The sequence below is a fragment of the Echiichthys vipera genome (assembly GCF_963691815.1).
Source record: "Echiichthys vipera genome assembly, chromosome: 8".
Lineage (NCBI taxonomy): Eukaryota > Metazoa > Chordata > Actinopteri > Perciformes > Trachinidae > Echiichthys > Echiichthys vipera.
The window spans coordinates 17139878-17211966 of NC_139833.1; the positions used below are offsets into that span (position 1 = coordinate 17139878).

Consider the following 72089-nt stretch of genomic DNA (forward strand, 5'->3'; position numbering starts at 1 on the left):
AATTCTTTAGGAAAACCTGCAGCCCTCGGTTAGACACTTGAAAATGGGCAGGTGGTTCATCTTCCAGCATGACAACGACCCAAAACACACCTCCATAAAAACAACAAAGTGGCTAAAGGACAGGAAGGTGAATGTCCTAGAGTGGCCCAGTCAGAGCCATGACCTGAATCCTACAGAACATCTGTGGATGGACTTGAAGAGTGCAGTCTATAACTGCTCACCACAGAATTTGACTCTGCAAGGAAAAAGGATTTAAAAAAGAAGCACACAACAAAGGATTGGTATCAGCTTTAGTTCTTGGAGATGCCTCAGGTTGACCCTCAGCTCCCCAGCAAAAGCAGACAAAATGTAATTGTTAAATGAGTGACTAATCTTTACCTCTACCTTAAAGATGTAAATGATATGTTTGTTTGAAGTCAACGTGGACAAAGAAGACACACAGATGTTTTTCATTTGCTCTCTTTTTTTAATGGAGAGGAGAAATATTGATTTACAAACTTTAGATTATTCTTTGTCCATAGTTTGAATCAATATGCTCTTTTATAACATCATTTTTTGTCTTTTTGTTCACTCAGTATCGAAAGCAAATGCTGACAGACTTTACAATGCTCTAAATGAACCACATGTTGGAGATGAAAAGGAGAAACGAAACCTACATATATATATATTTTTTGGCAGTTGGGATAAGGCGTTGCTCAACAAGTGTCAGAGCAACACAAAAGGACCCATCAAACAGGTTTAGGTTTAACAAAAGTTAAATGCCACATAAATCTTTCTACAGTTTCTTGTTAAACATTAAATGCAGAGGTGGTGGTGTAAAAGGTTTCAATGCGTTGACATCGCCCTTAGCCCTGTAAGAGAAGAGTTCAATGAAAAGCACTATGCAGATTAAGCATTAGCATTTAGCAAGAGTTTCTTTTTTTCTGAGTAATTGACAAACACTCTTTTTATTGACAGTTGAGAGAAAATTTTAAAAATCTCAGAAAACATGTGTGCACCATCAGTACACCAAAACGTACTTACTGAATTACAACAACACAAAGTCAATAATTGCTTGCATGTAAAAAAATAAAATAATTGACACATGTTGCATAAACATGTGCAGACAACTGTTTTACTTTTTTTCTAACCAGTGTTGTGCAGGCTGCTACTGTGTCTGCTGACAGTGGCAGGGATACAGGACTTCCTGACAAGCAGCACCAAGAGTCTGCAGCTCTTCACTGCCACCAAAGTCTACAGGTGTCCTGCTTTATAGCTGACTTTTCACCACTGATCTGGCTTCCAGTTTCACTTGTCTCCCCTGTAGGGTGCAGACAACGGTCGTCACTTTCAGAGCGGCATTTCTCTTTATGTCACCTGAATATTGGACATAAGGGCTTAAACTGCTATTGTACATAACAACAGTTCAACCTGGGTGTCAGCAGAGCAGACGGCTGTACTCGGAGAGGGCCGAGGACTTTTTCACCCCGTCCCAGATACGTGCCGCGTAGTGAAACCTGTAAAAACAAGACACATTTATACAAACCAGAAATTGTATTCACCTTGTTGAAATCTAACCCACAAGCAACATCCCCATTCCTGTGTCTTTACGTCCAGGTTCAAACACAAATTGCAGAAAGAATAAATTACCACAGTAGTCAAATAATGGTAGTGCTAGAAAATAATAAATAATAAGCAGTAGAGAAAAATAATAATATACAAAACTGCAAGCAGCAATGAACGGCTTACATTATGAACAATTGACTGTCACAAGACTCAGAGAAAGAGTAGTGCTCACTAGTGCGCCAGCTAAGCTGCAGTTTTTAGCCACATGATAACCATGACAACCGGCTAAATGTTAAACGCTCTGCTCTGGCTTTCTGTTTCTATCCTTTTTGGGGACATCTAATGATGTAGCTTGGACTGTTTATGCTGCTTTTTTTATTTTTATTTTTTTTACCTGGAGCGGTAAACTTTTATACACTGAGTGAACTATGTTTGTTGGACAATGGCCCCCAAATGAGTAAAGCACAACTGTCTCCCTCCACTCTGTTGGGGTATTGGACACTATGTTGGGACGAGGGTTGTTTGTTTATTTTGTCAATTAAACAGTCAGCCATGCTCTAAAAATGGGCCGCCATCAAAATTCCATTCTGCTTTGTACTACTTATGACACAGTAAGGATCTAATGAGTACCACTCCTTTGTTGATCACCTAGTGTTGTGTAACGAAGGAGTGGTCACCATTTGGAACTCAGAAGTCAGATATGTGTTTGACGTAGACAACTTATTTTTCTTTTATTCACACAACTCAGGCAAAAGCTGTGTTTTTCACCCTAACTTGAACTGCTATTGTTTTTAGGAAAGGGGTTCCATTTGAGACCATGTTTAATGTTCTTTCAGATAAAAGTAATTGCTACGTTTTCCTATTTGGTTAAGTTGTTCAGTACTCCAACTATCCTGGTCAGCTTATATGAACTCAATTGGGAAGATCAATATTTTTTTGCAGGCTCATTGCCACTCCTCCTGACCTCAACACCCACCAGCTATTTTTAGGGGGAATTTTTATTGGTATCCAGTATACCCAGCTAGATTGATCGATCTAAGTCCAAACCAAACACCCGCATGTCGAAATCTACGTCCGTTATCAACACTCATATAACTTATCTAAAGCTGGAGAAGATTATTACCTAATAGATAATTGATTGCTTCAATTTATCTGAAATTGCCAGTACAACAGCGTGGTACTACGCTGTGGTACTATGACATCTGGATTCCAAATATCAATCTGGACTGGGCTATGATCATAAATGACAATGCTGTTGACAATGCAGCGTAGTACCACAGCGTAGTACTACAGTGCAGTACCACAGAGACTTTAAATCCTTTTTGACATGCCATATTTTCAGAATTCAGAATTGACAGCAGATATGCCCTCTCCCCTACTCCAGTCCTATTTAAAGAAAAGCTCCTACTTCCGACCGGATTCAATAAACTCTCTGCTGTACAAGCAGAGAGGCCTCTGCTAAAATCCAAGCAGTCTTGTTGTGAACATGGTGAAGAAGAGCAGGCGAATTATTAGCATATCAGATGAAGCGAGAAGTAGACAAACAGGCTATAGGTTTAACATAAGCATAAATAAACAAACATCAGTTTCAGTGATCGGTTTCTTGTTTTATATTATGTATATAATTTCTTATATTTTGATGGGTGAGGGGAGGCACAATGAAGGCTACAACTATAACATAAAAAGTGAGTGCTATTCTTTTGCATGTATATACGTACATTTATATCAACCGAGCAAATTAATTATAATGAAATTGATCATTTTCTTTAATATTGGTAGGATGACACAAAAACATTTTTATATCAAGAAGAGGGAGGAAGAGTAAAAAAGTAAAAATCAGGTTATCTAATCCACACAGCACAATGCTGCTGCATTTATATCGTTTCTATTGTTTATAACTTCACAATAAGCAAACTTTAAGACACTTTGATTTTTGAAAATATGGTTTCCAGCTAATTTAAAAAGATGATGATCAGCCTAAAGTATAGACTAGTTTGTGACCATGGTGAAATAAATGTTTCAGGGCTGGTGAATACAATTGTTCTCATCATAAGTAGAGTATTATTCAATCTCATTGTTATAGAAGAGACTACAACAAAGTGTAGCTAAAAAAAACCTATCTAAGTGGTGACCGTTCTTAAGTACATTTGCCACCAATAGTATGTTACAATTTTGAATGCAGGACTTTTACTTGTAATGGGGTATCATAACATTGTTGCATTGGATTATAGGATCTCTGTACTTCTTTTACCGTAACAACAGGCTAATGTTATTAATGGTAAATATTTGGAATAATGGTTGGCATTTACAATTTCACATCCACCCAAGCCCATTTGCATTTGCAAAGGAGTTCAAAGAACTGTCCTCACTAGAGCAACCCGTCGCCAAGGGGTGAGGAGAGTGAACAGGAGGGATAAGATCGATGTTGTATATTTGGGTAGGGGGAGGGGGAAGGAATTTGGAGCTATGACTGGTCGAATTCTTTACAGCAGGCTTGTCGCTGCTGCTGATTGCCGTTTAGACTTGAGTATTACACCGCTTTAGAGTGACGAATCGTGCCTGCGTGCTCATGTTAAAATGCATACCTACGCAAACTATGTACAGGTTGGCGGGTCTGTTAGTTGATTACAGATGTTATTGCAAATAGACAGTGGGCAAAGAAAAATGTGATGTTTACCAGTTCTTCTCAGTGAGGATGGTGTGTGACAGCTGACACCGGGGCATGGCCAATATTTGGCTGCGGAGTTTTGAAACCATGGTGGAGAATGCAGGATGGCCTTTGTACCCCGGGAGCAAAGAGAAGAGCGGATATGTTCCCGTCCCTAAACACGGTACAAAGATTAATTTGCATCTTCATAATAATACACAGGACAATTTAATTTTGCCTTATGTGAAAATAAATTCTGAATCACCTGCTTTAGTCAGATTATCCTCCCCATCATTCTCCTGCATAGGTAGGAGGAACATGTTGACTTCAGTTGCCAGATAGTCCTGCCCCAAGCCAGGGAAGATATTGCAGTCTAGCATGGACAATGTACCTTAAGAAAAAGCACAAACGATGGGATGAGTACAGGTGTGGTACTGTAAGATTATTTTCATATTCAAATCTCGAAACCAAATACTACTCATGTCCATGTTAATGTTCCAAACATTTGCATTGGTTTGCCTTCATCCAAAACAAACGATGGGATGAGTACAGGTGTGGTACTGTAAGATTATTTTCATATTCAAATCTCGAAACCAAATACTACTCATGTCCATGTTAATGTTCCAAACATTTGCATTGGTTTGCCTTCATCCAAAACAAACGATGGGATGAGTACAGGTGTGGTACTGTAAGATTATTTTCATAGTCAAATCTCAAAACCAAATACTACTCATGTCCATGTTAATGTTCCAAACATTTGCATTGGTTTGCCATTTATCCAATCCGTTCTTAGCCATTAAACATGATATGCCCTAAAAACAACCACAGCATGAACAGAATAGATTAATGTGTGAAAATGATATTCTTGCAGTTTTGAACCTTTGTATTTGAGATGAGAGTGGGCCATTATCTTGTCCACCACCACGTGCATGTTCTTCAGATTCCTTGGGCAAAAATCATCCCGCCTGGCCTTATTTTGGAGGAACACTGGAGGAGGAAGGGATTCAAGGAAGTTGATTTTGATATCACAGAACCTGGAGGGTGTGTGAGATTGTGTTTCTGCGTTAAAAATGTCACCTATATGAGGATAGTACTCTGCTCCATCGTCATTGCCTGAAGAGCCGGTGCTGTCGTGGCTTGCAGATGGAGTGGAAGGTTTCAGCATCTCAGCGGTCTGAAGAAACCTGCACACAAACATAGCATTAAACTTCCTGTGTGTTATCCGGGGTTGTAGTACTTGAGTCTAGTCTTTTTTTAAGTCTTGTACTTGTCTTGTTCTTGTGCCTTATTGGACTCAGCTATTGAGAACTGCTCAAGTTGTTCTGGGTTGCTGATTCTGGATCAGTTGTAAAAAAAAAATTGCCTAAATTCTATGCATTGATAAGTTTGATGTTAGAAGATAGATCAATCTTTTTCTTTTTTAGAAACCACGGTTTTGTCAGCATTTGCATTCATGAGGCAATAGCTACAAAGGTTGAGTTATTCACCATCTTTCAATATTAAAGGTGTCAGAATTCTCCAAATCCACCGTCACAGTAATGCTGGGGGGCATGACCAAAAATCATGGTATCTTTTTTTAAGATTCTGGGTCCATTTTTCAATTGACATGTAGACACATTTTTATCATTTCATCGTCTATGTCTTGCTGTCACCTCACCCTGTGCGTATGTTAAATGGATCCCTATATGACCGACTGTAGATTTACTTAAAGACTCCTTAGGAAACACTAGCAGTGGATTGTCATAAAGTCATTTTGAAGTGTATGAATTGATTTATAGCTGTTCCCAAGGATAATTTTAATGACGTGTGGAATGGTGTGCTGGCACATGTTAGACGGGTAAATAGCAAGTCATTGTCAACAGGCCCGTATTTTTTTTGTCTACAAGACCAACTGAAAGATAAACATTATTGAGCTTATGAAAAAGCAGAAGACAAATATCCTCTCAAGATACAAAATGAAATGCTCAACATTCCTGTGGGAGGGAAGAAAATTTGAGAGCTATCCTCTTCTTTTTGTACTGTGAAACTGGGCAATGACTACAACGCAGTACAATAGGAGACAGGTAAAGTACCTACCTGTACAGGTTTAAGTCGGTGAACCAGTCTTGAACCACAATCACTACATGGCACACTGTAAACAGGAAGGCGGCGATCTGAAGAGACTGTTAACAGATTATAGAGAGTACTAATGTGGTTACACGTTGAATGTGTGTGTACAGAATGATCACTAAACTGTCAGTAAACTATGTATCTGTGGACAGCAGATACACATTAGTCCGTGGAGATGATGCAGCAGTGATCACACGTAAACAACTAGTGTTTTCACCCACTGCCATCTGCAGGCCAGACACTCACCTGCATCTCAACATATGTGTGAGGGAGGTTGTACTCTGGAGGCAACTTCCGATCGTTGTTGATGAGGTGATCGAGAATAGATGGGCTGAGCATTGGCTGAAGAAATAAAAAAAGAGGCATTCACACACAACTTATCAATCCAAAACCGAATACAGCGTTTTACATTCTCACCCGCAACTACTTTCTATTTACACAGTTCATAACTTCCTTTCACTCTGACAGCTAATTAAAAATACTACAGAAAAAGAAATAGAAACCATCACTGTATCCGCAATAGTTAACTCATACCTGTGTATCCAAGAAGATTACTCTCTCCTGTGTGATGAAGAAATCAATGCCTGTACTCTGGTTTCCTCCTCTTTCCTTGATTTCCTGAGTTTGGGCTCTGAATACATAGCCCCTGTGCAAACACACATGTATTACATCAATAAAGTCACTGCACAGGATAAAGTTGTACTCTATAAGAATTGAGATATGTTGTTTCTAGCGGCCTCTTTGGCAGTAAGATGTAACTGCAGGCGAGCATATTCTTTCAGAGCACTCTATCTTGTCACATTCATGGTCACCATATGTGTTGACTATTATTTTTATTTTGCTCTTTTGAAAACTTTATTGAAACACATTCACCTCTATACTTCCATAACGTCCCCTATATGTTACCCTCGTAAATACGCACACACGCACACACACACACACACACACACACACACACACACTTCTGTCTTTACTAGTTCCTGATTTCCGATTACAAGTGAACGCAGCATAATCCCAGGGACATCTGGGCCGGCAGACCAACAGCTGTCAGCAGTGTCACTAACATGGCGGCTCATTTACATCCAGGGAGGGAATGTCGCCACCGACACTCAGACTGGAATACTCAGCAAAAAGGCAAGTAGAAGTGCTTTCATTAGTGGGTCATGATAGGAACTTAAAATAGACAGGAACTTAAAATACATGAAAATCTTACGGAGTACAACTTTTAAGCTAAAAATAAAAACAAATGACAAATTTAGTTTTTAAGTATGTGGTTGTCTTGTGTGTGGACACTGTATACTGTCGACACTGTACTGATTTTAAACAAACTAATATATGATGAGCTGAAACACTCCACTAGACTCTGCAGAGGCAGAGGAGTTTACTTTATCGCCCCTGTGTGTTCAGAAAAGGTACCATCAGCAGCTTTAAAATACAAAAATGTGATGGAAAGAACACATGTCTACACATTCAATTTTACTATTGAAATGTGTGGCCTGTTTATGTTATTTTAATTTTAAATGGGTGAGCATGAGCTGCTTCTGCGACACTGACTCTATTCCAACTGAACAATATGAACAGTAAATCAACAGAGAGACAAACTTGGGCTGACAGAATACGCTTAGCTTATCTTAAGCATGCATTTGTGTTAAACTCAAAACATATTTTCCTCTAAAATAACAAGTGAGGTGTTTGTGTACCAAGTGCCACTGACACAAAGTCAGTGTATGATGTACTGTGATTATTATATATTCTGCTTTTTAGTGGACTATTCTTGCTCTGATCAAAAAAACGACTGTGCTTTCTTTTAGATTATATATTTTACTGGTGCTGTCACTGGTGTAACAATGCTAAAGTATTCTGTAGTACAGTTTGGTCTCGCAGTGTAAGTTTAGGTAACTTTTACTGAAAGATTTTTTACAAAACTTAAATTTCAGTCCTATGTTTTAGTCTTAAGTGATCTCTGAATACATTTTTTTAAAACCTTTTATATACTAGATGACATTTACTGTCATAATGGGGAAACCTCATCCTAGTAAATAAAATACATTAATATAGGATTTGCACATGACCCAAGCATTTTACAAGCTTGAGTTCATCGCTGGTGTTACGGCCAACCTTACCTTTGATCTTCCTCAGGAGTGTTGGCGGACAACAGTGACATGATCGTAGATTTCCCACTTCCCTGCAGGCCAATGACTCCCACCACCAACATATCCGTCTGATCCCTCAGATACTGCAACACATGTCAGCAACACACAACTTCCTTTGAGAACTACAGCGCAGCATATTAAAAACATTATTAATACAAAGGCTCGGCAATCAACACAATGAATTAAACATTAACTCACCTCCATGGCACTGTCACACCAATTCATCTGATCATCCACAAGCTTAATGCTATGCTTCATCTTCTCTGGGGGGAGGAGTTTAGACTGGCCAACCATGGCTGAATGTCATATGAAAACATACAAGATTTACTTTTCTCTGCATCTGGCCTAAATGAATGCATCCTAACACAGAGTTTCCAAACACCGTTGTCACTGACCTTTACAGTAGAAAAGTAAAAAAGTTATTTTTTGTGAAATCTACAAAAAACTCACGGTCCACAGCGCTGCTCGATGCAGAAGCACCCATTCCTCTGTTTTGGATCTGGTATACAGGCTGAGTGGGTCGCTGCCCCTCCCTCTCCATCTTGGACGGCCCAGGACCAGAAGGCTGAGCCGCCGCTTCTGGAGGGGTCCCTGGTTTCCCTCCATCGTCCCTGGCTTTCATTAGCATGATGGGTTTCTCCAGGGCTGGAGCTCCACTGACAGGTGCATTCTGTGACAACTTGGCCTTAAAAAGAATTCACCAACAGCACGAATCAGTACATTGCATGACCTCAGAGGTAGAAGAGTGTAATCCATACAAACTGTTCTTTCTTTGATGATCACTTACTGTGACTCGTATGTTTTGGGATTGTGAATGTAGTCCTAAATGTTGGAAACTCAAGTGTCTACCTAATGCATTAATGTAAAAGTAGTGGATACCAAACTTTCTTCTCAACTTCGATAACATGATGTTTGATTTCACATATTGCAGTCACATTAATGCATATTGCTTTGAGGTCTCTCTGACAATCGGGCAAACAAAACACTGCCTACTTGACAAATTAAAATGTCCGTATGTCATTATTTATGATTGCATGCATTATCATTTGCGTTCAATAAGGATGATTAGAGTAAGTGCTGGTTTCTGAGACAAGCAAACGCACCCTTTCCCCAGGGGGTTTTGCAAGAATGATGGGGGTCTTCTGAATGAGTGGGCCTGGCGGATCCTCGCTCCCATCCTAAACAAATGAATTTGAGTTACTATGTTTAAGTGCAAAAGTAAATCCAGCAGTCGAAACAGCGAATACTTCATTAAAGAGTGTGTGTGTATTATAACTACCCTTCGTTCCCTCGGTTGATATTCTCTATCCCGACTCGGACCGGACAGGTTTTGGCCCGGAGCTCCAGCATCTCTGTCTCCACGGCGACGCCTCCTCCTGCGTCCCTGGCCGTACATCCCGGGCTGACTGTGGCCGGACTCCGACATGTCGCCGCTCACCCTGACTCACCACAACAGCACAACTGGTGTCAACAGTAAGATAGCTAACGATGGGAACACAGTCCAAGCAGCTGTTACTTTCACCTAACGTGAGAAGTCTTCGAAAGTAGACATCAACTCTCAGCTAGCAATCCTGTAGCCGTAACTGTCGTTTACTATGAAAGATGTTTACTTACGACATCCGTCTAGTCAGTCTTAAGCACTTGTTTGGATGTTAACGTTAGCTTTTTGGCAGTGCGCTTGTTTCGTACCGCAGAGTTCGCCGTTACGGTACAGCGGAGACCGGTTTCCGATATCAACACGCTGAAAGAAACTCCGCCCGCCTGAAATGGTGTTTCAATCAAACAAACCTCGTGCGTCTGGCAAATGAAGCCGTCATGAAACATCGTAATGATATTGGTAGTTCCGCCACTTGCTTAGCCACGCTTATGGCAAGCGGTTTTAACATTTAATAGACTGAATATGTATTGCAGATAGCTGTAATTAAAAGTTTTCCCAGTCAAAAAGAATGTTCTGGATATGTGATGTAATTCTTACTTGGAAAAACTCCCATTTCAAATATCTACAGTCCAATTGTTACCAGTCATCATTTTAATTTCAGATAATCCCAAATAAAAAAACATTCCAGATATCCATAATGTGATTTTGACTATACAGAGTACATTCTGGTTAGTAAAAATACCATTACCGTTATGTACAGCTACAATTTTACTAGTAAGAATTACATTACAGATATGCTTCTCATTCTAGATATCTAAAATGTAATTGTGGATATGTAGAATTTAGACATTCATAACACATACACATGAAGAGCAAAAGTGATGTCATTTGTACTAGTAAGAATAATGTTTTGGATATCTGAAATGACAATTGTATACAGGAATAATGTCATTGTGGATGTCTTTAGTTATCACCCTGACTAGTAAGAATTCAATTTTGACTAGGAGAAATGGCATTTTGGATACCTACGTAGGTAGGTCTAGAGTGTGATTCTAGACCTACCTACGCTGGAGGAGCCAACAAAAAAAAAAACATAGGAGCCTGTCGGGTGGCCCTCCTAATGTAAGGCATTTATTTAAAATAAATACAAACAAAGTAGTACAAAAATATGTGACGGGCATAATTACTCAGATATTAACATATGAATGGTGGATAAATTATGACAGATAATAGAAAGTCAGAAAGTTTTCAATTACTTAAATTAAGGTAATAGCATATCAGTCAGTATACCAGTTTCGCCAAATATTGAAATATGAACTTAATTTGGCCATGGAAGTTGAGTGAAGTCTTCTGATGCATCATGGGAAGTGTAGTCGTCCCCTTTCCGGTTTTAACCCGAGCTGCGTTGTTGGAGGGTCCCAGCGGATGGCGCTAGAAATACAGTGATGTTGCTGTTGTTTCTTTAAATTGCATTTTTTAAAAATCTTTATTAATAACACAAATAAAGTTAAGTACAGTGACAAAATCAGTGGTATACAAATCAACTATGATTACTTTCCAGATCGAGGTCATAACCATTAAAACCGGATGTTACTGCGCATGTGCAATACCCGAAAGCTCAGACATGTTTCTGTGTTTGTGTCCCAGCCTCCTTTCATTAGCCTGGGTTTAACCGGATACGGGGGAGTTTTGTGAGCGGACGCCATGATGGTGGCTTCAAATGTGAAATTTGAAAGCCTTTTTCCTTTTGTAATGTAGCTTTATTGTGTAGTATCTGTATCATAGCCACTTGTACAGATGGACGTGCTTCAGACACAAGTTTTGTATGGAGGCTATAAAAGAGGCTTTTCTCCGAAAATCCGAATCATTACACACAAGTCCAGGCTTGTATTCATTTAAGTAACGTACAGTTACAGTGGACAGATTGGGACTTATCGTCGCCTTGTAGTTTGGATTAATAAAATGATTTCCTCTTTGCTTTGTGCTGCAGGCGCCAGTGTTTGGTCCAGCGTAGTTACTTGCGGAAAGAGGTAAGATTCCCTGTACAGATGAAAGTGTAACCGTTAGCTTCATGGTCCAAACGGCTTCTTACACTGAAACATGTTACATTAACGTTAGCTAAAAGTGGGGAAACGTGAAAAAAGGGGAAATGGATAGTTTCAATTGGTTATGCTGGAAAGCGAGTCCGGGTTTATGATGAAGACAAAGTTAACTACACTAGAGCTGCAACTAAAACTCATATATATATATATATATATATATATATATATCATACATATATCAGTGGTACAAGACAAAAACAATGACAGAGCCGTCTAACGTTACAGTCATGCTAGCGACTGTACTGGGGCACGGGGGTTTCAGCTAGCATGCTCACAATGCTAACATGCTATTGTTAAGTAGTTATACAGTGTTTACTTCTCTCTGTCTTGCTTGTATGCGTGTTAGCATGCTAACACTGTTAATTAGCACTAAACACAAAGTACAGCTGAGGCTGATAGGAATCTCACTAGCTTTGCCACTATTTAGTCATAAAGTATTGTAGAAATTGAAAAGTGTAAATGTTCACCCGATGATAATGTTCAGTTAAAAAAAACAGTTTAACCAACTCTGTGGGCTTTTCCCTCCGGGGACAATGAATTTCTTTTGATAATTTACTCGACCTAATTAGCAATTCTGATATGATATGACCAGATATGTTGTCAGATTATAGTATAATTTGTTTCAACTTTAAATCATACAGGTATAACTAATACCTGTAGTTTCGCTAAATCTTTATCTTGAGAGTAAATAGCTGTCTGCTGTGATGCTTGTATGAGGCCTGTAATGTGGGATTTATTACCAAAGATTTTTCTGCTTTAAATTGCAGACCATCCAGAAGTTTGCCATGACGCCTCCTCATGTCCGAAAACTCGAGCAGCGATGAAGCGTGGTGTCTATCGACAAAAATGCAGGTGGATGCATGTCCAAAGGCGAAATGCTGGGAATGTGGAAAAACTTTTGGCAAAGTAACAAGCTTGATGTCTCACTACAAAAGCCACAATGTTAAAGCCACCTGCCACATCTGCAAGGTTACTTTCCAACGCCTGACATCACTCTCCATGCACCTGGACAATGCACACTCGCCACCCCTCTGCAAAAAGTGCAATCAGAGTTTCAGCAATGGGTGGGAGTTGAACAAGCATGCAGAGACACATTGCATGGGCTCGGTGCCATTTCAAGAAACTTCCTCTTTAATTTCTAAGGTCATATATCCGAGTCAGAATAGTGGCAAATTTCTGGCCCAGCAAAGCACAAAGTCAGTGCTGCGTTGCCCATTGTCAAAGTTGAGGCCTCAACACAGAATCGCAATGAAGCCTGAGAGAGCTGAGACATATAAAGACTGTGTAGAGTATACAGTGGGTGAAGACGATGAAGATATTGGTTGTGACAAAACAGATGATTCATCAAGCACTGAATCTGATGATGAAGATAACCCATGCTCGAAACCTGCAGACCTGCATCCAGATGATCCAGAGTCAGATGGTGGCTCAAGTTCAACTGACTCTTCCAGTGACTCTTCTCATAGTCCGCACCATAAAACCCCCCCTGCAGCCTTTCGTCGTGTTGATGGTTCAATGTGTACTGGGTGTGGTAGAGGGCCGTTTCGGTCAATGAAGCTCCATTTGCTGCACTGTGGTTTAAAGGTAAAATACCAGTGTTCAGTGTGCAAGAAGCTCTTTCTGAATGAGACATTTCTGAATGAACATTACATGCCTTTGTATTCCTGTAAGGTCTGTGGCCAAGTTTTCCCTCAAGAGACCCTGTACCGTCAACACCGGTGTCCCAAGGGAACCAAATCCCCTCTGGTCCTCTTTTGTCCCGAGTCAATGCCGCAAGCGTGTAACATATGCAAATCCTTTTTCACCTGTGAGAAAACTATGTTAAACCATGTCACCAAAGTTCACATGTCAGTGGTCAGCACCAAGGTGTGCATTATAACCAACCCATCAGCTTTAAGTGATAAAAAGGTTTTACCAGGTGTCTGTGGCACAGCAGCCCTGTCAGCCATCAGCAGTCCAAATTTGGTCAACCCTGTTATGAATGGAAAGCTCAGTGTTGGCCACACCTATGCAGGGTCTCTGTCTACTGTGAAATCGGAAGGCCAACCTCCTGCGACCATAAACATGGCGTCCTCTGCTGCACCTTTCAGATCGGGTAAAGACGGAGCATCATTTGTCCCTCCAGGTGCCACTGACACAAGTCCAGCTACTACGGCCTCTGACCCTGTCCCTCCACCAACGCCCGCTATTTTGGCCATGTTTGAGAACGACAGCCAGGGCGTGGCTTTGATGAAGCGTATGAACACAGGCTGGCGCTCCAAGGCCACTCACTCCTGCAGGCAGTGTGGTGCCATCTTCAGGCAGCCCTCCCTCATCATAAGCCACCGCTACCTCCACCGAGGCCGCCGCTTACACCGCTGCCAGTGCGGCCGAGCTTTTAAGCACCGACTGCACCTGCTGCGGCATTGTGTTCAGCACGCGGAGACTGTAAGCTACATCTGTGTCAGCTGCGGGGAGACTTTCACAGGAGCAAAACTCTTAGCTGAGCACATGAAGGGCAAATCAAGGAAGAAATCCCATTCTGGGCGTACATGGAAACGTAAAGTTAAGAAAAAGTGCAGAGTGCCCTTTACATGTGACTGTGGACAGTTCTTCTTTAGGCCTTCAGCCTATATATGGCACCAACTTAAAAACAGGACAAAAGCTAAACAATTAAAGAAGCAACCCTTGGAATGACAAAGCAGACACATCTCTGGTTTCTCTGTGGCTTTTAGGTACGACAGCTTTGTGACACACACCTTAAAACAAAGTTAAAGCAATTCTTACCTTTCTGGTATTTTTACACTTTTCTTTTGTAATCTTAAAATGCTCCTTATATGCGTATGGCACATTAAAATGTAATAGAAATCCACCAGGTGTTAAAACTCATCAATATTCAATTCTCATATTTCTGATACAAGTCTGACCGTTCATTTTATGCGGTCCAAATAAAATTATTTGCCGAGCTTCCTACCTGTTATCCGTTGCTGCACTGCTGATGCTGCGTTCAAGTGCCTTTGGAGGTCTAGTGACTAGGGAGTCAAAGTGGAACCTCCTACTAACAAATTTGGGGTAGGAGATTCCACTTTGACAGGCATTCCAGTGCACTTTGCCTAGTTGGAGGTCCGAAACTTCAGACTTCCCATTGCACTGGAAAGCAGTATTTCCCTCAGTGCATGTGTCGGGGGAGGAGGGAGCATCAGAGGGTGGGACTTTGGAGGGGATCGCAGTGAGGCATGCAAGAAAGGTAAGAATTGCTTGAAATCAAAAGGGATCTTTCACATTTGATTGTTACGATGTTGTTTAATTTTTGTCAGAAAAATTCAAAGCAAAAATTACATACACATTCATTCTTAATGGCTTTTATTTATAAGCAAGTCCTGGACGATTAACATATTTCCCAAATGTGCAAATGATACATAGTAAACAAGTTCCTCAAAAGTTCTTTTGACGACACACCAGAGGACAAAATTTACCCACAAGGAATATTCTTCTCAGTTTTTGATTAAGTTAAACAACACAAAACTCCAGTTTATCCTCCAGAGAGAGTCAATCCAGTTTTAGTAATTTTTCTCAAAAAGTGCATTCTTGACAGTGAGGTTTGTGTGGGGGTTTCTGAGTCCTCTTGTGTTTCAGATTTGTTTTCATTATAGCTGATACAAATGCTTTGCTCCTGTGAGACATTGTAGAGTGCTTGGTATTCAGGTTGGAAATAGCATATGACCTTTTGTAGTTGTTATATAATCTTCATGATTTGAATGTCCACTGTGCTCAATTTTATATAGTTTCATTTAATTACTTTCCACTAGGTGGAGCTGTTGAGTTGCAAAAAGACCACTGAAACTCTAGTTCCATTGTTCTCAGAGTAAGTTTAAACCATGGCATGCTTTTCCTGCATCAGCTGGTTTCAACTTTGAGCAAATACATAAATCTATGAGTTTCAGTTGATATCTCTTCAAAGCTCATACACTTTAATTTTGAAATAAAGGTTTCTTTGCGCGATACTTGAAGTGACGTTTAGTTTCTTCACTTGTTTGTGCGTCAAAACACTTTATTTCATTCACAACTTGGTGGTTTAGAGGAAAGCAGAACAATGAGAAATTATGAGATCTGAGGGCTGCAATTAATGGTTATTTTACTGTCAATCAGTTGATTATTTTCTTAATTCATTTCCTGTTTCTTGATTAGTTGTTCGTCTATAAAATGGTGATGAAACCATAAAATGTCCACCAGTGTTTCCCAAAGCCCAAGATGACATCCTCAAATGCCTTGTTTTGTCCAAAAAACAGAAAATATTCTTATTTAAGAAGCTAGAATCAGAGGATTTTTTAACTTTTTTCTTCAATTAATCAATTATCAAAATAGTTTATAGTTGGCGGTTAATTTAATAGTATATAACGATTAATCTTTGCAGCTCTATTAGAGATTGTTTGCAAAAGGGCATAGTGAATATAATACAATCAACCTTTTAACCATTAAACTGCTAATGAAAAAATACTTTCCAGAGGTCTTAATAAAACTGATTAGGCTAAAACTAAAATATTGCAAGAAACTTCAAATAAAATTAACATGTAAAAATATTTCTTATTCCACAGGAATAAGGCAGCGATGAGTCCATCAATAAAACTTTGCAAATAGCACTAAGGAGAGCTGGCTCTGAGGCCATTGAAAGGCTCTCCACAGTCCTTGCTTGAGATTAATTCAGTTCTTGGCTCACCATTTTTGTCACAAATCTATATCTAGTGAAAACACAGCGGTTCTCTGCTGTGTGATTCTCCCACAGTCAATGGAAGTCTTATTTTTTATCTGCATAATTTTACAGCTATGAGTCACTGTTCAGTGCACTCAGCTCAGGGCCAGAAGATGAGATCTTTAGTAGGTATGCCAGTCCTCCAAGTGGTTCAGCATGTTAAGAGTCTGGAGCAGCTCTGGGTGGAGATGATTTACCGTCTCACTTTCATGGATACCGTGGATAAAAACACCGACAAACACTATCTGTCTCCTTAATAATTGTGTGTAACCAGTCACCTGCAAAGAAACAAATCAACAAAAAAATGACTTGCAGTATTTTCCTCAGCAGGCACAATTCATCATACAGTAAATACCACATCCTGCCCTGTGTTGACAGCAGATCGGTGCTCTAAGTATTGTTTACCTGATCTCTGGGTTGCGGTGACGTAGGACCTGAGACAGCAGCTCAGATGTTTGTTGGAAGCAGCGGCTCAGCTCATCCAGCTTCTGCTCCATGGAAAGGATACGCTGCTCTAGCTCCCGATAGGAGTTATTCCAATTGGCACTGAGGTCGCACATGATCATCTGCATCTGTTAAAATCAGCCACATAATGCAAATGCAAAGGGTTTTTGTATTTACAAGGGGGAAACACTGAGGTGAAGATAGCCATGAATCTAATATTTCTAAATTATAGTGAAGCTTTAGGGAGTTGTCTCTTACTGACTCACTGGACAGACTTGAGACCCTCACAGTGTTGCCAACTTAGAAATGGTGTCACAACATTTGGCAGCCCCTCTGGCAACTTGGTTTCAAAAGAGAAGCCAACAGCAACAAATCTGGTTACTTTTTTAGCCCTCTATGCTAACTGTGGCTGTGCTCAGCTGCATTCAGTCAGCAGAGAGAGCGGCATGTTCTGTTTACTGCATGGCTGGCAGACTGTAACCAGCTGATTGCAAAGTGGCCATAGCGTGATTTACAGTTGACATCTTACCAAGGGGCTGCACTTGCAGTCTGGGAAAAAAAATAGAATATAATAGGTTTTTTTTCCATCAGGAAGACACATTTTAAAGTGCACCCATTACAGATTTGTGCCTCTGACTGGTTAGTGTCTTTATATCTTGGGTTTACTTTACATACGAAATTTTTCTCCTGATAAAAATGACACACTTCATTAATAAGCATTTGATGTATCCAAACACCTAGAAACTTGGAAGTCTCCCTTGAGAAAGAAAAGGAGATCATAAATCACAACGGGGCTCTCTTAAATAAAGGTTGAATGAAATTGTAAAATGGGATTTCTATGGGATCACGCCACCCAAATGCCAAATTTGGCCAGGAGTGTAAATTGGAAAACTTTCAACCCCCCTACTTCCAGGCCCCTTCCTCAGATCACACCCATTTCCAAACTCAGCCTTCATTCTGATCTCAACTACACACCTGTAACGTTTCGTGACTGTCTTGCACGGCTATGATGATATTGCAGTGACAAAATTTGACCACAGACAGATATATAAATACCTAGAAAGATACTCTTTGTTAGTTCCCAACACAGTAGGTGTCTCCAGGACCACATTTTACTCACAAGGTGAAAACAACACAGGCTGGTAAATGCTGTGTAATGGTCTTTGTAAGTGACTGTTTTTACGGGGATCTTTTTCATCTTTTTTGACAATAGTCTTAACAATGAAATATTCCAGTGACTGCTGTCATTTACCTTAGGGAGGTCCACCATCTCACTGACGTAATCTCGCAGTTTCTTTTGTTTGAGGCGTAAACGTCGAAATCTGTGCAGAAAAACAAAAAGGTTTGCTGGATCACAGTATTAGCATTAAAATGGCATCATTCCAAATGTTCCACTGACACAGAAAGGGAAAGTCGTGTTCTAGTGTAAGACAATGTGTTTGATTTTTGTTTTAAAGCCAATATGATATAACTATAAGAAGAAGAATTCCTTTATTAGTCCCGCGAATGGGGAAATTCAATTTTCACTCTATTATTTTTCATTTTACACACACACAGGCCCGAAATACACACACAGGACCTATATACATGCAACCAATGGAGAGGTGTTAGAGCGAGGGGGGTGCCAGTGACCGGCGCCCCGAGCAGTTGGGGGTTCGGTGCCTTGCTCAACAGCACCTCGGCAGTGCCCCTGAGATGAACTGGCACCTCTCCAGCCACCAGTCCACACTCCATTCATGGTCCACACAGGACCTCGAACCAGCAACCCTCTGGTTCCCAGCCCAGTCACCTATGGACTGAGCTACTACCGCCTTATGTGTAGAGAGTTAGATGTGCCTGGGAGTTCTATGGATGGAGCGTCCTATTTTTGGACAAATAGAACAATCCTGGTACAATACAGATTTGTGGAGGAATATGCTGACAATGGAGTATTCCAGGACTCAACCTGCAGGAGGCATGCTTTGTTAGCTATAAAACAGTGGTAATTTCTAGGGAAAATGTTTAAATATAGTCTTGAACCATTAGGACATGGATGAAACCACCAAAATAGAATTAAGGAAACCAATATTGCAATCAAGCAGCCAGTCTCTGACGATATTACCCTGATGTTCTCAATCCCAAAGAGTGGAGTTGCCTCTCGTACTTTCCACAGTGTATTTATTTATAGTGGCTCTGCCTGTTGTAAAGCTGGAAGTTCAACCCCATCCGCCCAGGCAAACACTCACTCACACACACAATCCTGTTGTCAGGATAATGAGGCATACACTCACACTTCTGGGCTTCCTGTCTTGTGCAGTACACTTGTTCTTGGAACCTTGGGCTCAATAACAAGAGGACACAATATATAGGTCCCATATTATGCTCATTTAGGTTCAGGTATGTTGGGTTTCTACTAGAACATTAAAGTATGTAGCTTTAATGTTCAAAAATATAATTTTTCTCTAAACGTTTATACCTGTATTGAATTATTATTGAACATTTTGATACTTTCACAGTATTTATATAGAACTTTACTGGCTTTATAATAAAAAATATATGGAAATCTCACTTTTTATAATGTGGGACCTTTAAATGGAAACATACAGATTTGAATAAAGATGGCTCCTCATAATACTTGTTCCTACGTTGTTTCTCTTGATGAGTGTTTAAGAAGATGTACAGCATGCTGTGTATTACTGTCAAATTATAGCATACTGTAACTACAGGTCATTTAATCAGTAATTTGCAAGCCCACACACAACCTGGAGCCGCCCAGCAGCTCCGCAGATGTTCTGCAGATTTTAAACAAACTAAAAAAATAAAACTAATGTTAACACATCTCCACCCCGAGCAAAAACCCTTCTGTGTAAAAAAAAGGGTGGAGCCTTGTTCACCACATGCCCTGCCCACATAAAAGAGGCCAACAAATCTAATTAGTAATCTGTATTAGCATGTTGACACTGAGTTAGTTTCTCGTAAAATACACATGTAAGGCACACAACCCACCACCCACGTACATCCCTCGACCAGACACGCACAGACGCAGACATCCTGCCTGAAGCTATCATTTTGCGATACAGTAACTCACACTCTGATGGCTTCCAGAAGGCATCTCTGGTGTCTTCGGTGTTCACCGCGGTTTCCCTTTGTCAGGTTGGTGCGGTGCAGAAGCCAGCATTCCCTTAGCACATTAGCAGCAGCGTGGCGGATCTGGTGTAGAGACAGGAACATAAAAAAACGACCAAACAAACAAACCATGGAGGTTGCAGGAGCACAGGCACGTTGGTAAGACCATCAAACTGGCCAGCTCGACTGATAAAGACGCACAGTGCTTATCATGCTTCTGGTTTCATATCAATCATTTTAGTACAGGAAGTTAAAGTCCGACTCAACCAAGGCAGTTGTTTAATCAAGATAGTCTTTCCTGTTGAGCTATTTTGCTCTATGACAGAACTATGAAGAGGATGCTTATATACAATCATTTTGAAGAACAGGCTGCAGGGTCTATGAGTGAGGTTCAAAATAATTCTGGTTTCACCTTTTTGCACCTTTCTCTTTGATTCTATTCACGTCTGTTTGTCTTCCTGTACAAATCACTGTAAGTTCCCTGTGATGATGTCACTCTGGCCCTGTTGTGAGGGTTATTAATAGAGGCTGTCAGTGTCTGCATCCAGATGTCTTCCCTTGTTCCCATCAGTGTAAATCTGGACTGCACCAGATAGCTCAGAAGGATGCATGCACACGCACAAACACACATAGACCGAAACAACCACAAGCAATACATAAAGATGCGGCAAGTGACAGGATGCAGCCTCCGGGAGAAAGGAAATGGTTATATCCTCCAAAGCAGTGAATCTACCGCAGTCAGACACAGCTTTGCAGTTTAGTGAGAAGCTGTAGCAGTGCACGAAAAGCATAAAACTGAAATTATGACTCTAAAAACTAGCAATCATTACATGTTTATGTATTATAGTCCTAAGACACTTTTTTGGCTTTCCACAAGTGTTTATTTATCAGACACCTTCATCTTCCCATCAATAAGCAAACACTTGAATCCCCTCCAGGCCTACAAAGTCCTCAGTAAGCCACTACCAAACACACACACACACACACACACACACACACACACACACAGGCTCAACAGTTTCCTGCCCATCGCTGCACCGTCCTGAACTGACACAAGTTTCTTTCCTGACAGAGATCAGATGATTTCCTCTGTTTGACGCCTTGAAAATACTATAAAGGGCATCTCCCTCCTCTTTTCCCACACTATCCTGTCCTCTGGTGTCTCCTATTTAAAGAAAAAAAAAGTTTTAGTAAGACTCAAAAACCAAAACATGCATGCGACACGGAAAGTAGTGACGCTTCCATCCTGACTGCTCCATCCGCTTTGTCATGCTTAATTGTTTTGCTACACTGCAGTAACCTCCGATGCAATTGAGGGCAGTTCACTGTTTACTAAATGTTTATATAGGGAAGTTGATTTATTTAGTAGATAAATACAAGAGCCACTATTTTCAGCTCCCCCGCGGAGAATCTGCAAAAATAAAAATCATACTTTTGCCACACCTGTAATTTTTGAACAATTTAGATATGTATGTCTTTTTCAAAGCTGAGAGCCTGTGATGTCATTACAGTTTATTTTGTCACAACACGGAAGATGGTTTTTTTAGGTCAAGAGGTAATCATCTGACATATATTGAGCTGTTTATGTGTTAACAATTGTATGTAAGGAAAATGGTTAAATTTTACTCCATGGTGGTTTTCTATTTGGTACAATATTTTCATTTTCAGGTTCATACTTTGTTTTTTACTAGAAAATGTGAGCATACGTTAATGTTCAAAAATGTATTATTTTTTATTATTTTTCTCATACGGTCTGTCTGAATATAGCTGTAGTCACCCTCTGACTGAAACGCTCCATTTTACAAATGTCTCTTTAAACCCCCTCCTGTAAAAGCTCAGTCTGCTGTGATTGGTCAGTGTTTCCGCGTCTTCCACATCTGCACCATCGCTGCAATGAATGTAATGGCACTGTAGGTAGCAGCACTTTACACCTTTATATAGTCAGGTTGTTCATATATAACATTGTCAAGTACTGCGCAGTCATTTGTGTGTTCACGTTATTGTCACAGAAGAAAGCAATGCACTGTGATGCGTGGGTATTCCACGTATCAAAAGCAAGGGACGTAGCATAAGACAGCGAATCCCCGCTTAAGGTGGCAGGTTGGGGTGGACCCTGAAAGGCCTTCCCCCAATGCGTAGCTCATGTCCCGGACATAGCTAAACCTTTGATGCCTAAACCAAACCGTCGCATTTTGTAGGCTAAAAACTGGTCACGTAATGGTAATTTTGGCGCCTAAACCAACCTAACCCACACCAAAAGCAACCATTGCGGTCCACCTTTAGACCGTCGCTGTCTCACTGTCGACTTACGCCGCGGCGTAAGATATCACACAAATTCTTTTCAACTTTTAAGTTGCATGCAACACGGTTTTGCATTTTCGAGCACTTTTAAGTTACATGCAATACGGTTTTGCATTTTCGAGCACTTTTAAGTTACATGCAATACTGTTTTGCATTTTCGAGCACTTTTAAGTTACATGCAATACTGTTTTGCATTTTCGAGCACTTTTAAGTTACATGGAGTTACCGGCTTTGCATATCAGCAGCTTTCATTTACATGCCTAACAGCTGGCATTTATCAGTGCCCTACATCGGCATTTTTTCAGCACCATTCATTAACATGCTTACAGATGGCTTCTCATCAGCACCTTTTACTTGCATGCATAACGGGTTTTCTGCTTTCTGCCTTATCATTGATATGCAACTGGTTAGCATTTATTAATTCCGCTTTCAGTCTGCTGCTATCCGTTGCATCTATCTGTTACTGAGATACATCATTACAGTTTCCCCTTACTTAGGCATGCAGGCACCCTTGCATTTGTAAACCTCTGTCCACATGTCTGCTTCACATGTCAACTATCTATTTCTCATTCAGAATCCATGGTTACACAATGTCTCGATGGAGTCTAATCGCCAAAAGCCTCTAACTCTATCTACTTTGTCATGCATTCTTAATAAATTTTTATTATCACATCTAAATCGGAATCACTAAGTCTTCTTGATGGAAATATAGCTTTGCGTAAGTTCAGACAGGATGACTGTACCCTGTCATTCTATCTCACATTTCTCTCTCGCGCTGTCACTTTTCTTCTAGGCACATTAATCTGTCAGCTTATTGAGGGCGGTTTACCCCTTCTTTCTAACTTATCACTCATCTCCTTGATGTACTCAGCCAATCAGGCCATAGCTGTCAAAAGTTTAAATATGGTCGCTCTCTGCTGTCAGCTGTCATACCAGGTTGTCAGGCCAGCAAACACCCACCTCCACCCCGTTCACCTCCAAGTCCCTGCAGCATCTCCATCATCAGGACTTCTTCTCCAGTCTCAGTCATCTCCTCCTCACCACCGCCAGTGTCTAGACTCTATCGGGGGGTATCCTGCTCTACCCGTGGCTTCACTACCCCATTTTTCACGATGTCTTGATGGAGTCTAATCACCAAAGACTCTCCCTCTATCTACTTAATAAATTCTTATTTATCCCATCTAAACCAGAATCATTAAGTCTTCCTGATTGAGATAGTATAGTTGTGGCATCACAAACGTACAGAAGCCCTGACGGCTCATTAAAAGGCACAGTTTCTGTATACGAGATGTTTGCATTTCCCTGTGTATTGAACTTCTTTCGCAGTATTTAAATAGCACCTCGACCTGCTTTATAATAATAATAAAAACATGGACATCTTGCTTTTTACAATTTGGGAACTCAACCAGAATTTTACATGTTTTGGCACATTCAATATAAATAACATAACTGCCAAGCCCTTTTGTTATTGAATTATGTAATTGTTGTCTGGCACTGCAGAACATACTTTTTCTTTCATTCTGCACTACCACAGCTGCATTACCACACAATGTTCCAGTGACTCTGACAATAATAAACACAGACGTGATGTTCAATGTGATGGATTACCTAACTTGAACAAGTTTCAAGATGATTTTCATACAGAAATTATTAAAGGGAAGGTCCATTCAGAAATCCTAAACATTACAGTATGCTTTGAAAAAGTATATATGATTTATACTGAATGGGCCAAAACATGCTCAAAAAATTACTAGTATCATCTTTGAAATAACTCTTGTCAGACAAAGCCTGTCGGACTGATGTAAAGATAAGAAATGGCAAAATCACAAGTGAGAAATCCATGCGTGTAAATCGAAAAGCCATATTTTTGATGAAGAAACTGTTGCAAAGGATACATCACAAATCGGCGAGTTGCCGTGTTTTACAGTGTTTTCATAATGTAAACTATGATATTACAATATACTTCTGCTAAATAACTTCACTTATTTACTCTTACCCTTTTAGAGATCTGGATGTCGAGCATGAAGAAGTGCACATGTTTCTCTCCTTTGTTCAACGCCAGCATCTTGGTAACGACTGCCACCAGCAAGGCAGTGCAGGCTACACCCTAAAACCCACACATACACACACACACACACACACACACACACAAACACACACACACACACACACACACGGGTTGGCATGGTTACAGATATATCTACCATCTGCCTGTGTTCTCAATAGTTTCTCAATAATCATGTAAGAATCATTTACAGTCTGACTTTAAGCCTGAATTCGTCTAAATCCTCAACAGTCAAATCCTTGTATGTTTTGCTCCACCATGTCCCTCAAGGGAAAGCACTACATCAGAAATGTTGATCTTCATACCTCATATGGTTTCATCCAATAAATCAAAGTTATATTTACACAGAGGGTTCAATGGTTAAACACAGGCTTCTGTGGCACTGCTATAGTGCTGGTTTTCTCTGAAAATAGCTGTGTGCTATTGCTGGAAAGGGAAGTACAGAATGATGAGGAGGATTCTGAGCAAATCAAATCTAGTCTCACAGATAGATACGTCACACAGACAAGTCACTGCGCTGATTTTATGTCCACCACGGATAATGACAAAAATCTTTACCTGTATTCCTGTTTTCAGCTTGTGTTAGAAAGAGAGAGAAAGAAGGAGAGAGCAAGATCAAGCATGAGCTTAAGAAAGCACAGTTTTAAAAGATAGATTTATCCTTCACTCTCACGGCCACAAAATATCTATAATTACATCGTCTGTGAAACCTGGGAGGTACAAACTCATTCCTTGGATCCATCCACACACATTGATGGGATGCAAATAGTGTTGTCAACCCCTGAACGCAGCTGCAAATTGAGTTATGGCTGGAGTCTAGCAGAAGTGCTGACCATAGAGGCGTTCAGCCACATTACAGGTGTGAGAGCCCCAGTGACTGGCTCTCAAATCTGCCCTGATGGGAGTAGGAACATTTTTTTTTTTCCAAATCACGGGCACAGGTTGGCACACCCTACTGTTGTAGTGGTGCCAAAGGCAATAAACCACCTAAAAATGGACACGGTGGAAAGTTTTCCCTTATAAGGATGGAAGCGTATAAAAACAAGGGAGATGGAGAAAGAGAGAGAGGGGAAAGCTTGCTTTCCACTCTGTCACAGAGGTGTCGGGCTGGACTCATGCCCACTTCCAGAACACTCTCTTATCTGGTTGTACCAGAATTTAATGCAGCAGAGGTGAGGCAGCAAACCGTTGCCTATCCAAACACACAGCCACTCCTTGCTCCCAGTGACTTATTGTTTATCTTACTTGACTGTAACTCTTTGTTTTATCTCAAGTATCATTTCCCCATTCCTTTAACCCTCCATCACAATCTCTTACCCTCCCTTCCACCTTTTCTTCAGCATTCACCTTGCCAGTCCTTTGCATGACCACAAAGTAAAACCACAATATTATCTTGCTGTAACTGAGAAAAAAAAATACTTTTTGCTATTTTTTCATTTTAATTTATACTTTCTCTCTGGGATTCAATTTATTTATTTTATTATTTTGTATTAACAATTATGCAAAATCTTCATTGTATTGTCATTGTGTTGTTTCATTATATGACAAAAAAGAAAAGTCAGCGAGCGCAGTAAAACAATGACATCACACTCCATGCAGATGTTTTATGTGGCCTGCACAGCCCACTGTATGCTGACAGTTTCCCCCCCTCAGTCTTTTCATGTGAGCGCCTGGTACCACCAAGGTCCTGCAGAAGCACAAGCCATTTATGAACAGTTGTGATCTAGATCACACACACAGGGGAATAAAGGCATTCGGGTCTGTCAGCACCACTAGGGTGTGCAGCTGGGCAAAAAAGGCAATATGTATCCAAGACAACTGGTGCAGAATAGGCTGGGATAGAACGCAAAAGGCACAGGAGAGAGGTGAACCAAACTGAAGTGACCTGATATGAAATGGGAAAAACTGAATATGAAAATGGGGGAAGATTTGCTTCAATGGAACAGAACAGAAACTGAGGGGAATAATACAAACCAGAGAGGACGATGTGGAAAAGAACAGAGCAGAACAATATGGAACGGAACAAAAGGTGATAAAGTAGAACAAATATTTTGACACAATATTTTGGGTGGGAATGGAGCAAAATGTAATGAAATGGAACAAATTGGAACAGAATAGAGCCAATCGGAGAGACTCAAAGAAATGAATAGAACGCAAGACGAGGAAAAGGAGCAGAATATAGCAGAGGCTAAATAAAAGTCAAACTAAGGGAGAAATTAACCTGTTCAGTAACAACACAAAAAAACAAAATGAAATGAAAATGCACTGCGCTGCATGAATGCAACAGAACATCTTGTTTTTGTGCCTTATCACGTTCGTCCATGCAGGGAAATAGTAGGTGGTTTGGTTAGGAACACACATAAGTGAAACAGAGATAAGATTTTCTTTGTGTTTATCGAACTCAGCTTTAAATGTATTTTGTGTTAAAACCACTACTGATGTCTTGGCAAAGATATCAAATGATAAGAGGCCAAGGAAGCCAAAGCAAGCACTTGAAATGAATTGCCTAAGCAAGTGTTCTATAAACTTCATTATGCAGACAGTTGCATGTGATTTCTTTAGCACTTGCAGAAAATAATCTTTAAAACCCTTGTGTCTCATAATGAATCTCAATAAAGCATGAAATCTTTAGTTTATTAATCAATAGCTTTTCTTAAGAAGCAACCCAGCCTAGTTACCATGACTCCAGTAAAGAGACACACTGCCTTGCCACAGCTGGTGTTGGGCGACACATCCCCATAGCCCACTGTGAGGAAGGTGATGGCTATGAGCCACATGGCCGTGTCCATGCTGCCTGTCGCTGCTTGGATCTGTCTGCAGGAGGGGGAAAGCAGCAGTGAGACAGTGCATAACAAATCCCATTAAATGTATTCTGATGCACTGAAATGATTGGCTGGCCACATTCTTAACATAAACGCCATAATTACATTTTACATAAGCCATGGTAAATCTACCTATCAATCTCTGTATAAATAACCATGTTTTACTAAAACATAACCTGTTTTAATCGGATGCCAGTGACATTACATTTTAGTCTGAAATATTTTTCCTAATAATTTTCTTTGAGGTTTGAAATGACTGTAATTCAGTATGTATTGCAGAGAAACCGGTTGTGACAGTTATTCCCAACTGCGACAGCAATGCTGATATTGTTTTTCACATTGTGAATCATTGTGAAATGTGTGTGTGTGTGTGTGTGTGTGTGTGTGTGTGTGTGTGTGTGTGTGTGTGTGTGTGTGTGTGTGTGTGTGTGTGTGTGTGTGTGTGTGTGTGTGTGTGTGTGTGTGTGTGTTTTTCATTATTTTGGCGTTTATATGTCTGTCTGACTGTGGACAGATTTTGTTCCTGTTATAGCCATTCGTATGTTTCATGCTCACCTATAGACAAATTTCAAACTCGTTGTTTAGCCGACCTACTGTACATTCACTTAAAGACACCTTAGTTAACTCTAGCAATGCATTGGAATAAAGTCATTGGAAGTGTACTACTTGACTAAGTCCCCAACGATCCATTTAGCGTTTACTAACTAGGCACAAGGAGACATCACGCCTTGAACACATCTCATTTCCATTTCCAAGTATTTAAGCACACCTGATCCGTTCCCTTCCTGTTTGACTCAGCTTTTATATCTCTGCCCTTCAAGCCCCCTTTTTTTTCTTTTCCCTCTCCTTTCTCTGTTTGTTTGAATACTCCACTCAGAGTCTCGACCCAGGATGTGGGTACCAGTGTAAACTTGTAAAGCATTATGAAGCACAAATCCAATGTACACTTGGCAGAAACCACGGAAAGAGTTCATACAGTGGGTGAGGGTTTATCTGTCTGCTGGATGTGTAACAGTTCAGTGTTAAAAGGTTTGGTGGTCTTATCAGCTATCAATCATCAGGTCTTTTCTTACTTTTGACAAATCAAAACATACAAGATTGAGACATGTGAAACTGAAGGCGAAACCTCCCATTAGGGTTCAAATGAACAAATGACCTCACACTGTTCAAACAGTCAAACAGACGTTTAGTTGGCTCATGTTAAAGAGCAATTTGTCAGGGTAACAACATAGAATTTGATGATTATCAAACGAGTTATTGGACTCCAATTCTGAGTAGGAAAGTCAAATTGACCATCAAGGTTTGAGGAGGAATGTTAAAATAACAAACATTAAGGTTTTTTTTAATGTGCATGTGTGATGGAGAGTGGAGGTTTTGGGGAAGATCCGAAGTGTGTGTGTGTGTGTGTGTGTGTGTGTGTGTGTGTGTGTGTGTGTGTGTGTGTGTGTGTGTTTGTGTGTGTGTGTGTTCGCGTGTGTGTGCGTGTGTGTGTGTGTGAGAAAGAGTGAGAGAGAGTGAGAGAGAGAGAGAGAGAGAGAGAGAGAGAGAGAGAAATCATGAAACATTAATCATTAGGCTAAAGCAGGTACGGTCACTTTGTGAATAACTGTTTACTGTAACTCTAGAAAACACCATTCATAAGCATTCTTTTCAGCATCTACTCTTTCAGATACCCATATTTGAAAAAGCTCTATTTGGCATAAAAGTCACTAATAACTGAAATCCTGACACAGTCTTACATTAAAAGAAAAGAAAAAACTTAGTTTGCTCGCCTTAGGTCCTCCTAAAATGTGCCTTCGGCAGTCACATATTTTCTCAATCTTGCACTTTCATACAGGACGTAGAGAATGTTAGTGTTAAAACTAATGGCCATAGGGACTATTATGGAAAGCAAACAAGAGGCATTCTCTTACTGTTACTTTTTCTACGTCTTTAGTCCAGTCAATATTTGCTGAGCAGGAACAGCTCTCTTGTAAACTAGCAACAATCAGGCAAAGCTTTTTCTCTGATATGGCAAAGGATAATTACTGTTGCAGGATGGTGAAAGTTTAAGTCGAGATTTTCGCACAAATTTACTTTATCTTGTCGTTTTGCGAACAGTTCTGGACGAAGAATATATCCATGCTGTGTGTTGGAAAAATTGTGTAGGGAGTTGGCAGTTCGATCCCTGCCCTGCCCCACTAGTGTCATGGTCGTTGTGTCCTTGCCTCGTGTGAATGTGTATGACTGCCGTATGTTTGAGGAGGTGGTCCTAGGGGTTGTAGGGGTCGTAGGGGTCGTAGGGGTCGTAGGCACTGAATCACAGCCACGCTTTCGTCAGTCTGCCCCAGGGCAGCTGTGACTACTATCGTAGTTTACTACCACCATGTATGTCTGTGTGGATGAATGGAACCTGGACTCTGTAAAGCACCTTGAGTACTGAGAAAGGCGCTTCATAAATACAAATACAAACCCAACTATATGAAACTACAATAGACAGTATACAGATGGTTTGCTCAGCCTAGCACAAATGCTCCAGTTGAACTCTGAAGTCGGAATTTCTGAGTCCCATTCAGAGATCTCTTGGAGCCCTGACCTCAAAATCCCACGTATCAACAGTAGTTAAAGCTAAAGCTTATGTCTCATTAAATAATCATACACACAGTACTGTCCATCTTTCATTTGTTGACATGCTGCTACAGTGTTTGTAACCACAAAATACAGCATAATGCATTGTTATCAGTAGGTATTGTTAACAATGGCTAGCCTGGCCAAAAATAATGGTTTTCCAGCTTCATAACTGGAACCTGGTCAGCTCGAGTGTGGCGTCCCAGTTCCGATTTCCGAGGTCAATGGAATGCCCCAAAAGACTGGAAGGGAAATAGCTAGCCTGAATCTGTCCAAAGGTAAAAGAAAAAACACCTCTAATGACTCTGTGACTGCTCCTAGCCAGGAAACAGAAACCTTCAACTTGCCATCTCTTAACTTTGGACAGAGCCTCACTAGCTGTTTGTTGCTAGCTATGCTTGTTTTCAGTCTTTATGCTAAGCTAACCATCGCTGGTTGTAGCTTCATAGTTAGCGTAAAGAAATAAGAGTGGTGTTTCATTTACTTAAAGTTGCAGGCAAAAAGACAGTCAATGCCAGAATTTGAAGTAGATCTCTTCTTGCAGCTCTCTTTATCCTCTCTCTGTCCTCAGCCAATAGGCATCAGGGGCTAGATTTATAAAGTCTGAAAGCAGCTAAGAGGAGGTGCATAAATCTAGTTTTCACTCAGAACAATTAGAACACTCAGAATTACGATATGATGAACGTTATTATGGATTTTTATCCCAACAAAAACAATAAACTGCCTACCCCCAATTTAAAAAATTGAGGAATTGAAGGAACATGTTCCTCATTATACAAATCCTCCAAGGTTGACGCATGTGTCTGTAATTTGGGAAGATATTATGTACATATTATAATGCTTAGTATGCAAATAGAACTCATATCATACTCAGTTTTTTTTAAGTAGTTTGACTTGTAACTTTACACATATAAAAAGTTATCTCCCCTACCTCTCACACAGAGTAAGCATCCAGGATGCAATGAGCCAGAAGAAGAGGATGAAGACCAGCAGAGTGCGTGCCGGGTATTTGTTCATCAGTATCTTGAGAACAAAGCGGAAGGTGAAGTTAATATTGTTGAGCGAGCCAATGCTCCTGTAGGAGGCGCTCAGCAGCACTTTGCTGTGCAGCAGGATGGCTCTGTGCACCAAGTACAAGCGGAGGAACATCAGCACTGATAACAACAGCTCCATGTTCATAATGGTTGGATTCTGGTGGAAAACACAGAGCGGAGCTGAGGAAGAAGAGTTTGCATTGGGGGCCCCCTTCCAGTATGTGCCAACAGGATGGATGACGCAGACCAACAGCTCCAGAATGATCACAAAAACCCTGTGGCTGGTCATGGCAATACGCCAGTCCACCTGGTTGTGGTCAATGACAAATAGCTGAAAGAAAAAGGAGGACAATAAAGACAGAGAGTGAGAGAAGAAAATTGCTGATGGAAACTCGTGAAAATAAATTCAAGTCTTAGGGTTAATGTGTGGAAATCATTTTTTTCTCTCTCTTTGAAACTAACACTCACTCACTGGCTCCGACTTCACCTCTTATTTTCCTTAGATAGTAGTTGACGACATTACAAAGCATCTGCTGATGTGCTACTGTATCTTTATAATAACACTGTTTACCTCGGAGTAAACATATTTCATAACTCTCTCCGGACAGCAGTTCAGTAAAAACTCAACACTTTTCAATTTATTTGTTTCAACATCCAATCCAATGTTTTCACTGGGTCACATTAGGATACGCATATTTGTTGCGTGTATGTTTCCATCTCAAGCTAAAACCAACAAAGTTTCTTTTTAAATGAAAATACACTATTCTGGACAGTTATTCCTGTTTGTAAAGGTCTGTAATAAGAAAAATGTGTTTTATGCCTCCAAAAATATGATATCCAACAGAAATAGTGAGGAATTGAGAGTATTTATCCCCACAATATCTAACTTTACTGTGTATGTTGTTCAAGAAAGTGACTTAGTTTGACTATAACTAGTTATACAGTGTTAACGCACTGTCTGTGTGTTATTCCCCACCCTTAGCCTAACCTTCCTTATCTCCTCTCCACACTTGCATGGCCAAGCTTGTTTCAGTTGCAAAAGCTGAAACTGAAACTGAAAACACTTTACGTGAGAGTATAAATCCAGCAGCCGGGCCAAAACCTTTCTGCACTTGTTGTTTGTACCACTCTCTATTTAGCATGCATGCTGTGAATGTGCGCAAGGGCAAATGAAAAAATGTTTACTCTGTTTAATTTCAACCACATCTATTCATGTACTGTATATTGAAGTTACACACAACGGCAGCGAGCCATGTGGATTGGAAAAATAGCGCAGCTGCATCATTGTGCATGTGTGGGCTGAGGTTTACCTCCAGGTTGGTTTTTTTTAACACACACAGCGAATACAACACAGATAATCAGTGTTGAGGCTACCATAAGTGGACCAAGCGCTTCTTTCTAAAATTATTATTATTGCCATAAAAAGTATCATTCTAAACAAGTTCAATTGGAACAAACATTTACTGGTATAAAAAGTGATGCACAGAATATGGCGAGCCCTTAAATTCAACAATGCGCACAGGGAGGCCTCACTGGAGCACACACCACATCACACTAAGGGCGTCCAAACTGTTGGAAATAAAGGAGGAAAGGAAAACTCACCCTGATGTCCTTATAATGGAAAGCTATGATGAAGATCAGGAGACACCCCGTAGACAGGCTGATGGAACAGTTGATGAAAAACGCAATATTTGAATCCTGGGAAAGAAATGGAGACAAGGGAGATAAGGCATACAGATTTGATTTCTTTCCATGTGCGATGTATGTTCCCTTTTCAAGGTTTCATGAAATAGCTCCTGAACTGGACAGTTAATTTTGCCTACTGTGGTAATGACCCCCTCCTGAAAAAGCCCAGTCTGCTGACTGACCTTTTGCAGTACAAAGGCTTATCCCTGGGGCGGCGTCATATATTAGTACATTACATAGTTAATGTAGTAAGTTGGCCAAACATTTGGTCCATTTAGCTTTTTGTTATATTTTATCTGAATTGTTATGCATGTCTACTTATAGAGGCGTCATCTTTCAACTCAAGCTCAATTCTTGTTTATCAAGTTGCTGAATGGAGTGTAAGCAAAGACTGATGTTCGAAAGAGGAAGTCTTGGCATTGATGTCTGTTTGGCTATGCTGGCATTGTTCTCACTTTAGATCTGGTAGCTGCTAAAAGCACTATTAACTTTTAAGAGGTGAATAGGTAACTGCAAATAAATGCATAACAATGTGTTTCTTGTAAGTGATTATAAATGTCTTACGATCTAACAATAAAGCTGTTATGATGCTATACTTATATAGTCTTATTCACACATAATGATATTATTAAACATCTTATAAGGCTCTTGTTTCTTCATTAACGCTTATTATAAGGGCCTACATAAAGCATTACCATATATAGCTGTGAGGTTTAATCCATACAAATACATCACAATCCAATAGTTGATATTCTGTATAAATAATCTGAATCTACAAAGTATCTAGTAACTGAAGATATTAAATACATGTAGTGAAGTAAGACAACAACATTTCCCTTTGAGATGTATAGAGTATATATATAGTAAAGTAGCATAAATTGGCAATAAGCAAGTAAAGTACAAGTACGTCAAAAGGTACTGTGCTTAGGTAAAGTACTTAAGAAAATGTACTTAGGTACATTCCACCACTGTTGATTAGTTAAACAACAACAAAAATCCCCAATAACTTTGATAATCAGTTACTTGTTTATGACTGAATAAACAAAATTCAAACATTTCCGCTACCCGTATTAAAGGATTTGCTGCTTTTCACAGTTGTATATGTCCGTAAATTAAACACTCTTGAGTTTTGGTATGCTGGTCATGCTTTCTGTGACATTGTACAACTGTTATCTATTCTGTAATTCTTGCCTTTCCAAAAGGACCCTCATTTGAAATGCACAGTACTTAAGCCTAATGAAAGTGGAATTACTGATTCTGTAATATACTGCAAAAAAAAGGAAAATGCCACTTAATTACATAAACAAACGCTTGCAATTAAATACTTTTTCATTTGAAGGAAATGACAGCTAGAAACAGAAAACTTTAGAACTAAGCATAGGCTTCAGCCATACCACCTCTGTCTCAGCTAGCATGGGTGGGCCCACCGGGCACAGGCACAGGCCCAGGGGCCCAAAGGAACCCCCTGCCCTTCGCCTGCCCTTCGCCTGCACCGACCACGAAGAGATGTCAATGGCAAAGAGACACATAAGAACCACAGAGTGATACATAACAAACACAAAGAGACACAAAACCAGAGAGATGTGTAACAACACAAAGTCATCACAAAGTCTGTCTTGCTCCTATGTAGGAAAGATAGCGGGCCCATGTCTCATAATGTCAGCAGGTTAAAAAGTACCTATACTCTTTATTCATGCATCTCAATGCAACGTCAATGGAGGTTTTCAACATGAAGTGCAGTTCAATGTGGTCTACAGTTAAAAAGATAATTAGAAACTTTCAAACTTGAGGAAACTTCAGCGTGTAGGTGGTATGGTGTGACGTCCATTGGCAAGGTACGCCGTTTTCCACAGTTTCTCCCGTAGCATCCACATGGTATTTCGTCCAGGTCTAATTAGAAGACCCCACAAAAGCTCAGCATTTCAACACACTCCATAACAGAGAGTTCAATAACATGTTTCTTGCCGGCTTTCAAAAAAAATTTAATAGCGTTTTCATGTTGGAAACAATCATTTTAAGCCCAGTGAAGTTAATCTGGGTTAACTCTAACACAGATTGTATTCTCAAAGCTTTGACGGACACTGAACTACTGTCACCAGGACAGGCCACCCAAGGCATAGTTAAAAAAAAAAAAAAGAAAAATAACAAACTGAATAAAGTGAAAAAAGGTGGTCTGGTTTGTATGGAATGTAATAAATAAATACTGCATACATCTGACTTAAGTTTTCAAATTTGGCTTGTTAGTAGGTGTGGTTTCGTCAGCTTTCATGTATACTCTTCTGCTGTAGATCATTTGGGGGACTACAACTATCCTGTAATAACGTAAAATATAGGTAGGCTTACAAATAAGATTCTACAATATTATACTAAACAGTTAAAAGGGAGACACCACAGCAGGTAAAATATTGGCAGGTTTAGTTAATGCCAACCTGAAACTGCACAAAGTGATTTCACTGTGAAGTTAGCTGGTGTCTAATCCTGTGATTATAGGTATTGCATAATTACTGCTGTGCACATGATATACATATGGCCATTTGATATTATTGCAGTAAGAGTGACCCAGTCAAACACTTCTTGGTTGGATATGTGCTGATGAGTGAAATCAGGGGAGTGATGTTTAACAAGCTGCTGTGCAGGACAGGTGTGGCTAATTAGCTGTCAGAGATGAACAAAAACCTGTGGATAATTTGCCCTCTAAGACCACAGATGAGTAGGATACCACTCCACTGCACCCTGTAAAACAGCTTTTCCATCCTGGTCCATGGGACCCTTGGCACTGCTGGTTTTACTTTCTTACTGGCCAGCTGCAGTGTCTCATCAGCCCCCAAAAAAACATGTGGAATTGGGAACTGCTGCCCTACAGTAATATTATAGTGAGCTATTGGAGGAGGAAAGTGGTTGTTGACCTAATAGTAAACAGGTTTTCATGTCTCTTGTTGTGGATGATCAGCAAAACAATTCAGATAACGCACACATTAGGGGCCAGATCAGTTCTCGCAATGGCAACAGCTTTTGTGTTAGTTTTGGCTTATTATATTTGTCCATAGTTGGTCCATATGTAGCAAGGCTGTTTTCCAGTGTGTTTATCTTTGCTGGTTAGAGGTTAAACGTGGCATGAGTTGCCACTTTTTGCACACTAAGCAGCATACTGGCTAATGCGGTGAGTTTTGCCTATTTGCATGGATTGTGTCTAGATGGTAACCATTGATTTGTGAAAGCTCACAAAAACTCTTGCGATATTCGCTTTCTGACGACCTGTACTAACCTAAACCATTTTGAAGGCTATGCCTAACCCTAACCACTGAACCTTAACCACTCAAGGTTAATTCCTGACCTTAATCATCTTGCGAGACCTTCGCAAATCTTTGGTTACCATCTAGACACCACCATTTGCATGTGGGCCTTACATGTAAGCCAGGTTTCAGTCCACATTGATCACATTACAGTATGCTGACAGAAAAATGTGTGCTACAACATTTAAAATTGCTTCATATTTATTCTGAGGACCTTTTATTTGAACCAAAAGTACAATTTTACCTTATGCCTAGGTGCCTAGTTACTATGAGGTTATAGATATTACTTTATGATGATCCAATGTTCAATATCCATCATCATCAAGTCTGTTGTTTAAAACTGTTCAATAAAAAATGAATAAAAACAGATTTTGTTTGCGGAATCATTTTTTAGATCATTGCAGTGACTTGAGTCGAGACAGAACACGTTTACATTGTATAGGTGAGGATTAAGCAAACTGACAGGCAAGTAAAATACTTAGTCAACGCGCAAGGAACGTCGCTCATTATACATCAGCACTTTAATCCGTCCTGGGCCCTGGCAGAGCTTTTACTTTTAAAAAGCAAATCAAAAAACAATAAAACAAACAATAAAACCATAACAGGAGAAAGCCGGCATGAAGTAGCTGAACAGAGAATAAAATGTAAAAGAAGAAAGTGATGTGCAGAGTCAGTTCAGTTCACAGTTTAAACATAACAACATGTTTGTATAGAAAACAAACATTGTGACATTAAGTATGTTTTTCACAGCTAAGAAGACCATATCTAGGATGATATAAGGATATACAGCAATGATAGTCTGTACTGTATGTTTGTTTTGACTGTGTAGATTGTACTTCTGTATCAGTTCTAAGGGACCAGGTGGTTTTCAGTATTATATACAGTAAGTATTATTCAGTGTTATATGTAAGAGCTAAACCAGGAAAAAACAGTAAATGTTCGCAGCTTCAGATGGCAGATATTTCTGTCCCTGCGGTTTCATAATCACACAGTACCAGAGTGAAAAGAGCTCATCAAAGTTTTTCACTTAAGTTCCGGACATCATGCTTGGTTTTTTAGCCTCAATGCATTGTTTTGAGTTGTAAAATCGTTCTAGAAAGGCCGTCAAAGAGTTGCAGAAAAGGTCAAAGTGCACCCTCCTGACTCGAACACAGCCCAACTCAAGACAGAGAACTTTTAGACTGGCCATGCAAACACTCTAATTATACACTAATGATGTGGAAAGATAGCCTGAAGTACTGTGAGCAATCTTGCTGTAGGGGAAGGGGTGAAATGTGGAAAAACCTTCCATAAATAGTCCTGTTTTCCATGCATAACCGTAAAAAGGTAAGCTTAAAATATGACTTTGTGGACTGCCATTACTTAGATAATCCTACAAATTAGGCAGCTCCAGAAAATCCTGCTTTAAAAATAAAAATCAAAGTGTTTCCAGCCACTGCAAAGATGCTGTATTGTTAATAAGACAGCCCCTATGTTTGACCCAAGGTCACGTCAGTCTACACAGGATGAAGATGTCACAGCTCACACTCATGACTTGGACATCACATGAAATTTAAAGACGAATGTTGAAACGGTTACATAAGCTATGGTTATTCAGCAGTGCAGCCTCTCCAAAATAATATGTTTAACTGCGGCAAAGAACACATTTCTAGTGCATCAGCATTTCCATGGTTCAGAAGCTGATGCTTGTTGTTGCAAATGGACAGACAACACCTGTTCTTGGTTCGTATTTGTAACCTGGAATCAGTCATAACATATTTGTGCCAGCACTGTTAATTTCACGCCATTGCTTTTAAACTCTTTCAACAATTAAGATCAGGCCATATTTCCACAGGTTGCTCAAAGAAATTGTAGCTGATGTGAGTTAGAATTGTGGGGGCTCTTTGGTACTGTAATCAATCACTGACTTCACAGCGTGGAGGTGGTCTGATGTTTTGTTTTTTTGTTTTTTTGTGGTGTGCATGAGAACTTTTTTCCACATGTGGAACTGGCCTGTACTGTCGGAAGTCAGGGGGAGTTAATAATTTGTTGATTGTGTGGCCTGGCATTGTTATCCACTGAGATCTGCATGTTAATGTCATGAGGCCGTGCTACCAAATAGTGTGTCTGGAAATGGACTAACTAATCAGTAGGTCAGGGGGGGGTTCAAAGCCCAGGTGCAGATTCTGCTGTTGCTGCTGAGGGGGCTTGGGCTGTCTGCTAATCAAGGAAGTTGTTATGACAACAAATAGAGCCAGTTGTGGAATGATGGGTTTTCTGCACCAGTTATGATCAATCTAGTTATTGAAATGTGTACTAAACAAAATATAGCATGCTTTAATATAAATCTATTCACGTGTCAGGATCAGTTGTATTATAGTCTGAGTGAAAAAAAAAACTATTTTGAGCAATTTAAGCTGCCACACAAGGAGTTGAAGAAGAGTTGAGATGCAGCCACACAGCAGCAGAGCAGCTGCGTAATGCTGAAAGCAAGGCAATGTTGAGTCGGTTGAATATTGTCATTTGATGATGAGTTCAAAACACTAAGGTGAGAAGACAAAATAAATGAAGGTAATGTTAAAATGCCCTAACTTCAGATAGATGCAGATGGACGCTGCAAGTTAAACCCTCAGTGAGTGCAACAGTGCTTCTTAAGTTTTAATGTGTGAGATGGATTAGCAGAAGGCACACGGCTGCAGTGGAAACCGATGGGGAACGCTATAAGGCTAGAGTGACAGGAAAACCAAGAACAACAATGTAATACCTTGATTTAGTTATGCAATCGATCCTAAGCCAAAACATCGGTGTAGTTAAGTCTGTAAAAAACCTACCGCTCCATAAACGTAGGGACATAGCTCGGCGAGGATTATCGTGAGCAGGATCCCGAGCAGAGCAGTCCCCAAAGCCAAGGCGCAAAGGCGCTTTTTGTCCTCCAATAAAAACTTTCTGTCTCGCAGTCTGTAAAGGTCGTCTCCCTCCATTTGAGCTGCCCGCTTCCCGGGAAGTGACAGCGGCACGGACACTTCTGCGGAGTCCCCGCCGTTTCGGTTTATTAAGCATTCGCAGTTTACGCAGTCCACTTTGGAGTCGCAGTGCAGGCTGCGGTTCGTCATCTCCATCTCCAGAGCGCACAGGAGACGGCCTCCTGCCCCTCTCTCCCTGTCGTCGCTGTCCGTCGCTCCTGCCTGTCCGGTCTCCCTTTTGCTTTCCTCCCCAGTTGGGGAAGGCATAGTCCGATGGGCGCACTGTGTACCAGGCCCTTCTCTCGTTTGTCGCTCATCGAAGTAGCGGGTGAAGCAAAACACTTGGGCCTCTAACTAACACACCCTCACCTTAACACTCCTACAAACCGGCACGGCGTGGTTACGCGCACTGAGGCCATTCGCACACTGTGTCAGTCATTGGGAGTGATGTACTCTTATTTGCATGGGTTATTATTTTAAGAGTGTGCGTCAGTCTGCCCCAAATGGGTTCTTTGTGTGTCGTGTGTGTGTAGGCCTGGACTTGGACAAGACGTCCGAGTTATCACGATTGTTCTTCATCCGACTGGGATAAGTCTGATTAAGTCAGTTGGTGGGAAACCTTTTAGAAAAGATGTTACAGGAAAGATGTTTCTCTTTTTTTAATCATCATGATTGTGAACATCACGATTAGGCTACCTGATTTACAGTATTTGTTTTGCCAAAAATATTAAAAATAAAATAAATTACTACAGCTCTACATGTTTTTATGTAGTGAGCACGAGCTCCTCAACAGCTATAGAGTGACACCTCCTGGTTGAGCACATTCATCTTTTTGACTTGTGGTCTATTCCAAACAGGTTTACTGCCATTGGTAATGACTCATAACTGTCCTAGACTTCATTCGTCCATTTTAATTAGGATTTCCAGGTATTTTTTTCTGTTAGCCTCTTTAATAGTCTTGTAAATATGCCTACTTTATTATTTATAGGAGTACTTCAAATTCCCGGGCTGCTTAACTATTGACATTCTCTATTTGATAAATTGTCATCTTATCCAGCTGTACTCTTGCGCAATCTAATATTTCGAGTTGCAAGATGTCCTTTAAACTCCTGCAAATCACCCACGAGGCAAAAACAAATCCTCTCGACTCACTCTCTAGGAGTGTTTCAGGAGGAAATTACGTCATGACCTTGGGCTTAATGACGCATCCAGCGCTAAGGAGTCCTTCACTGCAGCATCCTGCTGGCTGTGCTGACGGTAACGATGACCCTTGCAGCTCTGAGTGACAGTAGGTAGAGTGTGCACACTGAAAGGTGTTTTCTAGGTCGAATCAAAGTATTTTTTATGAGAAAATAATACTTATACAGCAGCAAAATCAATTTGGAAGGGAAGTGTCGGTTACAGAACTTTACACTTTGAGGTTGCATTAAATTAATATACATCAATAGAAAGAAACACAGTACATAGGATTCAGTGAGTGAAAAGTGTATTCAGCCTTTATACGGCTGTAGCAGATTTTCATAGAATGTAAAGTTATCTACAATTAGAAACTTTTTAAAAAACACACAGCTTTAAGCAGGCCATAAAACAGATACCCCTGAATATATCTACATGATTTATTGACAGCAGAGTCAAGTTTAAAATCCCATTTGTGTTCTGTGAAGTTAGATTTGCAAAATACAGCAGCCACTGCTCATACAAAAATATACAATTTCATGTGCTAGCTATGAGTTGGGTGCCATCCACTGGTGGCCGAATAAATTACAACAAAAGGTCAGCGAGAGTTAGCGTGTGCATCAGTCTATGAAATGTTCTGTATTATTTACAAGCTGTTAATTAAAATAAATAAATATATATATATATATATATATATATATATATATATATATATATATATATATATATATATATATATATATATATATATATTCTTCTTAATATACAGATATGGTCACTCTATAATAGATTAAACCCCTGAATCAAATTTTACATTTGATTAACTGCGATGTGCACACTGTGGACCATATTTGGTGAGAAGACATTAACATAACAGAAATGACACCTGAACATAACTATTTGGTATTGAGGATATTGCTGAGAGTTCCTGAGTTAGTCCAAGCACTCTGTGATGGAAGTTATGTACAGTACATTAGAGAGAAAAAAAATTAGCAGTGCAGACCTTACAGATTTTTAAAAAGAAAACAGTTTTCACTCAAGTTTGGTGGCATTTCTGTGTAAACCACCAATTACAAGTCACCAGAAATCAAAAGGAATGAGGGTTAATTACATGTTCTACAAGGATAATATTGAGCTATACAGGTATTTTTTACAAAAAGTTATTTTTTGGCCCAAGTTTAGCTGAACTCAGAAAACTGACACGACATGGCTCAGTTGAAGGAGCTTGAAACACTCCATCCGCCTTCACTCCACACTTCCTGCAGGGCGGTCTAACCCTTCACAGCTCCCCACGGCTGCAAAGTGGCCTGAGGCAGAATGAACTGCGGCGACGCCTGCGGCAAAAGGTAGTAGCCGTATAGCTGCTGGGGCGGGGCTGGAGGAGGTGGAGGCGCGCACAATGTGTTGAGAAACACTGGAGCACCCTTCTTGTACTGCGGCCAAACTGGTGCAGGGTGGTAGAAGTACTGGAGGCTGGCAGGGAGCTGAGGAATGGAAGGGGTACAAGAGATTAGAGGGGATGGTGGAGAGTTCCTGGACAAATGAGAACATTCATAGGCTCATGGACAAAGTTTGTTTAACACCCATGCTCAGCCTGGTCAGTTGCGTACATGAACTGAGGAAGCCTCTTGGATGAGAGGTGAAACGTCTTCCTAGACAAATAACCAAGTCCAGTAACATATATACAATATACATTGATATTGTATTTATATTTATACTTGTGACAGTGAGAAAAATCTAGAATATCACCAGCCTTATCCCTTAATTGTAGGATACAAGCAGGTGGTTGTAAAAGAGAGAGAGAAGAAAAATCACCATATTTCTGACGTATTTAATCTTTTTTTGTCCTTCTCCATGCCGCTTCTGAATCCTGGGCACCATTGCTATCATGTAGTTGTTGCCTTCTGCTGCTTCCTTTTTGACCGTTTCACCATCTTTTGCCTCTTCCTCTGTGTCACTCGACGCAGTGGATCCGCAATCTGAAGACGTAGCGGAGTGGTAATCTGATGTGTCCAGATTTATTGAGTCCGCTGAGGAGTCAACAGGTTTTGCTTCCACACCTTCCTCTTCGAAACGGGCTACTGAGAAGGGCCTGCCGTTCTCTGCAGATCTGTGAAGAGGGAGTGGATTATTTAAAAATTACACATTTTTTACTTTCACAAAAATGCATCATGACAAACACTCGCACATAATTCTTGGCTAGACTGATAAATTGCTCATTGTTGTTGAAGCATGTCTATGTGTCATTCCTTGCCTGTGCCGCAGCAGGCCAGCCAGTGACTCACCTTGCACACACCTCCAGCGGGTCGATCCATAGTGTGATCTCACGCGGAAGGCCCAGTTCACTGAGTGTGAGCTCACTCTCCTCACATGCCTTCAGGATTACTTCATCACAAGGTTCCACGTTATTTATCCGGATGCATCTGTGAAGGATTCAATGGTAAAGATTCTGTGTTTTCTTATGCGTCTCATCCTCTATAAGAGATAGTACAGGGTTCTCATATGATAATAGGGGTATAATTTGAAGAGAAAACAACAGTGACAATTGTGTACATTTCTCATATTGGTAATACCTGTATGCCTGGCCTTTGCTGGGGCTGTCAGGGTACCAGTGGTCGTCATATCTGTCACATAAAAGTTTCTGTAGCTTCTCAGAAAACAATGCTGCCTTGGCTTCACTGAGTTTGCCACGAGCCACAGCCAGGCGTTTGAGGAAGCTGACTCCAGCCTCCACCTCTCTTTTCATGGTGACTGTAGAGGGAGAAAAAAAAAATCATTTGAGAATGCCATCAAATTCATCTTGCTGTTCCTGTGTACCCAAGTACGTGTTTATGTCATCAAATTTCTTTTGCAAACCAAAGTGCAAAGAAGTACAGTGATATGAGTTTTTGATAAGAGACTGTGACTTCCCTTCAGCGAGATGTGGGGGAGCAGGAACTTCAGTTGCATGATAACAGTGCTTCCCTGTGCAGTTGCCCCTGAGGCTATTTTTATTACCTTCAGAGAAGCTCTGTGTTAAGCGCGCCTGGTATTTTACAGCTACGGACATGGCTCTGCGTTGACAAAAGGATAAAGTTTGTATACAGGCAAACAAGATGCAAACTAGCACTGGTGTGCTGACATGCAAGCATTTTTTGAAATGCAAATCCAATGTGCCAACTGTGCAGTTTATTCTCTGATAGCATGTCTATTTGGGTTGGGTGCCAATGTCAGCCTGACCAAAGAGAAGAGTCTGTTCTACAAAGGCCAAGGCGATTCAAACTTTGCAGTGTGCTAACATCCTGCTGATGTCCCTGACTCGAAAACTCAAGCCTTTAACTTTAAGGTGGAGAGTCATTTGTTATTGTGGCTTGAAACACACCATTGTGAAAATTATTATTTGCTCTGGTAGACGTAGACAAGGCCTCTACCTAAAAGAGCTGTGATTATCCTGTGACACAACAAGTAAAAGTATTAACTTTAAGTCCTAACAAATATGTTTTGCAATTATCTCATTGATGTTCAAACAGCAGCTTTGATATTTAAGTCAGTTACTAGGCTGTGAGGTAAACAGGGTCAAATAGCATGTGTGCTTCAGGCTGTTGTTGTAGCTTCCTCATTTGTATGACTCTCTTGTTTTCCTTCACTCAGCAACTAATTATGTTCATTCCAACAGCTCAAAGCTATAGCCCTGTAACATGTCAGACACAACCACACATTGACACAGGTTTTTCTGGTAGGTTTTCAAGTTTCAGATTTCTGCTGTGACTGCGAAGAATTTTAAAAACAGCCTTGTACTTGAATTTCTAATGCTGCGTTAAAAAGAGAGGTCACTGGAATACAAAACAGATAAGGTGTTTAAGCTGACAGAGTGCTTAGTAGATGTCTCATGGAGATTTTAAGGTAGAGATGATTGGTATGAAAATTACATATCGCAATTATTGTGACCAGAATTATCATGGATATCAGTACTATCTCAGTATTGTTACAATGTGCTGAAAATGTTTTGTTTTTTTAAGTACGGAGACACACCAAGTTTTATATTGAAAACTACAAATAAAATGTACAGCAGTATGCACTTTTTGTTTTAATGATAATCTTAATTTACAACGTTAATACTAACTGTTAGGAAATTTTACAGCAGTTTATTATCAAACCAGTAATCGTTTTATCCCCATTTAGGTTTTAGAACACATTAAAGCTCAAAACATTAGCACTGAATATGACTCTTTAAGCCTATAAAATGTAACAAAACATAAACCCATGTTCCACATATTCAAGCAGCTTGTTTTGTCCAAACTGTAAAATAAATAATATTTCAAAAGCTGAAACTAGTTTTTATATTTATGCTGTCAGTAGCAACTAACGATTAAGTCCAAACTGATGTTTTTAAATGTCCTATTTTGTCAGTGCAAAACCCAAAAGGTGTTTAACATAACATAAAACAGAGAAAAGCAGAAAATCTCCACATGTGAGAGGCTGAAAACAACATTTCCTGCTATTTTTACATGAAACTTGACTTTAACAATTAACCGTTTAGAAAAATAATTGTTGACTAATTTTCTGCCAATCGTTTAATCGATTAGTCAAATAATTGTTGTAGCTCCATACAGGATTAATCACTTATCAGAATTGTAGCCGATGGATTTCAGTCAATCAATTAATCATTTCAGATATAAACCGAAATATTAACCGTTCCTTTGAGGGTTAAGTTCTAAAAAAAAAAAAGTTTTAAAACTACTTTTCTTTGTCCTTAAGAAAGTGAATGTTTTCAGGATGAATGTTTTTCACAAGACATGTAAAAAAGGATTCCTTGTGAACATGAAATAATATAGCTCCCAGAAATCACTTCTGATTCATTATAATATACTGTATTAAAGACAGCCAACAGGAGTCATGTTTTCAAATCGCTTGCATCACACCAAATTAAAGATACCCGTCTCTAGATACTAGAAGGACTTCATGACATTCACATCTCTGATTACTTCACCTATGCGCGTCAACGGTTCGACCTAATCGGAGGTTCAGTGATGCCCTTAAAAAAACCTCACCATGACAAGCAGAGAGCTGCCTGCTCAATCTGCACATGTTTACTGTGTGTCTGTTTACAGAACGGTGACCTGCTGCCATTATCACAGACTCTGCTGATACCGTTTTGATTTGATGTGTGAAAAAAACGGCTTGACCCATTTGCAGACTAAAGAATTGTCCCTATGCTGCTAATACCGCATACAGTCTTCAGATGTGAGCGTGTTGAGGGCTGACAGGCTGGATCATTTCTTTTGTGTCACTCAACAGCTTGTTGTTGTGCTCAGTATGTGTGCATACCTTAACTCCTCAGACTGGGCCACACAGCCTGTCACATTTACAATCAGTGCAAAAACAGGTCTGGAGAGGAGTTGGCCAGTGTTATTTACATTTTACAGGTGAAGACGTTTCACCTTTTGGTCTGGTTTCCACGGTATTCGCTTTTTGAGTGTGTGAAACAAAGGAGAAAACAAAGACTCAACTCTGTGTGATCTGATCCAGGGGGGGGGGGGGCGTGTGTGTATGTGTGTGTGTGTGTGTGTGTGGTTGCCCATGGATGTCAATTATTACAATAAGAAAAAAGAGAACAGAAGAGATCAAACGACAGCTGGTGTATTAAATAGTCTGGTTCTTTACGCTGTGATGAAGGGAACTTCATGCTACAGGCTGGAAATAACGCATTGGGTTTCTGACAGCGCGGAAACCCCCCAGTGGAAATGAGTAGAAACAAGCACACGGATGTAATTTGGGCACAAAAGGTACGACACATCATTTAGCTAAGTTTACATGGCAATTTCGCTTTAGACTATAGAAGGAGATGAAGACTACGTTTAAAAAAACACTTTTAAATGGTAAGATTAGTAAAGATAAGGTGGTTGGAAAAAGTTTTAATAAACCAGTCAAAAGGAAACTGAATCCTTAAAAAAACACTTAACGAGGCATGAAACACTTACCATTAAAAAAAAACACGGCAAAATGAACAACAAAAATAACAATAACAACGTGACGAACACGACAAATTAACAACGAGGTGCGCTTTAAAATAGGATACATTCACAACAACAACAACAAAATGCGTTAAGCAATTAAACACGACATAAGAAACCAAAAAGTTACAAGCACGGTGTTACTCACGATTAAAAAATAAGTGTCTTTGTTTAAGTCTGTGAACACCCAGGTGTCCTCGGCTCCTCGGCTCTGTCTCGTGGCTGTCTGCGCTGCTGTGCTGGAGTTATTATGGTCAGCACATGTTGCTTCCTTGTTCTCTGTTCTGCTCTCGGTGCTGCTGCAACAGAGACGCAACGTTACCGTCAGCGTGACTCACTTCCTTTACTAGACGCCGTGAGCAAGCGCTGACTGGCTCCGTGCGCGAGGGCGACACCCCGCCCGAGCCAAATATGGGCAGTCAAGGTGAACAGCTGAGTGGGGGATTTCACTCGGTTACTACGACTGTAGCCTTTGTTCCTCCCCACCGATCACAAGAATCATTTCTCTATGCTATGATGACACCTGGTGAAATATTCGTGTTGTCCCTTTTTTTATTTTTATCAGCCTAGAATTGTATTCAGCCATACACAATACAATATAATCTAAACAGCATATAGGCTACTATACAATATACAATAGAAGGAGCCCACACAAAACCGTCCCGAGAGTGGTGGAAGAAGTTCATTTACTTCAGTAAAAGTAGTAATACCACACTGTAGAAATAATCTGTCACAAGTTAAAGTCCTACATTCAAAATTTTACTGAAGTAAAAGTACAAAAGTATTACAATTCAAATGTGGTTAAAGGTTGAACATGTAGAATCTTCATTAAAAGCTGTATTTACATTTTAAAAAATACACCCACGTTTGGAGGGGTACAGAATGAAAGTATTGCTTCTCCATTTAAAAAAAGTATATTTAGTCTGAATTAATATTTATTTATTTATTTTTTTGTTGACAATAACTTTCTGTCACGTTCTGTTTACATTATACCAGCCAATAAATGCCGGCATTGTTGTCTGTTGTCAGGCGCAGCTACTGTAGCCTCAGCGAAGGCGTTATTTGTCCCAGCAGCTGAGTGACCGGAGACGGGCAAAAACTAGAGTCGATACAGGCCAAACATTCACTCCATGGACTGAGATAAAGGAGCTCAACGGCATTAAAACGCACACCCAAATGGCTACGTTTCTCCTCGGTCAGTAAGCTAACTTTCAAGTTTACTTAGCTGTAACGGCTAACGGTAACTGTCAGTCAAACTCCGCTGCAATACTTTTTATGGTGTGATTTGCCTGAGGGGATGGGTTGAAACACTCTGCAACGAACGTGGCAACCCAACTGCTGGAATTATTTTATTGTTACGATCTTGAGACACTATGGCAGTGTTCTGCTCCTTCTCCATATTCAATATTTAATTTAGCCAGTTGAAGTGGAGCTCGTTTTATTTACCCTTATTTATTTTGTAAACACTGACAAATGTGAGACATGTGGAACAAAGCCCCCTGCTGGCCGAAGGAAAAACAGCTGTGGTTTTCGTTTTACTAGGAGTAGACCTTATTTAGAAATAACAGTAATTTTGGATTAATGCGTAGCAGGAAACATCCTCGGTTGTTGCTGTGATTGATCATTATTCTACAATTGAAGGTCAGTGGCTGCTGGATGTTGTAGTTTCTGCCGCTAAACGGGGACAGCGCAGCGCTGTCAAGTGCGCCGAATGTGGGAAAACAACAGTGCGCATGCTCCAGCCTTGTCCAATGACAGGGGAGACGACAAACCCCGGCAGTAGCTGTCAGTCGTTAGTTGCCAAGTGCGGTTACCATGGACGACTAGGGTTATCTTCTACAGCACATGTTTGAAAGTCTGACTTTTGATGAAAAACTAACACCTTTGTAGCACCAACAGTAGCGGGATATCGTTAAAGTACAAACCAAACCGCTGGTAAACAAAGCCAGGTTTAAGTGCAGGGATTCTCCAGGGGGACATGGGTAAGCTAACAGCTAGCTTCGTCTCCCGTGTGGTATTTTTCTGTGTGGACGTCTGGTCAACAGTAGACTTTCAGGATCCCAAGAATCTTTCTGAGAGGATAACCAAACATGAAAGCAGCAGGACAACCAGGTAAAATGTTTTTTTTTTTCTGGTTTTCTCAGCAAAGCTAACACAGCTAACAGGAGTTGAGCACCTTGCGCAGCTCTAGTGGAAGGTAGCTAAGTACATTTACTCAAGGACTGTACTTAAGTATAGTTTTGTGATACCTGTATTGTATTTGAGTAATTCTATTTTACACTACATTATAAATCTACTTAACTACATTTCCGAGGAAACAATGTGCTTTTTACTCCACTACATGTATATGGTAACTTTATTTACTAATTACGTTACAGAGTCTGATTATTTATACAAAATACCTAAGAAATTAAATAGCATTGTTATAGATTAAGCTACACAGCAGTTTATAAAGTAAATAAAGTTAGCCTCACCTTTATCAAATGCAACATTAAGTAATATTCTGAAATGGTCCATTCTGCATGAGTGCTTTTACTTTTTGTATCTAAGTACATTAAAACCTTTGTAATTTTATTTAAGTAACATTTTGAATGCAGAAATTTTACTTGTAACATAGTATTTCTACACTGGGACATTAGTACTTTTACTCAAGAAAAACAACTGTTTCCACACTGGGTTTTGCGGTTGAACTGTAAATGCGTCTGCCTTCTGATTTAACAGTAACTTAAATGTGTTTATGGATTAATGTAGTTCTTTTGTTTCAGAGGAACTGAGTGTTGAGCCTATTTAGATTTATTTGGGTTTTGAAATAATTTTACCATAAACTGTGGCTGTGTCTTAAACCCCCAGTGCTGACTGTAGAGCTCCAGCCATAACAAGCTGTGAGTCTGTATGTTTAACATCAATAAAATATCCATAAATACCAGCAGCTCGTAGCAACACAGACCGAAACTGCAGGTGTAAATCACACAGTTCATGCTCATATCATAAACAAGATAGTACCATACAGTGTTGTTTTTTTCTCTACCTATAAAAATGTGCTGCTACTTTTAGCAGTGGTGGAATAAGTGTTGAGATCCTTTACTTAAAGAACTGTAGAAATATTGTAGCCTACTAAATTACAGGTAAAAGCCTGCATTCAAAATGTTACTTAGGTTAAAGTATGGAAGTATTATAAGCTAAATATTCTTAAAGTAACACAATTAAAGATACTCATAATGACCACTTTCAGAGTGTTAGATTATGATGATCTTATTCTTATTCTTATTCTTCTTCTTCTTATTATTATTATTATATAATGACTTGGGTAAAAAAGTATGATTTATAATTAACTGTTCGTTTTTTTAACTATAGTTGTGAAATAAATGTATAAGTATATGTTCCTTCTTAAATGATATAAAAAATAATAAAAATAGTGATAGTTTTAGATGATAGTGATCAGTTCATTGCATTTCCCTCCTGGCCACCAGTGTGTTTCTGTTTGCAACCACTAGAGGACAGGCTGGTTTCATATTTCTAAAGCACATTGCACTTAAACAAAGCAGAAACTTCATTGTTTCTCTTTTTCAGTCTTAACTGCGACATAGTCAGAGATCAGCTCTACTTTTCTCCCACATCTGTTGGCTATCTTCAAATCTAACCATCAGCCATCCATTTGTATGTCTTTAAGTCAAATATCAGCTCAATTTCTGTAAAATATTGTGTTTTTGTAGGACCCTTTGCATGAATTCTGTCAGTATTTTGGGTGCCTCTCATTCTTCCTATTCCCCTTTCAATTTTTGATCTGGTTTGCTCCACATACCTGAGTGCCCAATTCCTTTCTTTATTTTCCTATGTCTGTTTAGATCTGAGTATTTCCTTCTTTCCTCCCAGCAGTTACACTGGTGCGTGTTGGTGTCAGGACATTGAGGACAGATCTGTTTCGATTTTTCCTCACTACTGGATTAAATTCCCTGTCTCAGATGCCAACTCAAGACTAAATTATTGCTGTGAGTGTTTACAAAAGAGAAACAGATAGAGAGAAAGACCAACATGAGTGGGATGAGAGAGTTAGAAAGTGTTAAAGAGTGGGTGTCTTTGATATTGATTAGCATTGTTTTGAGGACTGATGGAAATTAAATTGCCTTCTCTGTCTTTGTTTCCCTTCTGTCTCTCTGTTTGCTCTCATTCACCTCCTTCCCACTCCATCTCATTGTGCAGAACCCCTGTAGGCAGTTTCTGTTGTTAAATGATTGCATTACAGTGTCTTTAAACAAGCAATTAATTTTCTCAAAGAGTCGCAGGTCATTCAGCTTCTTTCTGCCTGTCTTTTTAATCCTGACATAGCTTTTACACAAGTTTTTGTTGGTGAGTGTGTCATTTGTGCTCCTCAAACACTGGCCAGTATTCTGCTGTGATAATGGGAAACCAAACTGGGACACATCATATAAACACACATACACCTTTTTTTTTCTATATCTCTCACAAGTGTCATGCTTTTGTAGATAATTATTGAAAAGGAAACCCCTTGACCTAGAAATGTGGTCGTTCTTTTTCAGGAACTGCTTCTCCCTGAATACGTCTGGCGGTATCAATGAAGCCCACACGCATACACCACATGCAGCCTGCTTCGCCTTTGAAAACATATTGATTTCTCTCTTTCGCAGGGAGCTTAATGCGATCGATCGGCCAGGCCCTTTCAAGATCAGCGCCATAAGCATCTCTTCCCCTAACACACATGCTGCCTCTTTCCCCTCAGGTAATGAGTGTCCTTGGGGCTGGGGGAATAGTTTGTCTGCATTAAGAGAGAGAAGTGTTTCTCGTAGCATCCAGTCCCTCTTTGCCCTCTCTGGTGCCCAGTAATGTGGTTAAGTATGGAACGTGTATTTGCCTCTTTGACAAAAGGTATGAGCAAATGCAGCACACACCTCCTTTGACCTTTATCATCCGCCCTTCCCTCCTCTCCCTCCTCCGCCTCCTATCCACCTCTCAGTGGGTCGATACCTATTTGTATTTGCAATGCATTAGACCAGTGCCCTCTTTTTAGATTGAAAAAGTTGTCTTTTCTGAGTTTGGCTCCTTGCAGGCCCACCACAGCAACAAGACAGATGCATTGTTCACTGTTTTCATGTCTTTTAAGGCATATTAAGATCAGTGTTATCACAGTCATATGTTTGGGTAGCTCTTAAAAAAGCAGAAATGTAGACCTTTTCTAGGGATGCTTTGATTTCTCGGCTGAACATCGGTATCGGATGATATTTATGTTGTTGACTGCCATGAGCCTATCGGCAAATAAGATGGCACTTGCTAATGGCAGCGGTGGATGTTTATCTGTTGTGTTGCAGAAATTTTGCTCTGGCTAAATGTGTTAAAAGGTTAAAAAGGCTTTTGAAGCACATTGAAAAATCTTTTTCATTGAAAAAGTTTTATTGGAGATTGTCGCTTTACTTTGTATGGTTGAATTTGTGCTAATTTGAAGATAGTGTAATAAAGGGCTGAATGGAAAAACTTCAGTAACATTTTTATTCTGAAGATTTTTTATTTCACCAAAGGGGGAATAGACATGAAAAAAAAGGTATTGGTCAAATTGATATTTTAAACATTGGTTTCGGCCCAGATCCCTAACTCGTTCTAATGCTTAATTGAAGATGCTGGATCAGGCTAAGACATTAAGAAAGACCTGCAGTCCCAGTCGCCATAATTGGTATACGCAATGTGGATACAGATCTGTTGCACATTGCAGCCGGTAGCAGAGGTAGTCACAGAACTGCAACAGGGCCGAACGGACGTCTGTGTAAATGGGACAGCCAGCAGGGCGGAACAAGTCCACCCACAAGCAGGTCAAAAAGTGACAAAGCACTGTTCAGAGTATCCTAAGTTGTTGATAACTTATAGTAACAATGTGTGCAGTAGTCCAACGTCTCTCTCTCTCTATCAATAACACGCGCACATGCAGTGCATCTCTGTCCTCTCTACTGGCAATTGTGCTACTATATTGTATAAATGTTTGTGGGTCCATTCGTGTGTGCGTGGTTGATTAATGGTGCAGATCGGCTCTCACACACACTAGACGCCTCTTTTGCTTCCGTAATGCCGACATTCTTCTTTGTGAATTTTCAGCGGTGGCGGCATAACGCCACCTTTGCTTGGTTCTGTGTTAATGAACAATAAGTCGGTGTTTCGATTTACCTTCATTGCTGTTGCTGAGTCTCAGTGTGAAAGGGGCTATTGAACAGCCCTGCTGCATGAGATAAAGTAGTGTTTTTTCAACGACAAGAAAAATCGAAGAGAGCATTTTTAATAAGATGAGAAGGAAACAGAAAAATCTTTGTTTTGCAGCAAACTTATGTTCAAGATGGAACGTTCACTCTTGATTATGGGAGTGTATTGGCAAGAATCTGGTGGCGGTGATGTATCACCAATTCAATATATTGTGATATATTGTTATACTGTAAGCAAGGCAATACATTGCGTTTTAAAAAATATCTAGTTTTAAGAAAACAGTCAGTAGTAAAAATAACAAAGCAACACATGCATACGTTGTTACACTGGAGTGGAAGAGTCAAATGGTTGAGATTACAACAATGCTATCTTGTGGTTGGTGGTGTAAACAACACAAAATGATGAATGTTTTCAATCACATATTTTATGCACATTTACCGGAATTGAATTAGAAATATTGGATGGAAACGGTAATATTTGATAAAATTTCGTTGTTGAGCGAAAAAAGGTTTTTACACTCATTTTAATTAGTTTTTGCCTTTGTCAGTAAAGAGTTAATGCTCTAAAAAGTATTTGTAAACACCTCTACTGAATAAGTTCTGACGTAGGACAGATTCATTTTGGCATTGTTAGGCAAAAAACATCCATAATAATTTTTAGGGCTGCCCCCAAATAGTCGACCAAGCACTGAAATCATTAGCCGACCACAATTTAATTAGTCTATTGGTCAGGGAAAAAACAACACATTTGGAGCCCTGTCATGTCAGAATTAAGTAAAAATCTATGTGACTGGCGGCTGGCCTAAAAGGCTGGAGGGCTTTTCATTTGAAGGGCCGGATACAAGAAGTCATGACACTCACTCACTGTCAGTGTTTTTGTTTTTTTAACAGGGCAGGCAGGTCCCTCCGATATTGCGGTTTGAAAATTAGTAATTAATAGCCAACCATGTTGGGAAAGATGTCTAAAATATAGGATCACAATGAAAAGAACAAGGATGACCCCAAGAAGGTCAGATGCAATCCAACGTTGACAACTTGTTAGCAAACAGTTATTTACACACTTATTTATGCATCGAGCAGTTACATTACATTATCTTTCATTCGTAGCCTGTTTTTGATCGTTGGTCTCTACCAACTCCTGAGGGATATACTGTATTAGGCCTCTTAGCTGCTAAATGCCCCGCTATGTTCCCCAGCTAGCTAACTTTTTCTGACTACATACATCGACAGTTTCATGCTAAAGCTTCTGGTGGGATTGTTCCATTTTTATAGTGAAACTGGAGAGTTTGAAATCTTCAGGACTCTAAACTAACTAACAAATTCAACGATCTGAGAAGGGGACATCAATCATAGGTTGAACTCAAACACACATTATGCAACCTGGGACAAGGCGCCCTGAGAATGCATTGTTTGGAAATAAAGGATAACAAGCCGAAAAGGTTGGGAACCAGTGAGCTGTGGTGTGAGGGACAAACATTTATATTTCTAATGGGTGAATTCCAAGTAAACACCATTTTAACTTGCCAAAATGTTTCATTTAGTTTCTAATATAACAATAGTTCCAACATTTCAGAGGAAAAATGCTTCCATCCTCACTCAGTTTTGCAGACGGTGAATATAGTGTTCGGGTTCAAGTGCTGTATGTGCATGCCATGTTGACATTTTCCCTTCTCTCATGTTTTCTCTGTAGATAAGACAGTCTTATATCCACCCTTTTATCTTATTGATCTGAGTCTCAGACAGGATTAAATCAACAAGAAAGTCATTTCTCACTAGATTTAATTTGGTTGGTGACTATTTAATTGCCTATATTGCAGTCCCTCTCCTTGGTTCACATGGTCGCTGTCTAAACACAGCATACATTAAAGCTCTAACCATCTTCTAATTGCACTAGGAATAAACAATACAATGTAAAATAAGATGGAGAAGGGAATAAGTAATGAATAAATCAATAGTTGTTAGATAAATATGAATTCAGAAAACTTCAAGTGTATTTACCTTTCAAGTGATTTCCTGCTTGTACCAAATGTTCGCCATCTGATCGAGTTTTTAAGAATAATTTCAAGGATGCTTCAAATCCTTTGAAACCCCCAAATTTCCTCCCAGCTCACTGCTGAAACTTAAATGTGAATGTGAAAGTCCAGCCTTCTTTCTGGTTTTAAAAATACGAGGAAGTGAGCTGGGAAACTCTTGAGATGTGCTGGCACTTTCTTGTGTTTAGTATTATATCTTTGTATGGCACAACTATGAATGCCTGAAAACCTATTGAGTTTATTCTTTCCCTTTTGTTCGTCTTTTTCTTTTATTTGCTCTAATGCTCAGGGACTACTTGTATAACATAGAACTATTTAACATATAAGTCTGGGCTGTGAGAGGCGTCGGGTGGTTCAGTTTACCCCGTGCCCCCGCTGGCTTTGATCGAATCCTGCCAGAGCTCCTGACTCCCCTCTGTCTCCCCCTCTGCTGTCTCAACAATTAAATCAGTCAAGGTGAGTGGGCTGCCCACTCTTTCTTTTCTATGAAAAAATAGACAAATAGATAAAAGCATAAGCTGGTATAATAGTTCACTTTGTGACCCGCAGTACAAACTAGTTGTCTTATCACGAAACATTTCACCTGTATGTCAGTAGTTGCCATGGAGATTCTGCGCAGAAATGTGAGGCTCTGCTTAATGGTCTGACCTTAACCTTGCACTTTCTCGATTGAACGCTTTCATGACGTTGCAAACACATGGGCATACTTTATACCGCAAATCAATATTTCAACAGCAGTCTATTCTCTTACCTCTCCTACAAACACATTAGACGTCCTTTTAATATTGATATAGTCCTCGACCATAAGAAGAAAACTTGTGCTTTGATTGAAATATATTTGATGCTTATATCTTGTAAATCTTATGTGTTTCTTGAACTGATTTCCAAGTCTTCCATAGCCTTGAACAACCATTCACAAACCTTTCCCCTCCCCCATCTGCTTTTCTCTCTCTGCCCTTTTTTGCCCCTCTGTCCTTCTCTCTTTCTCTCTCTCTCTCTCTCTCTCTCTCTCTCTCTCTCTCTCTCTCTCTCTCTTTCTCTCTCTCTCACTCTCTCTCTCTCTCTCTCTCTCTCTCTCTCTCTCTCTCTCTGTGTGTCTCTCTCTCTCTCTCTCTCTCTCTCTCTCTCTTTCTCTCTCTCTCTCTCTTGCAAGCTGTGTCTTTTTTCTGTGTGCTGGGGGGCCAGCGGAGGGGAAGTACACAGAAAGAAAAGCACTCTCTGAGTTCAAGTGCACAAGCTTAAAGACACAGCTGGCTTCAACAAAAGGGAATATGACAAGGGGAAAACAGTCGTGGAAAGGCAGAATAATGACCTATTGGCAAGGCGGTTGTGTACCCGGAGACAGTATAGGGATCATTTCACAAAAAGGGGGGAGAGGGTGCACAAGAGAAAAAAAAAATGTGAACAGGAAAACGGAGAAAAATGTCTCCACCCCTTTTAGTCCTCCTATTCCCTCCCACCTTTCTTTCTTTCAATCTCTGTCCCTCCCTTTCTCCTCTCCCTCATTCCTACTCTGCATGCATGCACACTCTCTAACACACACACACATACACACACACACACACACACACACACACACACACACACACACACACACACACGATGACTGATGCCTTCTCCCTTCTTCCGTTGCATTCTCCCTGTATAGCGCATGGTGGAACCGCTTCTGCACAGCTCCAGCTCAGCGTCGTGAGGAAAAGTACCAACACTGTACTTTTCCTTGAACCGTTGATATCCTTTGTCCACAAGACATGTTTCCCTTCAAAGTCCTGAGCGTGAAGGGGTGAAGAAAAGAGAAATGGTGTCTAATGAAGAGGAGATGAGGCTACAGCGGATAAAATGTGACAAGACTGGAGTGAAATAGAGATGCAAGGCTGCAAGTCAACAGGGAAAGCACTAACTCCAGAGTGAGGAAGAGGGGACGGAGAGGACAAATCAAGTTGGAATCGGGAAAGAAACGCGGGAAAAGGTAAAAAAAAAAAAGGGCAGACCTATGCAACCTAAGCTTTAATTCTCTTACATTATGTAATTTTTATCTTGAGCTGTTATTTAGCTATAAAAGTAATTGTGTAGACACATTATTTCTGTCTTTTCTTGTTTTCGCTGTCTATCTCCTCTTGATCTCTACGTCCGGCTCAGCTATGGTTTCTGGTGGTTTGTGTACCTAAAGTCATTTTACTTCCTCCCACTCCCGCTGGAACATTTTCCCTGTTTCCTCGCTTCCCTCGTAACCCATGCCTTTTATCTCCTGCATTTACTTGACAAAATATAATTATTTCTTGAAAGAGCTCCGAAAGACTGGTTGGTTTTGGGGCCCAGTTGTGAGGACGAAGGGGAAGGGAGAACAGGGTCACGGCACTCACTTTTGTGCTACTATTATGTGTCGATCACTGTCTTTGTAAATATGTACTGTGTTAGAGTATTCTGTTAGAAAGTGAATGTTCAGGACCAGCTTTGGTTCTTAGTTTTAGCTGATATGAAACTGTTGAACAGATAAACAAATATTTGAATTTGGCCATCATTTTCCTTACTCTGGTATTGACACGTCCCACCCTCTACTTCCCCTTACTGTTTATCTGTGGTCTCTCTATGTGTCTGTCAACTGTATGTCTCACAGCGTCTACTAACGCCTAACTTACCTCTCGGACTATCTTTATGCTTTGTACCCATGCCGCTCTCTCCTCATCCTTCGCCATCCCATTTATTCTCTGTCTTGCCTCCATTGTTTAATATCGACATGTAACAGTTCTCTGCTGCGTGTACGCTCGAGGACCTTTGATATATTAATTCTATTCTTGCTCTTAACTAAAGATGCACCGATCGATCAGCCGGTGGACCGAATCGGTATAGCCAATTCTGTGCCAGTTAAATTTACATGCATGTACCGCACGATGCAGCAGCATAGAGGGTAACCGACTATTTTTACAGCTACACACACAGTGTTGCCAACCTGACGACTTTCTCGCTAAATTTAGACTTTTCAGACCCTCTTAGCGACTTTATTTTTAAAAAGCGACTAGGGTCAACTTATTCAGGCCATCAGGGAAAAATCCAGAAATATATTCAAATATAATATATTGTAATTCATCTTAATGAGAGTAATCACAGTGACTGCTCTTTTGTCAACAGCCCAGGTCTCCCTCTTGCGCCATGCACTCGCCGCAGGAATGGGAGTTGATATATTATAATACCCCCACCTTTACATTCTTGTAAGTAGATATTCATGCATAATAAATAGTTTTGTATAAATAGATTGTTAAATAAATAAATATTTTTAGATGGATAAACTAGTTGACTCACTACAATAGGTCTACATACACACGTTGTCTTTTGGTAAAGTGAAACATGGTACATAAAGTGGGATATGCTGCAATTAATTTTCAGTTGGATTTTATTTGTACAAAAAAGTTCTGTCCAGTAACTTGGATCCCTTTTTTTAAGATTTGTTTTAGTGAGAGTGAGAGATTACATTGTCTTGTAAGAAAAAGTTATAGTTACAGTCAATACAATTCAATTTTCCATTAACAAAGACTTTCGGTTCATCTCTACTCTTAACAAGCCTTTTCTATCTCCATGGAGACCTGATACGAGAGCTCAGTCTCTGTACCGCTGACTGCATGTAAACAAACTGACAATGAGACACCCCCAGTTATCTCTCTGCCAGGGTGCACCATTTGGGCAGAAATACAGTTTCCTTAACCAGTGCATCAGAGGGTGACTGCAGGATGATGGTAGTCCTGATAGCTACGTCTGAATGCAGGTTTAACCCGCAACTTAGTACTGGAACCAAAGATTCAGACTTCCCATCTTGATGGATGGTGGCTGGTTTGTGTCCATGGTTAGGGTTTAGAGATGGCCAGGTAGCACAGGAGGACAGTTAAATCAATCTTTGTTTTTTGGTGAACCTAGTTAAGATGTTTTAACAGAGCAATTCACAAAAACAGTGTTTTTTTCTCTAACACAGACACATTTTTTTCCAGATGATGGTATTTTTTACTAAAGAAATTACTTAATCTATTAAACAATTTTCCATTAAGTTTTTGATTTCTTTTCTGTCGATTGACTAATTGTATTAGCTCTACTAGACTAACACACATGCAGGATAACTGTATACGGACCTTGATGCCTGAGTTAGTGAGTGGTGTGATGATATCCAGCAGTGGGAGCTTGATGTGCCACTTCATGGCCTGCACAACTAGTGTAGTGACTACAGTTATTTATCCACTGCGCTCTCTCAAGTCACCAGTTTAGAGGCTGTCCGTATGTCTTTCTGGCTGTCTGTCTCCTGTGGCCCAAATACACCTGACTGCTGAGAGAGTTTTCTTTGGTAATGTATACATGTTTTGTGCTGTTAGATCATTAAACCCATGGTTACATTTTCATGTTCTGATGCTTGCCAAGGAGATAGCCCGCTAATAATTTGCACAAAGCTCTGAATTTCCTTTTGTACTTTGAATGTATATAAGGTGCCAGGGGCTATAAAAAGCATCAAAACAGAGTTTATAATAAAAAAAGTGATGGGGGGGGGGGGGCGGATCTAAGCACTGAATGTCCTCGAATCCTAGACATTTTCGTCCCATGAATATGTATTTCACACTAAAAGAATGTAAAAGGGAAATTAATTCTGTCCATAGGACTAAAGTTTTCCACGTTTTCATGTTTATCCCAACATTTGAGTGATTGCATGAAGGAAAGGTTCAAACTATGTTTAATGTTGTGTAACCTCAACAACCAAAGCATTTCCAACTAAAATGCAGTTGCAGCTATTAAATGCAGTAAAAAATCTAATTTATCTGTCATATAGGCCTAGTGTCAATCCTTGTGCCAAGTTAATTTTGTGTCCCTGACTTAACCATATGAGTATTTGAGGAATTCAGTACATTTCAAAATCACAGCTTCTCTGTAACAATGCTGAATACTTTGGCAGACATAATGGATTACCCTTGCTTATTGTACTGACAATAAATGTATCGGTTATTTAAAGCCTCTTCAACTGGAGGCCGCCACTTACTGATTCAAGCACATCTAAACTTTAGAGTGCGGAGGAAGCCATTAATGGGCTTCACTCTTTAAAACATAACTCGGCCTTCGCTATCAATTATGTAGCTCTGGTGTGAAAGAGACGGGGAAAAGGGCCACACACACCAGGCAGTGGAGTCTGGCCGGAGAGAGAGAGAGAATGAGAGAGAGCACCGCACCATGTGACTGCTGTGGATGTACTGACGCTATCTCACGGTCTGAGCGAGAGCTATCCCCCCCGGACTCAGTGTTCCAGTTGCATCAGTGTTTGTCGGCCTTCTCTAGGACATGGGGGCTGAAATGGGGCTAGAGCTGAGAGAGCTCCATCTGGATACCCATAGCGCTTTTCTACTTTGTCAGTTGCTTGGTGATGATGTTGATCTTCCTCTCTGTTGAGCTATTGACTTTTATACATTTCAGCATGTACTTTTTACTGCACTACATTTGTCTTACAGATACAATTACAAATGACTTACACTTATGATGCATTGTTATAGATTAAACATCCTAAAGGTACATCAAATATTTAAAATTAGCTCCACCAACTACATAAATATGCTCCTTCCATAGCAACAATGATAATCCAATATTTGAAAATAGTGACAAATATACTGGTATTTGCATTTAAGTCAGTCAATAAGTAAGATAAATATGTGTTTAAGGTAGTTTAGAAACATTGTCACCGTGAAATGCTGTAGGTTATCCACCAGAAATTATATTCAGGTTAATTTTTCAACTAAAGTCCCGCTCAGCTACGCAAACAAAAATATTCAAATGGAAGTGTCTGTATTGTAACGGCCTCATTAGTTCAGTATAAGAGCATCATGGTGGTACATACCGTGTATACCTCACCTCGCCAAACTATCTTGTCCCCCCCCCCCCCCCCCCCCCCATTCATTCATTCATCTTCAACCACTTGCCCCTGTCGGGGTCTCGGGGGGCTGGAGCTGATCCCAGCTGACATCGGGCGTGAGGCGGGTACACCCTATACAGGACGCCAGTTGATCGCAGGGCACACAGAGAAAGACAACCATTCACACCTACGGGCAATTCAGAGTCATCATTTAACCCAACACGTGTATGTCTTTGGATTGTGGGAGAAAACAGTAGAACCCGGAGAAAACCCACGCAGACACGGGGAGAACATACAAACTCCACACCGAAGGGCCCCAGCCGGGATTCCCACCAGGAACCCTCTGGTTGTCGCCTATATATATTTATATATGAAATGAAATGACCCTGGTTCAAATTCCTGTCTACCTTGTAACAAAATACTATTAATTAAAGGCAAATAAACAAAAAAGCGGTAACTTAAACGGTAGATTCCCAAAACAAACGGGTATTAAGCTATTATAAGACGTTGTGCACACTTATAGCTACAGTGCGTAAGGTTTCTTTATGTAAATATCTGCATTCTGATCGTACACTTCCCATTCACAATAGACCCATGAATTATACTTATTTGCCATAAGAAAACTCTCTACACAGTCGACTATGACCAAGATTTAGGAGCATATTGCAAACTAAATCTAAATCTAAACAGCCGCAAGAGAGTACTTTGTTTAGAAAAAGCTCCATTACTTGGATATTTTGCTATTCTTTATCCTCTGGTGTCTTTATTAACTGGTCAGACTACTTGGTTGTCAATCATGAATAAAGTTTATGTGAGCATGAATGAAGAGAAGCTGTACCGCGCTGAGTATAACAATGTTTTTTTCCTCCCTTCCACTGCAGTTTTAGAATCTCCTCCAGTTACCAAGTTGATATCAATGAATAGTGTCCTCATGGCAGGCCCAGGTGACTGCCTTGTGCATAACGATGGAGGCAGAGGTGGTGAGGTGGGGGTTAATATTTGCAGGCTGTAGGAATGTGTTTGGAGTCAGCAGTGAGAATTCCTCAGTTCTGCATTAGTAGGTCTCAGCGATGCCTCTTACCTCGCCAAACTATCTTGTTCCCCTCTCCCCCCATGTCTCTTCCCTCTACATTTGATCTCCGTCTTTATCGCCACGTTCCTTCCCTCAGTCTCGTCTTTTTCTTCTATGTGCCGTCTCAAAGTTTTGATCCTCACCATCTCCCAGGCTCTTTAGATGTCTCACAGACATCTTAAGAGCCTCAGGAGTTGGGGGTTGGGTAAAACGCGAGAGATAGTGAAACTGTGTGTGAGTGTGATAATTCTAGTACAGCTCTCTCCACTGCTGGCATTGTGTCCTCTTCAGTACGTCAGTCATGTATGATTTATGGAGCAGGTTCCCGAGGAATGGGCTTTGTTGATGTATTAGGTTGTCGACGCATTGTCTATTCATAACTTCTCATACGGTAGTTCAACTGTGGACCAGGAAATAGTCACCACCCACATGGTGGCCCTCATTTATCAAACGAACGTACAGCAGAAAAACGTGCGTACGACCATTTCCACGCAAACTACGTTATTTATAAATTTGGATGTGAGGGGGAGCTACGATCAGATCTCACGTCAGGTCTGAGATCGTGTACGCAAATTTGAGCCTGTGTATTTACGGTGCAGCACAGCAAAATCTGACTGAAAATAATTAACAAACCACAGCTGTCATTAAGCATAAGCAGTCACATATTAAGAACAGATCAAAACGGATTCTTTAAACAAATAAAAAAAATGAAAATTGTGGTTGGAGCAATTGATTGTACTCGTGTGCGTCTGAAGGCACCATCCATGAATGATTACGCATTCTTTAATCGCAAAAACTACCACTCGATAAATGTACAGGTGATTTGTGATGCCAAGCTGTCGCTTTTAAACGTGGTGGCCAGGGGGCACAATTTCAAAACAGCTGTGTTGGCGCGCGGCTGCAGGAAGGCGCACTGCAGAGCCAAAGTCATCTCCTCGGTAAGTGGCTACCCTCGATAAATTGCATTATATCAAACAAGGTATCAGCTGATTAACAGTTTGGTATGGTTCTTCTAGGTGACAAAGGTTATCCTCTGACGGGATACCTAATAACCCCGCTGGCAAACCCCGCTACAGAGCAGGAGCGCGGGTTCAACAGTGCGCACACACGCACACGGGTCACAGTGGAGCTCTACTTCGGGTTGACTGCCTCCGTTATTCTTTTCCATACAGCGTTTTGATGGGCCCCTTTTATTCCACTCTTAAGACTGCCAAAAATCACATCTTTATTTTGCTCCATCTCGGATGTCAGGATGCCGATCTCTGTGTCAGACAAGTTTCTTTTCTTACCAGTGTTTCTTCTCTCCATGTTTGACCTCAGTGGGCGAGGCCTCCGAACCAGGAAAATTTAAGGGCGTAACATGTTAATGACGATGCATTTATCAAGGCCCACTCATTCGTACGCTGAGATTGATCAGATACGAATGTTTCATAAATCACACGTGTGTCCTGTCGTACAACCAATTCTGCGCTCAGATCTGCGCCCGTTTTTACGCAAGATTGATAAATGAGGGCCAATGACACTGTCTTTAGTGTAAGGTTGATCACTTGGTTGTCTTGCTCAGGTAAAAGCAGGACAGAATCAACAGAGAGAAAACCCATCATTGTCAAGATTTGTTTTTGAAATATATCTGAGAAAAATGTACGCTATATCTCAATTTAAGATGAAACGGCTACTTTTAATGGAACTGTTGGAAAAAATGGGATATAACAATCATAGTCATTCAAGTATAATCAACAAAATCGTCATTTTTTGGCTTTGAATGAGCCTATCATAACTACATGGGGAGCGGGTCAACATCCGCAGATGTTGTTGGATCGCTTTGTTTCTACCGTAACCCAGAACTCACAAACCAAACAGTGGCTCTAGAGAGGGACCCTAGTCAAAAAAGAGACCTGCTGCTGTTGTAAGGCTTCAGCAGCAGTCTAAATTTGGTCACAAGAATCTTGAACTGGGTTCTAAATTTGATGGGAAGCCAGTGAAAGGAAATCAACATGGGAGTAACAACCTGCAACCTTTTGGAGGACTTGGTCAAAAGCTTGGCAGGAGCCTTTTGGACCACTTGTAGGCGTCTAAGGAAAGTCTTTCAAAAGCAGGTGAAAAGAGAATTGCAGTAGTCAAGGCGGGAGGAAATAAATGCATGAATAATAATTTCCAACTCAGCTGGGGACACAATGGGCCCGAGCTTAGCAATGTTCCTCAGCTGGTAGAAACGTGAGAAAACATTAACATGCTGGTCAAGACTCAAAGCCTGGTCCGTAAAAAAACACCTAGATTACGCAGGGTAGGTTTTGGAGAAGCGGTTCCCAGTCTTGGTTCTAAGCTACCTACTATAGCTTCATACTTTGCGTACAGACATGAGAGTGGTATTGATCTGTGTATTTTATCCAATCTTTAACCGATTAATTATTACTGTAAACTATACTATTACTGTCTTTTGGTTTTGTATTTTTCTTTAGACAAGACAAGTAATTTGACAATTCTCTGAACTAATGATCGGCATTTTTTTCATCTTTAGAAGCTTTCAAAATGATCTGCCATTTGAAATTAAATATGAATTAATTTAATAAGATATCAAAATCCTTATCTGGAGCCCTAAAATGCTTACACGTTTGTGTCAAGTGGTTTGAAGTGTTGATATGTTGTCTCTGGCAACATATTGATGACATTTACAAGGCTTTCCGTTATGCCTTGCAGTGATACACATGCTCTGCAGTGATGCTGGAGGTGTCAGCTGCCCGCGTCACACAACGACACCCTCGAGTGTGCCAGCTCTCTGGTGCCAGACAGAGAGGAGGTGTGTACCGTGTAAAGAAAGAGGGGTAGGAAAGATTAAGGCATAAAGAAACAGATGAGGTAGAGACAAGTAGGTGAAAAAGTGAGAGAGAGAGAGAGAGAGAGAGAGAGAAAGCGTCTGAGGGAGGAGGAAAGGGTTTGATACTGGAGCAGTAGGATGACAATAATAAAGAAATGTGAAGAGGAGTAAGAGGAATCATTTGTGTTTATTGTCTGTCTGCTCAGCGAATCATTAGAAAATTAACCTTGTAGTTCAGAGCACCAATAGTCAATTCAACGGCTCCTAAGCAATAAAAATTAAGTAAGTCTGACGATGAAGTGATGGTCTATAAACATTACACGTCAGTATATAAAATATCCCAAAAAAATATAGATTCAGAAGTCAGGAGTGGAAGTAAAACCTGCAGTTACCGGCTGTTCTTTGGTCAGTGTGGGTCGCCAGGGTCACATCTGTAAGATGAAAGGAGAGGCTGCGGTTGGTTGCTTCCACAGTGGGATGGAGAGGTCAGGAAGTGGCCCCCAGCACAAACACCAGACTCATTGTTCAAGTTCAAGGTAACTCTGAATGGGGGTTTCATTCAGTTAGCTTGGCCCTCCGTCCTCTGACAAGTTGCTGTTTTTGAAAAGGGTCGTAATTAGAGAAAAACACTGCCTTTGGCAATGTCTGACGTTGGTATCATGCGGTTATAATTGAAAACTAATTATGTCAATTTCATTTATTTAATTAGTGGTTTTGGTGTGGATTACGCAGATCATTGCTGGCTGTAAAGTATACTTTAAAATAGTGTGTGTGTGTGTGTGTGTGTGTGTGTGTGTGTGTGTGTGTGTGTGTGTGTGTGTGTGTGTGTGTGTGTGTGTGTGTGTGTGTGTGTGTGTGTGTGTGTGTGTGTGTGTGTGTGTGTGTGTGTGTGTGTGTGTGTGTGTGTGTGTGTGTGTGTGTGTGTGTGTGTGTGTGTGTGTGTGTGTGTGTGTGTGTGTGTGTGTGGCTGGTGCTCAGGTGTGTCCAGTCTCTTCCCTCTCAGACATTGAACAAGGTCACAGCCAGAGGGTTAGATATTAGGGCAAAGTTTCCCCTCCTCCACCTCTAGCAGCCTCCCTCCCTCCCTCTCTGTTGTGTCTGTTGGTCGTCAGCTCCTCATTAACTCCTCACAGGGGATTTCCTGTCCGCCTCCTTCGTTTCCCTGTTACTGTTCAAACTGGAACAGCATATTAGCTCTTTTTACCAAACATCAATAATTAAAATTCTCCCTGTTGTTGCGCCGAAGATGCAAACTAAACGGCCTAAAAGTTGTAACTATGCACTGGGAATGAAAAAGGGAGTCGGAGCACGACTAAAGCAGCTACAGTGCCAAACCTTTAGGAAGTCTAGGACTGTAATTGATGACTTTGTGCTCTCATTGAGTACCGTGCAACACATGCACATATATGCACACGCACGAAACGCATAATTCAGAGTCTGACTCACCCCCTTTAACAGAAAGTCAATAACAATACAGGAATGATTAATCAGTCCCTCTGTGGCCCCTCCCTCTCCACTCACCACCTTCCACTCTCTCTTCTCAACCCCACTCACCCTCTCTCAGCTTAGTATTGATCTGAATGCATTTGCTTCCCATTTATTCGTTAGCCCCCCTCCCCCATCACGTAAACACTGCCACTGCATCGAGCGGTCACAAAGAACCTTTTACACAGGAGTGTGTCCTGTGCACACAAACAACGCACACTCACAAGCATATGCACGTCAGCATCAGATACTCTGATAGGTACTAACCTTAATTGTATTACGTGGAGGGATTTGGCTTGATTATTCTGGAGTGCAAATATGGAGGGTCCTTTTCATAGTACAGGTGCATTATTTGTGCATATATGAGTTTGTATGTTGTACATACATTAGCCAAAACACAAGGCAGTATTCTCAAAGGTATAACTGACATCTCATTGGACCCCACTGCTTTCCCCCTTACCATTTTGGTTGGTGGCACACAGGTTGCCATGACACCAGACTGTTTTGTCTGCCCTTTGACCTCTTTAAGGGGTGCTGTGGTCAATCAGGCATTACATGTGAGGGACAAATAGAAGGGGGAGAGGGAGGGGGGATGCATTTCCTCTGTTAAAATGAGGTCCAAAAGGTTCCTCTATACATCCGCTTTGTACAGAGCAGAAGGTGGGGAGCCTCCGAGAGGCTCGCAGTGAAACAAAGACACGTGCACATACAGACATGGCAGCGCTCTGCAAGGGTAAATGAACTAGGCTGGAGCTCCCAGGGGGTGGGGAGTTATTATGCTCATTGTGCAGCCGGCCAGCTAAAGCTGTTTGGCTGCTTCTTTTGAAGTTATATTTATCAAGCCGGAGCAGGAGGCTTAGCTCTCCAAGCTGGTGCATCGCTTTGTCCACACTGCAGAATGCATGTGTGCATTGAAATTGCTTTTAGATATAAAGGTTTAAACACCCTCAAATGTTTATCCAAAGGATCTCAGACAGAAAAAACAAGCATGAAACACATTTTATGTTACTGTGTGCTACAGTGATGTCCTTCCTCGATACCTTCAAGCGGTGAAATGATACCGTTCAATAGAGTTATTCTCCGTAGTGTTCACAATATGCTCATTGCTAATCATGGAGGGATAATTCTGTAAATATCCAAACATGTATTAATGGCATGGCAGCACTCAAGAGGGAAAGCAAAACATTTGAGCAATAAGTGCAATTTTTTAAATGAGGCTAATTAAAATGTAATTTACTCTGCAGTGTGAATAGCCGTTTGCTCTATTAGAGCCTTTGTTCTGCGTGTCAGAATTATTACAAAAGTTAGACACTGATGTGTTGTATTTTATTGTGACGATAATTAATTGTGTAATTGATCATTTGGACTGCAGCTGTTTGTTTCTTTCAGTTTATGTATTCAATGATACCTTACTTATCCTTTACATCAAAACATTTGCATTCAACAGTGTCCACATTACAGAAAGAGAAAAAATTAAAAACTTTTTCCACACGTTTACACTTGGTGTGTGTGTGTGTGTGTGTGTGTGTGTGTGTGTGTGTGTGTGTGTGTGTGTGTGTGTGTGTGTGTGTGTGTGTGTGTGTGTGTGTGTGTGTGTGTGTGTGTGTGTGTGTGTGTGTGTGTGTGTGTGTGTGTGTGTGTGTGTGTGTGTGTGTGTGTGTGGAGGTTGAACCTGTGACCTCTTGGTTAAACAACCTTTCTATTCACAAGGCCAGCTTGTCTCTCTTTAACCTGTGTGTGTGTCTGTGTGTGTGTCAGTCGGCCTCCACTTCATGTCTGAGGAACACAAGGACAACACAGTGATCTCAAGGTAATATTTCTATACTATACATATCATTAATCTATCTATCTTCTAATGTACAGAACCATATCCATCATCTTATCTGTTCACCTAATCCTCCATCAATCTGTCCCTCAGTTTTTTCGGACCCTGAGTGTAGAATTCTCCATGGCTATTCCGAAATTAAAAATTCAATTCACAAGGGAAATAATGGGTTATCCAATAATTAAATGGGTTTTGAATTAATCTACTTGTTACATACATGTGCGCACACACCCCCTCACACCTGTTAATGTCAGTGTATACAGTCGTACAATGCATACACACATGCATAGACACACGCACATGTCTGTTTAACCTTTTGTATTGTATCAGTTGTTTAATTGTTTTAACCTGATTTTAAAGGCCTAATATAAGAAGCATTATACACATACTTATATGTGTGTGCGTATGTTGTATTTCATCTTCCAATGCAACACTGTTTATCTGTATTGTCCCTGTTTAATATACACATGTGAAATATTAGAAGATAATTCAATTATTACTCTTGTGTCAGAATGTCACAGGGAGAAAAATCCATTAAAACAAAAAAACAAACCTGGGGTTTCAGAAACTAAACTCAATTCATACATTCAGTCATTTGTAGCCCCTGTCTTTAGTCATGTATATTGTGTCATTATAAACCGTTTGAGAAAGCTCCACTTTGACACAGTTGAATCTACATATTGTGCATTAGTTCCCTTTAGTGTTCGAAGAGGCACGATGCCCCTCTACCTGTGTTGACAAAAATGTTGACTGGAATGGAAAAAAATAAATGTTATACCCTTATTTTTAATGTTTTTCATTTTGTGGTTCAGCGGAGTAGTGTGTCCTTACTCACAAAACTTAAATTACTTTTTGAAAGGCTGTAAGACAAAGGACTAGGCCAGCAAAAATTCAAACACACACACACATATTTGTTGAGTAATTTAAGCCCTCGAGCATAGTAGACTGGAATAACTAAAAGGAACTTCAGGTCTTTTAACGTGGCTTATTTGTCGTTGGATGATTTGGCAACAAAAGTGATGAAATGAAAAAACAAATATTCAATACTGCTTGCACATTCAGTTAAATATAAAATAGTGTCTGTAATGCTCAAACAAACTAACTTATGACTTGTCTAAAATTTGATTTTATACGTAAATACAAAATAGAATAATGATATTTTTTAAAATATAACCGCATTTCAAATTAGGATGCCATTGCTTCTTTGCTGCTTTTTTTTGGTACAATAATCAGCCAACCCATTCTGCTCACCAGACACCACACACACACACACACACACACACACACACACACACACACACACACACACACACACCTCTACTGCTTTAAAAACACCAAAAAAATTCATTCTGCATTTGATTGGAAACTTTGAAAGGGCGGAGCTACAAAAGGCCAGACGCACACCAATCCCAGTATACATAGATTGACAGCTGTGCCATAGCAACAGTTTGGCTAGTTGCCAGGCTGTTGGGGTTGCCAGGCAAAAGGTTCCCATGGCAACATTCATTTTGCCATCTCGTTATATGAGGCTGGCGTCAACCAAAGCAGATTAGTGTAGGATAGAGCATTGCTCTCACCTGGGAAGAAACACATGCATATTTCAGCAGATCAAAGTGTTACTCTTTAAAATTATGAACATGCAACATTGCAGTGATGTTGCACTCAATCAGAGATGTTGCACTCTAAAGAAAGGCAATGGCACAGGTGATACACATATTTTGTGTAGAAACTGGGCGGCTTTGGCACATGTTGAAGATACAGCTGGTACTGTACATGCAGCCTTTCTCTATATTTCATATCTTGTGCTGGACGGCAAATCTATGTGTCGCTAAGTGTAGATGATGAGCAAGTATGAGAGGAATTTTTAACTTAAAGCAAGACCAATTTATGGATCACTGTTTGTCATGATGGAGTTAGTCCTTTTCGTTGTTTAGACACTTAGACAGGCCTGCCTAAGGTCGGAGTGAGCAAGAGAGAGAGAGGGATAGCTGACATTGGCACATTTATGCTGCATTTCTGCGTGATTTGACTATGAAAATATTGCAGGTTACAAAGTAGAGGAGTCTCTGGCTATGAACAGAGAGGCCAGCCGGCATGTGTGGATTGAGGAGGCAAGAGGGGGGTATGAAGACAGGGTGGTTAAAAGGGTAAGAGGCGGGAAATGGGGACCCAAGAGGGCTGAAGCAGAGAAAAGGTTGAGTGAGTGAAGAGAGGGAGGACGGGGTGCACACGGGACAGGAGAGCAAAAATGACTGGGAGCGGCAGACGGAGGACGATTAGGACCCTAAAGAGGAAAGAAAAGAGGAGGAGAAGATAGGAAACAAATTCACCTGGCAACATTTTTACAGTTACACCAGCCTGTTGCCCGATTGGCTTAAGGGTTTTAATATCAGCTATCTAGTTTCTTCCTCTCTCTCTGTCTTTTCTCATGGACTTTGCACAGTTCAACACAAGGTCTGCAGAAAGAAAGGTGTGGCTCAGATCTTAACTCCTGTAATGCTTCTTTGTTGGAAGATGGATTCTGTAAATCCCTCATGCCAAGCAGCGTTTTCATGCAGAGACTGCAGAGCTCCCACATACTGCTCTCTTTTGTCTGTGTTACAGACTCAGTTTTAACTATACATTTTTTACATATTTGCAATTCTGAAATCATCGTTTTTGTCATTGTTCTCCCTTAACGCTTTAAATGGCATTTACTAACGTATCATCTTGCCCCAGTTACGTCTGAATCTGTGCTCAGGGTAACGTAACACTCCTGGCTTGTAGCTGTTGGAATGTAGCATAGTGCCAGCAAACGTGGTGCAGTAGCGTGTGCAACAATTACGACTCAAAGGATCCGCAGATCGAAAGAAGTTTTCAGGGTTGTTTTTCACTCGGCGTGACATGAAGGGAATTCCATTTTGGCTGTGGAGCAGAAGTCACCCAGATTTAGATATCACAGCTGACAGCAGACTTGACGGTGATGACAGTGTTACGGCAGATGGCATTTAACTCCCATAAAAACCTGTAAGCTATTAACTAGAATCAGACAGCTCATGTGGATGAAATGCTGCAGTGTGTGAATGTACTGAAGTGCAAAGCCAAACAATATGGTTTGATAATGAATTGGACACAATAATAGCTGCTGATTTTTCAAATGTTTAGAAGGGAAGGAGATTTTCAGTAATAGCTCTCCAGGATGTGATGCGATGAGAGAGTGTGTGCTTGTGACATCCTGAGTATATCAATGCTAGGGCAGCATTGAAAGAACAGAGCACAGATGGGAAGTAGAATAGAAAAGTGACTGGGAGTCTGCACAGTCACCAGTAGAGGGCAACAACTCCTAAGAAATGGATTGAAATACTATGAATGAACAGAGGAAATGAAGCCTTTGTAGTACTCACACCTGCATGAGAGGCTTAGATGTGTGGAAATTCATTTTCATGGGTCTGTTCCGATGTTTTCGCATTTCAGACCGGCAGTTTCGACAACTTGGGCTTCATATTTTGTTCCATTCATTCCTACACCTTCCTATTTGATCATGTCAGCATCTATATATATGCATTTTATATATAAACAGTATGTGTGATTGTGGCTCTTTGTGCTTGTGTATGCACCTGCTCTGTGTAACTTACCTCCAGGCCTTTGTGCAGCCTGAGCTCCTCCACAGCAGCCACCTCTGTTGCATCATGGTCGTTGCAGCAATCAGTACAGGTTCTCGCAACCCATTCGTGAACAGATTTGTAATAGGCATATCTTCAGGTAGGATCAACGATACTCCTCTTTTCCACCAAAGTGATCTAAAAATGTATCTACTATAACCACACATACAAGTAGTTGCATATACACAGCTTAATGGAAAAAGGTGAATATTGTCAAGGCTGAAAATCTAAATTTCAATACACACCCAAACATTCACAAAAGACGATCTAAGGTTTAAATCCCTTTTCAGTCTGTATGTCTCAATCTCAAAACTCGCATAGTGATTCCATAAGGAGATTGCCGATTTGAGTACATTGCTCACATAAAAAAAAGAAGTGAGGCATGAGGTATTGGGCTGACTGGTAGACAGAAGCCAGACAGGTGTACGGGGAGAGTATTACACAGACACCTTCGTCCTACTGGTGAGGATCTTGTCTGGAGAGCGGCTCTACAGTCTGTGCTCTGCAGTGTGAGGTAGTTGGTTGTATGGTTTCGCATAATAAACAGCACGGAGATAACTGTACAACCTTCTAGCTTTCCCTGCGGAGTCACTCCTTGCCACGTCTAATGTGCCACCAGCAGTGAGGTAAGTATGTTGTTACTCCGCCAGAGGATCTCCTAGCGGTTAATGACACCGCTCATCCTTTTCAACTGTGACAATGTCTATCCTCTGAAGGTCTAATCAGTCGCTCTCCCCTTGGCCGAAGTCCTTGTGAAGTCTTTCTAGCTTCCCTGTGAGCTCGCTCGTTTTCTGTGCAGTATTTGAAGCAACTGGACATGTTTGTCAGGAGGACCACCTGACAGACAATCTGTAGTTCCTGTTGCAACAGAAAGACCACTGAACCTCAGTTTTTATCCAAGATCCTACTTCAAGGTCAGATAATTATTAGTGTGGGGACGGGGACTTAATTTTTGGTTTTATTTTTAGTTCATTAAAATTTGCTTTGGACCCATGCTTTGGCTTGGAAAACCTGC

General features: G+C 40.5%; 4 protein-coding genes across 4 annotated transcripts; 1 reads left to right on the top strand and 3 right to left on the bottom strand.

Annotated features, from left to right (window-relative positions):
- Nucleotides 1-503: 503 nt before the first annotated feature.
- On the bottom strand, nucleotides 504-10206 carry smg9 (SMG9 nonsense mediated mRNA decay factor). Its single transcript, XM_083918371.1, has 14 exons — nucleotides 10069-10206; nucleotides 9734-9893; nucleotides 9558-9632; nucleotides 8905-9139; nucleotides 8653-8750; nucleotides 8425-8537; nucleotides 6836-6947; nucleotides 6548-6643; nucleotides 6269-6354; nucleotides 5270-5376; nucleotides 5072-5179; nucleotides 4458-4583; nucleotides 4223-4367; nucleotides 504-1496 (listed from the first exon to the last, which is right to left on the bottom strand). Exons 1-14 carry the CDS (start codon nucleotides 10071-10073, stop codon nucleotides 1418-1420), a joined length of 1545 nt encoding a protein of 514 aa, XP_083774497.1. The 5' UTR covers nucleotides 10074-10206; the 3' UTR covers nucleotides 504-1417.
- A 1369-nt stretch (nucleotides 10207-11575) lies between these two features.
- LOC310950517 (uncharacterized protein) lies at nucleotides 11576-14923 on the top strand. Its single transcript, XM_083918368.1, has 2 exons — nucleotides 11576-11862; nucleotides 12702-14923. The coding sequence occupies exon 2, from the start codon at nucleotides 12733-12735 to the stop codon at nucleotides 14608-14610; it is 1878 nt and encodes a 625-aa protein (XP_083774494.1). The 5' UTR covers nucleotides 11576-11862; nucleotides 12702-12732; the 3' UTR covers nucleotides 14611-14923.
- A 234-nt stretch (nucleotides 14924-15157) lies between these two features.
- Nucleotides 15158-39363, bottom strand: kcnn4 (potassium intermediate/small conductance calcium-activated channel, subfamily N, member 4). The gene is made up of 9 exons (XM_083918372.1): nucleotides 38831-39363; nucleotides 32644-32739; nucleotides 30939-31372; nucleotides 27257-27392; nucleotides 24510-24620; nucleotides 20175-20296; nucleotides 18360-18429; nucleotides 17069-17235; nucleotides 15158-16941 (listed from the first exon to the last, which is right to left on the bottom strand). Exons 1-9 carry the CDS (start codon nucleotides 39227-39229, stop codon nucleotides 16938-16940), a joined length of 1539 nt encoding a protein of 512 aa, XP_083774498.1. The 5' UTR covers nucleotides 39230-39363; the 3' UTR covers nucleotides 15158-16937.
- A 1511-nt stretch (nucleotides 39364-40874) lies between these two features.
- LOC310950528 (maternal B9.15 protein) lies at nucleotides 40875-46425 on the bottom strand. The gene is made up of 5 exons (XM_083918382.1): nucleotides 46280-46425; nucleotides 42712-42889; nucleotides 42424-42561; nucleotides 41954-42248; nucleotides 40875-41622 (listed from the first exon to the last, which is right to left on the bottom strand). Exons 2-5 carry the CDS (start codon nucleotides 42882-42884, stop codon nucleotides 41410-41412), a joined length of 819 nt encoding a protein of 272 aa, XP_083774508.1. The 5' UTR covers nucleotides 42885-42889; nucleotides 46280-46425; the 3' UTR covers nucleotides 40875-41409.
- Nucleotides 46426-72089: the final 25664 nt, after the last annotated feature.

Excerpts from the sequence above, each read along its gene's own strand:
- LOC310950517 (XM_083918368.1), top strand. The coding sequence starts at position 12,733 with ATGTCCGAAAACTCGAGCAGCGATGAAGCGTGGTGTCTATCGACAAAA.
- kcnn4 (XM_083918372.1), bottom strand. The coding sequence starts at position 39,229 with ATGCCTTCCCCAACTGGGGAGGAAAGCAAAAGGGAGACCGGACAGGCA. Across the intron at positions 31,373-32,643 it reads TCCATTATAAGGACATCAGG|CTATTTGTCATTGACCACAA; the intron begins GTGAGTTTTCCT and ends TTTTTCTTTCAG. Across the intron at positions 18,430-20,174 it reads CTTCTGGAAGCCATCAGAGT|ATTTCGACGTTTACGCCTCA; the intron begins GTGAGTTACTGT and ends TTTTCTGCACAG.
- smg9 (XM_083918371.1), bottom strand. Across the intron at positions 6,644-6,835 it reads TAATCTTCTTGGATACACAG|CCAATGCTCAGCCCATCTAT; the intron begins GTATGAGTTAAC and ends TTATTTCTTCAG. Across the intron at positions 6,355-6,547 it reads ACACATATGTTGAGATGCAG|TCTCTTCAGATCGCCGCCTT; the intron begins GTGAGTGTCTGG and ends ATCTGTTAACAG.
- LOC310950528 (XM_083918382.1), bottom strand. The coding sequence starts at position 42,884 with ATGAAAAGAGAGGTGGAGGCTGGAGTCAGCTTCCTCAAACGCCTGGCT. Across the intron at positions 42,249-42,423 it reads CCGCTGGAGGTGTGTGCAAG|ATCTGCAGAGAACGGCAGGC; the intron begins GTGAGTCACTGG and ends CCCTCTTCACAG. Across the intron at positions 41,623-41,953 it reads TTAAATACGTCAGAAATATG|CTCCCTGCCAGCCTCCAGTA; the intron begins GTGATTTTTCTT and ends TCCATTCCTCAG.